The sequence below is a fragment of the Hypanus sabinus genome, unplaced genomic scaffold (genome assembly GCF_030144855.1).
Source record: "Hypanus sabinus isolate sHypSab1 unplaced genomic scaffold, sHypSab1.hap1 scaffold_459, whole genome shotgun sequence".
Lineage (NCBI taxonomy): Eukaryota > Metazoa > Chordata > Chondrichthyes > Myliobatiformes > Dasyatidae > Hypanus > Hypanus sabinus.
Genome location: NW_026781332.1, coordinates 148,254 through 220,342, shown reverse-complemented (window position 1 = coordinate 220,342; position 72,089 = coordinate 148,254). Strand labels below are relative to the sequence as shown.

The following is a 72,089-nucleotide window of genomic DNA, read 5'->3' as shown; positions in this document are numbered from 1 at the left end:
CTGTCTCTCCCTGTACACTCTCTCTCTGTCTCCACATACGCACTCTCTCTGTCTCCCTGTACACACTCTCTCTGTGTCCCTGTCCACACTCTCTGTGTCTCTCCTGGTACACAATCTCTGTGTTGCTCCTGGTACACACTCTCTCTGTCTCCCTGTACACACTCTCTGTCTCCCTGTACACTCTCTCTGTCTCTCCCTGTACACACTCTCTCTGTCTCCCTGTGCACACTCTCTCTGTCTCTCTCCCTGTACACACTTTCTGTCTCCCAGTACACACTTTCTGTCTCCCTGTACACACTCTCTGTCTCCCTGTACACACTCTCTGTGTCCCTGTACACACTCTCTGTTTCTGTCCTGGTACACACTCTCTCTGTCTCTCCCCATACACACTCTATCTGTCTCTCCCTGTACACACTCTCTCTGTCTCTCCCTGTACACACTGTCTGTCTCCCTGTACACACTCTCTGTCTCTCCCTGTGCACTCTCTCTCTGTCTCCCCATACACACTCTCTCTGTCTCCCTGTGCACACTCTCTCTGTGTCCCTGTACACACTCTCTGTGTCTCTCCTGGTACACAATCTCTGTGTTGCTCCTGGTACACACTCTCTCTGTCTCCCTGTACACACTCTCTGTCTCCCTGTACACTCTCTCTGTCTCTCCCTGTACACACTCTTTGTGTCTCTCCTGGTGCAAACTCTCTCTGTCTCTCCCTGAACACACTCTCTGTCTCCCTGTACACACTCTCTGTGTCTCTCCTGGTACACACTCTCTGTCTCCCTGTACACACTCTCTGTCTCCCTGTACACTCTCTCTGTCTCTCCCTGTACACACTCTCTCTGTCTCCCTGTGCACACTCTCTCTGTCTCTCTCCCTGTACACACTTTCTGTCTCCCAGTACACACTTTCTGTCTCCCTGTACACACTCTCTGTCTCCCTGTACACACTCTCTGTGTCCCTGTACACACTGTCTGTCTCCCTGTACACACTCTCTGTCTCTCCCTGTACACACTGTCTGTCTCCCTGTACACACTCTCTCTGTCTCCCTGTACACACTCTCTGTCTCTCCCTGTACACTCTCTCTCTGTCTCCACATACGCACTCTCTCTGTCTCCCTGTACACACTCTCTCTGTGTCCCTGTCCACACTCTCTGTGTCTCTCCTGGTACACAATCTCTGTGTTGCTCCTGGTACACACTCTCTCTGTCTCCCTGTACACACTCTCTGTCTCCCTGTACACTCTCTCTGTCTCTCCCTGTACACACTCTCTCTGTCTCCCTGTGCACACTCTCTCTGTCTCTCTCCCTGTACACACTTTCTGTCTCCCAGTACACACTTTCTGTCTCCCTGTACACACTCTCTGTCTCCCTGTACACACTCTCTGTGTCCCTGTACACACTCTCTGTTTCTGTCCTGGTACACACTCTCTCTGTCTCTCCCCATACACACTCTATCTGTCTCTCCCTGTACACACTCTCTCTGTCTCTCCCTGTACACACTGTCTGTCTCCCTGTACACACTCTCTGTCTCTCCCTGTGCACTCTCTCTCTGTCTCCCCATACACACTCTCTCTGTCTCCCTGTGCACACTCTCTCTGTGTCCCTGTACACACTCTCTGTGTCTCTCCTGGTACACAATCTCTGTGTTGCTCCTGGTACACACTCTCTCTGTCTCCCTGTACACACTCTCTGTCTCCCTGTACACTCTCTCTGTCTCTCCCTGTACACACTCTTTGTGTCTCTCCTGGTGCAAACTCTCTCTGTCTCTCCCTGAACACACTCTCTGTCTCCCTGTACACACTCTCTGTGTCTCTCCTGGTACACACTCTCTGTCTCCCTGTACACACTCTCTGTGTCTCTCCTGGTACACACTCTGTGTCTCCCTGTACACACTCTGTGTCTCTCCCTGTACACTCTCTGTGTCTCTCCCTCTACACACTCTGTGTCTGTCCCTCTACACACTCTCTGTCTCCCTGTACACACACTCACTGTCTCCCTGTACACACTCTCTGTCTCTCCCCATACACAATCTATGTGTTGCTCGTTGCTCACCTAGCTACAGGAAGGATGTTGTTAAGAAGAAAAAGCTGCAGAAAATAAGTGAAGCACAAGAGATTCTGCAGATGCAGGAAACTGATAGCATACATACCAGTTGGTGTGGGAACCGAGCAGGTCAGGCAGTGTCGTTCACCAAACCTGGATTTTATCGTAACTGGAAGGCTTGAGTTATGACGAAAGATTGGACAAGCTGGACTCTTTCTCTGAAGCAGAGGAGACTAGGATGTGGGAGGGACTTTGCAAAAGGTTCTCAGCCTGAAATGCCATCTGTACTGTTTTCCATAGATGCTGACTAGCCTGCTGAGTTGCATTTTGTGTGTGTTGTTAAGGTGAGGGGGGTAAGATATAAAGGTAAGGTGCAAGCAGTGGAACTTCTTCACCCAAAGTCTATGGAACGAGCTGCCAGAGGAAGTGGTTTAGAAAAATACATTAACAACGTGCAAAAGACACTTGGACAAGTACCCGGATAGGAAAGGTTTAGAGGAATACGGACAGGTACACGGATAGGAAAGGTTTAGAGGGATATGGACAGGTACACAGATAGGAAAGGTTCAGAGGGATACAGACAGGTACACGGATAGGAAAGGTTCAGAGGGATACGGACAGGTACACGGATAGGAAAGGTTTAGAGGGATACGGTCAGGTACACGGATAGGAAAGGTTTAGAGGGATACGGACAGGGACACGGATAGGAAAGGTTCAGAGGGAAATGGACAGGTACACAGATGGGAAATGTTTAGAGGGATACGGACAGGTACACAGAAAGGAAAGGTTTAGAGGGATACAGACAGGTACACGGATAGGAACGGTTTAGAGGGATACGGACAGGTACACGGATAGGAAAGGTTTAGAGGGATACGGACAGGTACACGGATAGGAAAGGTTTAGAGGGATACGGACAGGGACACGGAGAGGAAAGGTTCAGAGGGAAATGGACAGGTACACAGATGGGAAATGTTTAGAGGGATACGGACAGGTACACAGATAGGAAAGGTTTAGAGGAATACGGACAGGTACACAGATGGGAAATGTTTAGAGAGATACGGACAGGTACACGGATAGGAAAGGTTTAGAGGGATACGGACAGGTACAGGGATAGGAAAGGTTTAGAGGGATACGGACAGGTACACGGATAGGAAAGGTTCAGAGGGATACGGACAGGTACACGGATAGGAAAGGTTTAGAGGGATATGGACAGGTACACAGATAGGAAAGGTTTAGAGGGATACGGACCGGTACATGGATAGGAAAGGTTTAGAGGGATATGGACAGGTACACGGATGGGAAAGGTTCAGAGGGATATGGACAGGAACACGGACAGGAAAGGTTTAGAGGGATACGGACAGGGACACGGATAGGAAAGGTTTAGAGGGACACGGATAGGAAAGGTTTAGACGGATACGGACAGGTACACAGATAGGAAATGTTTAGAGGGATATGGACAGGTACACAGATAGGAAATGATTAGAGGGATACAGACAGGTACACGGATAGGAAAGGGTTAGAGGGATACGTACAGGTACACGGATAGGAAATGTTTAGTGGGATACTGACAGGTACACGGATAGGAAAGTTTTAGAGGGATATTGACAGGTACACAGATAGCAAATGTTTAGAGGGATATGGACAGGTACACGGATAGGAATAGTATAGAGTGATATGGACAGGTACACAGATAGGAAATGTTTAGAGGGATACGGACAGGTACAGGGATAGGAATGGTTTAGAGGGATATGGACAGGTACACAGATAGGAAATGTTTAGAGGGATACGGACAGGTACAGGGATAGGAATGGTCTAGAGGGATATGGACAGGTACACAGATAGGAAATGTTCAGAGGGATACGGACAGGTACAGGGATAGGAATGGTCTAGAGGGATATGGACAGGTACACGGATAGGAATAGTTTAGACGGATACAGACAGGTACACAGATAGGAAATGTTTAGAGGGATCCGGACAGGTATAGGGATAGGAAAGGTTTAGAGGGATACGGAGAGGTACACGGATAGGAAAGGTTTGGAGGGATATGGACAGGTACACGGATAGGAAAGTTTTAGAGGGATATTGACAGGTACACAGGTAGCAAATGTTTAGAGGGATATGGACAGGTACACAGATAGGAAATGTTTAGAGGGATATGGACAGGTACACGGATAGGAAATGATTAGAGGGATACAGACAGGTACATGGATAGGAAAGGTTTAGAGGGATACGTACAGGTACACGGATAGGAAATGTTTAGTGGGATACTGACAGGTACACGGATAGGAAAGTTTTAGAGGGATATTGACAGGTACAGAGATAGCAAATGTTTAGAGGGATATGGACAGGTACACGGATAGGAATAGTATAGAGTGATATGGACAGGTACACAGATAGGAAATGTTTAGAGGGATACGGACAGGTACAGGGATAGGAATGGTTTAGAGGGATATGGACAGGTACACAGATAGGAAATGTTTAGAGGGATACGGACAGGTACAGGGATAGGAATGGTCTAGAGGGATATGGACAGGTACACAGATAGGAAATGTTTAGAGGGATACGGACAGGTACAGGGATAGGAATGGTCTAGAGGGATATGGACAGGTACACGGCTAGGAATAGTTTAGACGGATACAGACAGGTACACAGATAGGAAATGTTTAGAGGGATCCGGACAGGTATAGGGATAGGAAAGGTTTAGAGGGATACGGAGAGGTACACGGATAGGAAAGGTTTGGAGGGATATGGACAGGTACACGGATAGGAAAGTTTTAGAGGGATATTGACAGGTACACAGATAGCAAATGTTTAGAGGGATATGGACAGGTACACAGATAGGAAATGTTTAGAGGGATATGGACAGGTACACGGATAGGAAATGATTAGAGGGATACAGACAGGTACATGGATAGGAAAGGTTTAGAGGGATACGTACAGGTACACGGATAGGAAATGTTTAGTGGGATACTGACAGGTACACGGATAGGAAAGTTTTAGAGGGATATTGACAGGTACACAGATAGCAAATGTTTAGAGGGATATGGACAGGTACACGGATAGGAATAGTATAGAGTGATATGGACAGGTACACAGATAGGAAATGTTTAGAGGGATACGGACAGGTACAGGGATAGGAATGGTTTAGAGGGATATGGACAGGTACACAGATAGGAAATGTTTAGAGGGATACGGACAGGTACAGGGATAGGAATGGTCTAGAGGGATATGGACAGGTACACAGATAGGAAATGTTTAGAGGGATACGGACAGGTACAGGGATAGGAATGGTCTAGAGGGATATGGACAGGTACACGGATAGGAATAGTTTAGACGGATACAGACAGGTACACAGATAGGAAATGTTTAGAGGGATCCGGACAGGTATAGGGATAGGAAAGGTTTAGAGGGATACGGAGAGGTACACAGATAGGAAAGGTTTGGAGGGATATGGACAGGTACACGGATAGGAAAGTTTTAGAGGGATATTGACAGGTACACAGATAGCAAATGTTTAGAGGGATATGGACAGGTACACAGATAGGAAATGTTTAGAGGGATATGGTCAGGTACACAGATAGGAAATGTTTAGAGGGATATGGACAGGTACACAGATAGGAAATGTTTAGAGGGATATGGACAGGGACACGGACAGGAAAGGTTTAGAGGGATACGGACAGGTACACAGATAGGAAAGGTTTAGAGGGATACGGACAGGTACACGGATAGGATATGTTTAGAGGGATACAGACAGGTACATGGATAGGAAAGGTTTAGAGGGATATGGACAGGAACACGGACAGGAAAGGTTTAGAGGGATACGGACAGGGACACGGATAGGAAAGGTTTAGAGGGATACGGACAGGGACACGGATAGGAAATGTTCAGAGGGAAACAGACAGGTACACAGATGGGAAAGGTTTAGAGGGATACGGACAGGGACATGGATAGGAAAGGTTTAGAGGGATACGGACAGGTAAACAGATGGGAAATGTTTAGTGGGATATGGACAGGTACACAGATAGGAAAGGTTTAGAGGGATATGGAAAGGTACACAGGAAATGTTTAGAGGGATACGTACAGGTACACGGATAGGAAAGTTTTAGAGGGATATTGACAGGTACACAGATAGCAAATGTTTAGAGGGATATGGACAGGTACACTGATAGGAAAGGTTTAGAGGGATACGGACAGGTACACGGATAGGAAAGCTTTAGACGGGATACGGAAAGGTACAGGGATAGGAAAGGTTTAGAGGGATATGGACAAGTACACGGATAGGAAAGTTTTAGAGGGATATTGACAGGTACACAGATAGCAAATGTTTAGAGGGATAGGGACAGGTACACAGATGGGAATGGTTTAGAGGGATACGGACAGGTACACGGATAGGAATAGTATAGAGTGATATGGACAGGTACACAGATAGGAAATGTTTAGAGGGATACGGACAGGTACAGGGATAGGAATAGTTTAGAGGGATATGGACAGGTACACAGATAGGAAATGTTTTGAGGGATATGCACAGGTACACGGATAGGAATAGTTTAGGCGGATACAGACAGGTACACAGATAGGAAATGTTTAGAGGGATACGGACAGGTGCAGGGATAGGAATAGTTTAGAGGGATATGGACAGGTACACAGATGGGAAATGTTTAGAGGGATATGGACTGGTATAGGGATCGGAAAGGTTTAGAGGGATAAGGAGAGGTACACGGATAGGAAAGATTTGGAGGGATATGGACAGGTACACGGATAGGAAAGTTTTAGAGGAATATTGACAGGTAGACAGATAGCAAATGTTTAGAGGGATATGGACAGGTACACAGATAGGAAATGTTTAGAGGGATATGGACAGGTACACGGATAGGGAATGTTTTGAGGGATACGGAGAGGTACACTGATAGGAAAGGTTTAGAAGGTTACGGACAGGTACATGGATAGGAATAGTTTAGACGGATACAGACAGGTACACAGATAGGAAATGTTTAGAGTGATACGGACAGGTACCGGGATAGGAAAGGTTTTGAGGGATATGGACAGGTACACGAATAGGAAAGGTTTAGAGGGATACGGACAGTTACACAGATAGGAAAGGTTTAGAGGGATATAGACAGGTACACGGATAGGAAAGTGTTAGAGGGATATTGACAGGTACACAGATAGCAAATGTTTAGAGGTATATGGACAGGTACATAGATAGGAAATGTTTAGAGGGATATGGACAGGTACAGGGATACGAAAGGTTTAGACTGATACGGACAGGTTGACGGATAGGAAAGATTTAGAGGGATACGGACAGGTACGCAGATAGGAAAGGTTTAGAGGGATACGGACAGGTACACAGATAGGAAAGGTTTATAGGGATACGGACAGGTACACGGATAGGAAAGGTTTAGAGGGATATGGACAGGTACACGGATAGGAAAGGTTTAGAGGGATACGGACAGGTATAGGGATAGGAAAGGTTTAGAGGGATAAGGAGAGGTACACGGATAGGAAAGATTTGGAGGGATATGGACAGGTACACGGATAGGAAAGTTTTAGAGGGATATTGACAGGTAGACAGATAGCAAATGTTTAGAGGGATATGGACAGGTACACAGATAGGAAATGTTTAGAGGGATATGGACAGGTACACGGATAGGACAGGTTTAGAGGGATATGGACAGGTACACAGATGGGAAATGTTTAGAGGGATACGGTCAGGTACACGGAAAGAAATAGTTTAGAGTGATATGGACAGGTGCACGGATAGGAAATGTTTAGAGGGATACGGACAGGTACATGGATAGGGAATGTTTTGAGGGATACGGAGAGGTACACAGTAAGGAAATGTTTAGAGGGATACGGACAGGTACACGGATAGGAAAGGTTTAGAGGGATGTTGACAGGTGCACAGATATCAAATGTGTAGCGGGATAAGGACATCTACACAGATAGGAAAGGTTTAGAGGGATATGGACAGGTACACAGATGGGAAATGTTTAGAGGGATACGGTCAGGTACACGGAAAGAAATAGTTTAGAGTGATATGGACAGGTGCACGGATAGGAAAGTGTTAGAGGGATATTGACAGGTACACAGATAGCAAATGTTTAGAGGTATATGGACAGGTACATAGATAGGAAATGTTTAGAGGGATATGGACAGGTACAGGGATACGAAAGGTTTAGACCGATACGGACAGGTTGACGGATAGGAAAGATTTAGAGGGATACGGACAGGTACACAGATAGGAAAGGTTTAGAGGGATACGGACAGGTACACAGATAGGAAAGGTTTAGAGGGATACGGACAGGTACACGGATAGGAAAGGTTTAGAGGGATATGGACAGGTACACGGATAGGAAAGGTTTAGAGGGATACGGACAGGTACACAGATAGGAAAGGTTTAGAGGGATACGGACAGGTATATAGATGGGAAATGTTTAGAGTGATACAGACATGTACACGGATAGGAAAGGTTTAGCGGGTTCCGGCAGGTACACGGACAGGGAATGTTTAGAGGGATACGGACAGGTACACGGATAGGAATAGTTTAGACGGATACAGACAGGTACACAGATAGGAAAGGTTTAGAGGGATACGGACAGGTACATAGATGGGAAATGTTTAGAGTGATACAGACAGGTACACGGATAGGAAAGGTTTAGATTGATACGGACAGGTACACGGACAGGGAATGTTTAGAGGGATACGGACAGGTACACGGATAGGAATAGTTTAGACGGATACAGACAGGTACACAGATAGGAAAGGTTTAGAGGGATACGGACAGGTACATAGATGGGAAATGTTTAGAGTGATACAGACAGGTACACGGATAGGAAAGGTTTAGATTGATACGGACAGGTACACGGACAGGGAATGTTTAGAGGGATACGGACAGGTACACGGATAGGAATAGTTTAGACGGATACAGACAGGTACACAGATAGGAAATGTTTAGAGGGATACGGACAGGTATAGGGATAGGAATAGTTTGGAGGGATATGGACAGCTACACAGATGGGAAATGTTTAGAAGGATACGGACAGGTACAGGGATAGGAAAGGTTTAGAGGGACACGGAGAGGTACACAGATAGGAAAGGTTTAGAGGGATACGGACAGGTACACGGATAGGAAATGTTTAGTGGTATATGGACAGGTCACGGATAGGAAATGTTTAGAGGGATATGTACAGGTACACGGATAGGAATAGCTTAGAGTTATATGGACAGGTAAACAGATAGCAAATGTTTAGAGGGATACGGACAGGTACACGGAAAGGAATAGTATAGAGGGATACAGACAGGTATATAGATAGGAAAGGTTTAAAGGGATATGGACGGGTACACGGAAAGGAATAGTTTAGAGGGATACGGACAGGTACACAGATAGGAATAGTTTAGAGGGATATGGAAAGGTACACAGTTAGGGAATGTTTAGAGGGATATCGACAGGTATATGGATAGGAAAGGTTTAGAGGGATATGGACAGGTACATGGATAGGAAAGGTTTAGAGGGATACGGACAGGTACATGGATAGGAATAGTTTAGAGTGATATGGACAGGAACATGGATAGGAAAGGTTTAGAGGGATACGGACAGTTACACAGATAGGAATGCTTTAGAGGGATACGGACAGGTACACGGATAGGAAAGGTTTAGAGGGATACGGACAGGTACATGGATAGGAATAGTTTAGAGTGATATGGACAGGTACATGGATAGGAAAGGTTTAGAGGGATACGGACAGGTACACAGATAGGAATGCTTTAGAGGGATACGGACAGGTACACAGATAGGAAAGGTTTAGAGGGATACAGACAGGTACATGGATAGGAATAGTTTAGAGTGATATGGACATGGTCATGGATAGGAAAGTTTCACAGGGATACAGACAGGTACACGGATAGGAAAGGTTTAGAGGGATACGGACAGGTACACAGATTGGAAAGTTTTAGAGGGATATGGACAGGTACACAGATGGGAAATGTTTAGAGGGATATGGACAGGTACACGGATAAGAAAGGTTTAGAGGGATACGGACAGGTACACAGATTGGAAATGTTTAGAGGGATATGGACAGGTACACAGATAGGAAATGTTTAGAGGGATATGCACAGGTACACGGATAGGAATACTTTAGAGGGATATGGACAGGTACACAGATGGGAAATGTTTAGAAGGATACGGACAGGTACAGGAATAGGAAAGGTTTAGAGGGATATGGACAGGTACACGGATACGAAAGGTTTAGAGGGATACGGATACGTACACGGATAGGAATAGTTTCGAGTGATATGGACAGGTATACAGATAGGAAATGTTTACAGGGATACGGACAGGTACATAGATAGGAAATATTTAGAGGGATATGGACAGGTACACAGATAGGAAATGTTTTGAGGGATACGGACAGGTACATAGATAGGAAATATTTAGAGGGATATGGACAGGTACACGGATAGGAAATGTTTAGAGGGATATGGTCAGGTGCACGGATAGAAATAGTTTAGAGGGATATGGACAGGTGCACAGATAGGAAATGTTTAGAGGTATACGTACAGGTACATGGATAGGGAATGTATAGAGGGGTACGGACAGGTACACTGATAGGAAAGGTTTAGAGGGATACGGACAAGTACACAGATTGGAAAGGTTTAGGGGGATATGGACAGGTACACAGATGGGAAATGTTTAGAGGGATATGGACAGGTACACGGATAGGAAAGGTTTAGAGGGATACGGATAGGTACACAGTTTGGAAATGTTTAGAGGGATATGGACAGGTACACAGATAGGAAATGTTTAGAGGGATATGCACACGTACACGGATAGGAATAGTTTAGAGGGATATGGACAGGTACACAGATGGGAAATGTTTAGAGGGATACGGACAGGTACAGGAATAGGAAAGGTTTAGAGGGATACGGACAGGTACACAGATAGGAAAGGTTTAGAGGGATACGGATAGGTACACGGATAGGAATAGTTTAGAGTGATATGGACAGGTATACAGATAGGAAATGTTTACAGGGATACGGACAGGTACATAGATAGGAAATATTTAGAGGGATATGGACAGGTACACAGAATGGAAATGTTTTGAGGGATATGCATAGGTCCACAGATAGGAAATGTTTAGAGGGATTTGTACAGGTACACGGATAGGAAATGCTTAGAGGGATATGGTCAGGTGCACGGATAGAAATAGTTTAGAGGGATATGGACAGGTGTACAGATAGGAAATGTTTAGAGGTATACGGACAGGTACATGGATAGGGAATGTATAGAGGGGTACGGACAGGTACACTGATAGGAAAGGTTTAGAAGGATACGGACAGGTACATGTATAGGAATAGTTTAGACGGATACAGTCAGGTACACAGATAGGAAATGTTTAGAGGGATCCGGACAGGTATAGGGATAGGAAAGGTTTAGAGGGATATGGACAGGTACACGGATACGAAAGGTTTAGAGGGATACGGATACGTACACGGATAGGAATAGTTTCGAGTGATATGGACAGGTATACAGATAGGAAATGTTTACAGGGATACGGACAGGTACATAGATAGGAAATATTTAGAGGGATATGGACAGGTACACAGATAGGAAATGTTTTGAGGGATATGCATAGGTACACAGATAGGAAATGTTTAGAGGGATTCGTACAGGTACACGGATAGGAAATGTTTAGAGGGATATGGTCAGGTGCACGGATAGAAATAGTTTAGAGGGATATGGACAGGTGCACAGATAGGAAATGTTTAGAGGTATACGTACAGGTACATGGATAGGGAATGTATAGAGGGGTACGGACAGGTACACTGATAGGAAAGGTTTAGAGGGATACGGACAGGTACACAGATTGGAAAGGTTTAGAGGGATATGGACAGGTACACAGATGGGAAATGTTTAGAGGGATATGGACAGGTACACGGATAGGAAAGGTTTAGAGGGATACGGACAGGTACACAGATTGGAAATGTTTAGAGGGATATGGACAGGTACACAGATAGGAAATGTTTAGAGGGATATGCACAGGTACACGGATAGGAATAGTTTAGAGGGATATGGACAGGTACACAGATGGGAAATGTTTAGAGGGATACGGACAGGTACAGGAATAGGAAAGGTTTAGAGGGATACGGACAGGTACACAGATAGGAAAGGTTTAGAGGGATACGGATAGGTACACGGATAGGAATAGTTTAGAGTGATATGGACAGGTATACAGATAGGAAATGTTTACAGGGATACGGACAGGTACGTAGATAGGAAATATTTAGAGGGATATGGACAGGTACACAGATAGGAAATGTTTTGAGGGATATGCATAGGTACACAGATAGGAAATGTTTAGAGGGATTTGTACAGGTACACGGATAGGAAATGTTTAGAGGGATATGGTCAGGTGCACGGATAGAAATAGTTTAGAGGGATATGGACAGGTGTACAGATAGGAAATGTTTAGAGGTATACGGACAGGTACATGGATAGGGAATGTATAGAGGGGTACGGACAGGTACACTGATAGGAAAGGTTTAGAAGGATACGGACAGGTACATGTATAGGAATAGTTTAGACGGATACAGTCAGGTACACAGATAGGAAATGTTTAGAGGGATGCGGACAGGTACACGGATAGGAAAGGTTTAGAGGGATACGGACAGGTACAGGGATAGGAAAGGATTAGAGGGATACGGAGAGGCACACGGATAGGATATGTTTAGAGGGCTATGTACAGGTACAGGGATAGGAAAGGTTTAGACGGATACGGACAGGTTCACGGATAGGAAAGGTTTAGAGGGATATGGACAGGTACACGGATAGGAATAGTTTAGAGGGATACGGACAGGTACACGGATAGGAAAGTTTTAGAGGGATATTGACAGGTACACAGATAGCAAATGTTTAGAGGGATATGGACAGGTACACTGATAGGAAAGGTTTAGAGGGATACGGACAGGTACACGGATAGGAAAGGTTTAGACGGGATACGGAAAGGTACAGGGATAGGAAAGGTTTAGAGGGACATGGACAAGTACACCGATAGGAAAGTTTTAGAGGGATATTGACAGGTACACAGATAGCAAATGTTTAGAGGGATATGGACAGGTACACAGATGGGAATGGTTTAGAGGGATACGGACAGGTACACGGATAGGAATAGTATAGAGTGATATGGACAGGTACACAGATAGGAAATGTTTAGAGGGATACGGACAGGTACAGGGATAGGAATAGTTTAGAGGGATATGGACAGGTACACAGATAGGAAATGTTTTGAGGGATACGGACAGGTACGCAGATAGGAAATGTTTTGAGGGATATGCACAGGTACACGGATAGGAATAGTTTAGACGGATATTGACAGGTACACAGATAGGAAATGTTTAGAGGGATTCGGACAGGTACAGGGATAGGAATAGTTTAGAGGGATATGGACAGGTACACAGATGGGAAAGGTTTAGAGGGATACGGACAGGTATAGGGATAGGAAAGGTTTAGAGGGATACGGAGAGGTACACGGATAGGAAAGGTTTGGAGGGATATGGACAGGTACACGGATAGGAAAGTTTTAGAGGGATATTGACAGGTACACAGATAGCAAATGTTTAGAGGGATATGGACAGGAACACAGATAGGAAATGTTTAGAGGGATTTGGACAGGTACACGGATAGGACAGGTTTAGAGGGATACGGACAGGTACACAGATAGGAAAGGTTTAGATTGAAACGGACAGGTACACGGACAGGGAATGTTTAGAGGGATACGGACAGGTACACGGATAGGAATAGTTTAGACGGATAGAGACAGGTACACAGATAGGAAAGGTTTAGAGGGATACGGACAGGTACATAGATGGGAAATGTTTAGAGTGATACAGACAGGTACACGGATAGGAAACGTTTAGATTGATACGGACAGGTACACGGACAGGGAATGTTTAGAGGGATACGGACAGGTACACGGATAGGAATAGTTTAGACGGATACAGACAGGTACACAGATAGGAAAGGTTTAGAGGGATACGGACAGGTACATAGATGGGAAATGTTTAGAGTGATACAGACAGGTACACGGATAGGAAAGGTTTAGATTGATACGGACAGGTACACGGACAGGGAATGTTTAGAGGGATACGGACAGGTACACGGATAGGAATAGTTTAGACGGATACAGACAGGTACACAGATAGGAAATGTTTAGAGGGATACGGACAGGTATAGGGATAGGAATAGTTTGGAGGGATATGGACAGCTACACAGATGGGAAATGTTTAGAAGGATACGGACAGGTACAGGGATAGGAAAGGTTTAGAGGGACACGGAGAGGTACACAGATAGGAAAGGTTTAGAGGGATACGGACAGGTACACGGATAGGAAATGTTTAGTGGTATATGGACAGGTCACGGATAGGAAATGTTTAGAGGGATATGTACAGGTACACGGATAGGAATAGCTTAGAGTTATATGGACAGGTAAACAGATAGCAAATGTTTAGAGGGATACGGACAGGTACACGGAAAGGAATAGTATAGAGGGATACAGACAGGTATATAGATAGGAAAGGTTTAAAGGGATATGGACGGGTACACGGAAAGGAATAGTTTAGAGGGATACGGACATGTACACAGATAGGAATAGTTTAGAGGGATATGGAAAGGTACACAGTTAGGGAATGTTTAGAGGGATATCGACAGGTATATGGATAGGAAAGGTTTAGAGGGATATGGACAGGTACATGGATAGGAAAGGTTTAGAGGGATACGGACAGGTACATGGATAGGAATAGTTTAGAGTGATATGGACAGGAACATGGATAGGAAAGGTTTAGAGGGATACGGACAGTTACACAGATAGGAATGCTTTAGAGGGATACGGACAGGTACACGGATAGGAAAGGTTTAGAGGGATACGGACAGGTACATGGATAGGAATAGTTTAGAGTGATATGGACAGGTACATGGATAGGAAAGGTTTAGAGGGATACGGACAGGTACACAGATAGGAATGCTTTAGAGGGATACGGACAGGTACACAGATAGGAAAGGTTTAGAGGGATACAGACAGGTACATGGATAGGAATAGTTTAGAGTGATATGGACATGGTCATGGATAGGAAAGTTTCACAGGGATACAGACAGGTACACGGATAGGAAAGGTTTAGAGGGATACGGACAGGTACACAGATTGGAAAGTTTTAGAGGGATATGGACAGGTACACAGATGGGAAATGTTTAGAGGGATATGGACAGGTACACGGATAAGAAAGGTTTAGAGGGATACGGACAGGTACACAGATTGGAAATGTTTAGAGGGATATGGACAGGTACACAGATAGGAAATGTTTAGAGGGATATGCACAGGTACACGGATAGGAATACTTTAGAGGGATATGGACAGGTACACAGATGGGAAATGTTTAGAAGGATACGGACAGGTACAGGAATAGGAAAGGATTAGAGGGATATGGACAGGTACACGGATACGAAAGGTTTAGAGGGATACGGATACGTACACGGATAGGAATAGTTTCGAGTGATATGGACAGGTATACAGATAGGAAATGTTTACAGGGATATGGACAGGTACACAGATGGGAAATATTTAGAGGGATATGGACAGGTACACGGATAAGAAAGGTTTAGAGGGATACGGACAGGTACACAGATTGGAAATGTTTAGAGGGATATGGACAGGTACATAGATAGGAAATATTTAGAGGGATATGGACAGGTACACAGATAGGAAATGTTTTGAGGGATATGCATAGGTACACAGATAGGAAATGTTTAGAGGGATTCGTACAGGTACACGGATAGGAAATGTTTAGAGGGATATGGTCAGGTGCACGGATAGAAATAGTTTAGAGGGATATGGACAGGTGCACAGATAGGAAATGTTTAGAGGTATACGTACAGGTACATGGATAGGGAATGTATAGAGGGGTACGGACAGGTACACTGATAGGAAAGGTTCAGAGGGATACGGACAAGTACACAGATTGGAAAGGTTTAGGGGGATATGGACAGGTACACAGATGGGAAATGTTTAGAGGGATATGGACAGGTACACGTATAGGAAAGGTTTAGAGGGATACGGATAGGTACACAGTTTGGAAATGTTTAGAGGGATATGGACAGGTACACAGATAGGAAATGTTTAGAGGGATATGCACACGTACACGGATAGGAATAGTTTAGAGGGATATGGACAGGTACACAGATGGGAAATGTTTAGAGGGATACGGACAGGTACAGGAATAGGAAAGGTTTAGAGGGATACGGACAGGTACACAGATAGGAAAGGTTTAGAGGGATACGGATAGGTACACGGATAGGAACAGTTTAGAGTGATATGGACTGGTATACAGATAGGAAATGTTTACAGGGATACGGACAGGTACATAGATAGGAAATATTTAGAGGGTTATGGACAGGTACACAGATAGGAAATGTTTTGAGGGATATGCATAGGTACACAGATAGGAAATGTTTAGAGGGATTTGTACAGGTACACGGATAGGAAATGCTTAGAGGGATATGGTCAGGTGCACGGATAGAAATAGTTTAGAGGGATATGGACAGGTGTACAGATAGGAAATGTTTAGAGGTATACGGACAGGTACATGGATAGGGAATGTATAGAGGGGTACGGACAGGTACACTGATAGGAAAGGTTTAGAAGGATACGGACAGGTACATGTATAGGAATAGTTTAGACGGATACAGTCAGGTACACAGATAGGAAATGTTTAGAGGGATCCGGACAGGTATAGGGATAGGAAAGGTTTAGAGGGAGATGGACAGGTACACGGATACGAAAGGTTTAGAGGGATACGGATACGTACACGGATAGGAATAGTTTCGAGTGATATGGACAGGTATACAGATAGGAAATGTTTACAGGGATACGGACAGGTACATAGATAGGAAATATTTAGAGGGATATGGACAGGTACACAGATAGGAAATGTTTTGAGGGATATGCATAGGTACACAGATAGGAAATGTTTAGAGGGATTCGTACAGGTACACGGATAGGAAATGTTTAGAGTGATATGGTCAGGTGCACGGATAGAAATAGTTTAGAGGGATATGGACAGGTGCACAGATAGGAAATGTTTAGAGGTATACGTACAGGTACATGGATAGGGAATGTATAGAGGGGTACGGACAGGTACACTGATAGGAAAGGTTTAGAGGGATACGGACAGGTACACAGATTGGAAAGGTTTAGAGGGATATGGACAGGTACACAGATGGGAAATGTTTAGAGGGATATGGACAGGTACACGGATAGGAAAGGTTTAGAGGGATACGGACAGGTACACAGATTGGAAATGTTTAGAGGGATATGGACAGGTACACAGATAGGAAATGTTTAGAGGGATATGCACAGGTACACGGATAGGAATAGTTTAGAGGGATATGGACAGGTACACAGATGGGAAATGTTTAGAGGGATACGGACAGGTACAGGAATAGGAAAGGTTTAGAGGGATACGGACAGGTACACAGATAGGAAAGGTTTAGAGGGATAAGGATAGGTACACGGATAGGAATAGTTTAGAGTGATATGGACAGGTATACAGATAGGAAATGTTTACAGGGATACGGACAGGTACGTAGATAGGAAATATTTAGAGGGATATGGACAGGTACACAGATAGGAAATGTTTTGAGGGATATGCATAGGTACACAGATAGGAAATGTTTAGAGGGATTTGTACAGGTACACGGATAGGAAATGTTTAGAGGGATATGGTCAGGTGCACGGATAGAAATAGTTTAGAGGGATATGGACAGGTGTACAGATAGGAAATGTTTAGAGGTATACGGACAGGTACATGGATAGGGAATGTATAGAGGGGTACGGACAGGTACACTGATAGGAAAGGTTTAGAAGGATACGGACAGGTACATGTATAGGAATAGTTTAGACGGATACAGTCAGGTACACAGATAGGAAATGTTTAGAGGGATATGGACAGGTACACAGATGGGAATGGTTTAGAGGGATACGGACAGGTACACGGATAGGAATAGTATAGAGTGATATGGACAGGTACACAGATAGGAAATGTTTAGAGGGATACGGACAGGTACAGGGATAGGAATAGTTTAGAGGGATATGGACAGGTACACAGATAGGAAATGTTTTGAGGGATACGGACAGGTACGCAGATAGGAAATGTTTTGAGGGATATGAACAGGTACACGGATAGGAATAGTTTAGACGGATATTGACAGGTACACAGATAGGAAATGTTTAGAGGGATTCGGACAGGTACAGGGATAGGAATAGTTTAGAGGGATATGGACAGGTACACAGATGGGAAATATTTAGAGGGATATGGACAGGTACACGGATAAGAAAGGTTTAGAGGGATACGGACAGGTACACAGATTGGAAATGTTTAGAGGGATATGGACAGGTACATAGATAGGAAATATTTAGAGGGATATGGACAGGTACACAGATAGGAAATGTTTTGAGGGATATGCATAGGTACACAGATAGGAAATGTTTAGAGGGATTCGTACAGGTACACGGATAGGAAATGTTTAGAGGGATATGGTCAGGTGCATGGATAGAAATAGTTTAGAGGGATATGGACAGGTGCACAGATAGGAAATGTTTAGAGGTATACGTACAGGTACATGGATAGGGAATGTATAGAGGGGTACGGACAGGTACACTGATAGGAAAGGTTTAGAGGGATACGGACAAGTACACAGATTGGAAAGGTTTAGGGGGATATGGACAGGTACACAGATGGGAAATGTTTAGAGGGATATGGACAGGTACACGGATAGGAAAGGTTTAGAGGGATACGGACAGGTACACAGTTTGGAAATGTTTAGAGGGATATGGACAGGTACACAGATAGGAAATGTTTAGAGGGATATGCACACGTACACGGATAGGAATAGTTTAGAGGGATATGGACAGGTACACAGATGGGAAATGTTTAGAGGGATACGGACAGGTACAGGAATAGGAAAGGTTTAGAGGGATACGGACAGGTACACAGATAGGAATAGTTTAGAGTGATATGGACAGGTATACAGATAGGAAATGTTTACAGGGATACGGACAGGTACATAGATAGGAAATATTTAGAGGGATATGGACAGGTACACAGATAGGAAATGTTTTGAGGGATATGCATAGGTACACAGATAGGAAATGTTTAGAGGGATTTGTACAGGTACACGGATAGGAAATGCTTAGAGGGATATGGTCAGGTGCACGGATAGAAATAGTTTAGAGGGATATGGACAGGTGTACAGATAGGAAATGTTTAGAGGTATACGGACAGGAACATGGATAGGGAATGTATAGAGGGGTACGGACAGGTACACTGATAGGAAAGGTTTAGAAGGATACGGACAGGTACATGTATAGGAATTGTTTAGACGGATACAGTCAGGTACACAGATAGGAAATGTTTAGAGGGATGCGGACAGGTACACGGATAGGAAAGGTTTAGAGGGATACGGACAGGTACAGGGATAGGAAAGGATTAGAGGGATACGGAGAGGCACACGGATAGGATATGTTTAGAGGGCTATGTACAGGTACAGGGATAGGAAAGGTTTAGACGGATACGGACAGGTTCACGGATAGGAAAGGTTTAGAGGGATATGGACAGGTACACGGATAGGAATAGTTTAGAGGGATACGGACAGGTACACGGATAGGAAAGTTTTAGAGGGATATTGACAGGTACACAGATAGCAAATGTTTAGAGGGATATGGACAGGTACACTGATAGGAAAGGTTTAGAGGGATACGGACAGGTACACGGATAGGAAAGGTTTAGACGGGATACGGAAAGGTACAGGGATAGGAAAGGTTTAGAGGGATATGGACAAGTACACGGATAGGAAAGTTTTAGAGGGATATTGACAGGTACACAGATAGCAAATGTTTAGAGGGATATGGACAGGTACACAGATGGGAATGGTTTAGAGGGATACGGACAGGTACACGGATAGGAATAGTATAGAGTGATATGGACAGGTACACAGATAGGAAATGTTTAGAGGGATACGGACAGGTACAGTGATAGGAATAGTTTAGAGGGATATGGACAGGTACACAGATAGGAAATGTTTTGAGGGATATGCACAGGTACACGGATAGGAATAGTTTAGGCGGATACAGACAGGTACACAGATAGGAAATGTTTAGAGGGATACGGACAGGTGCAGGGATAGGAATAGTTTAGAGGGATATGGACAGGTACACAGATGGGAAATGTTTAGAGGGATATGGACAGGTATAGGGATAGGAAAGGTTTAGAGGGATAAGAAGAGGTACACTGATAGGAAAGATTTGGAGGGATATGGACAGGTACACGGATAGGAAAGTTTTAGAGGGATATTGACAGGTACACAGATAGCAAATGTTTAGAGGGATATGGACAGGTACACTGATAGGAAAGGTTTAGAGGGATACGGACAGGTACACGGATAGGAAAGGTTTAGACGGGATACGGAAAGGTACAGGGATAGGAAAGGTTTAGAGGGATATGGACAAGTACACGGATAGGAAAGTTTTAGAGGGATATTGACAGGTACACAGATAGCAAATGTTTAGAGGGATATGGACAGGTACACTGATAGGAAAGGTTTAGAGGGATACGGACAGGTACACGGATAGGAAAGGTTTAGACGGGATACGGAAAGGTACAGGGATAGGAAAGGTTTAGAGGGATATGGACAAGTACACGGATAGGAAAGTTTTAGAGGGATATTGACAGGTACTCAGATAGCAAATGTTTAGAGGGATATGGACAGGTACACAGATAGGAAATGTTTAGAGGGATACGGACAGGTACAGTGATAGGAATAGTTTAGAGGGATATGGACAGGTACACAGATAGGAAATGTTTTGAGGGATATGCACAGGTACACGGATAGGAATAGTTTAGGCGGATACAGACAGGTACACAGATAGGAAATGTTTAGAGGGATACGGACAGGTGCAGGGATAGGAATAGTTTAGAGGGATATGGACAGGTACACAGATGGGAAATGTTTAGAGGGATATGGACAGGTATAGGGATAGGAAAGGTTTAGAGGGATAAGAAGAGGTACACGGATAGGAAAGATTTGGAGGGATATGGACAGGTACACGGATAGGAAAGTTTTAGAGGGATATTGACAGGTAGACAGTTAGCAAATGTTTAGAGGGATATGGACAGGTACACAGATAGGAAATGTTTAGAGGGATATGTACAGGTACACGGATAGGACAGGTTTAGAGGGATACGGACAGGTACAGAGACAGGAAAGGTGTAGATGGATACGGACAGGTACACGGATAGGAAATGTATAGAGGGATACGGACAGGTACACAGATAGGAAATGTTTAGATGGATACGGACAGGTACAGGGATAGGAATAGTTTAGAGGGATATGGACAGGTACACAGTAAGGAAATGTTTAGAGGGATACGGACAGGTACAGGGATAGGAATCGTTTAGAGGGATATGGACAGGTACACAGTAAGGAAATGTTTTGAGGGATACGGACAGGTACGCAGATAGGAAATGTTTTGAGGGATATGCACAGGTACACTGATAGGAATAGTTTAGACGGATATTGACAGGTACACAGATAGGAAATGTTTAGAGGGATTCGGACAGGTACAGGGATAGGAATAGTTTAGAGGGATATGGACAGGTACACAGATGGGAAAGGTTTAGAGGGATACGGACAGGTATAGGGATAGGAAAGGTTTAGAGGGATACGGAGAGGTACACGGATAGGAAAGGTTTGGAGGGATATGGACAGGTACACGGATAGGAAAGTTTTAGAGGGATATTGACAGGTACACAGATAGGAAATGTTTAGAGGGATATGGACAGGTACACAGATAGGAAATGTTTAGAGGGATTTGGACAGGTACACGGATAGGACAGGTTTAGAGGGATACGGACAGGTACACAGATAGGAAAGGTTTAGATTGAAACGGACAGGTACACAGATAGGAAAGATTTAGAGGGATACGGACAGGTACAGAGACAGGAAAGGTTTAGACGGACACGGAGAGGTACACAGATAGGAAAGGTTTAGAGGGATACGGACAGGTACACGGATAGGAAATGTTTAGTGGTATATGGACAGGTCACGGATAGGAAATGTTTAGAGGGATATGTACAGGTACACGGATAGGAATAGCTTAGAGTTATATGGACAGGTAAACAGATAGCAAATGTTTAGAGGGATACGGACAGGTACACGGAAAGGAATAGTATAGAGGGATACAGACAGGTATATAGATAGGAAAGGTTTAAAGGGATATGGACAGGTACACGGAAAGGAATAGTTTAGAGGGATACGGACAGGTACACAGATAGGAAAGGTTTAGATTGAAACGGACAGGTACACGGACAGGGAATGTTTAGAGGGATACGGACAGGTACACGGATAGGAATAGTTTAGACGGATAGAGACAGGTACACAGATAGGAAAGGTTTAGAGGGATACGGACAGGTACATAGATGGGAAATGTTTAGAGTGATACAGACAGGTACACGGATAGGAAAGGTTTAGATTGATACGGACAGGTACACGGACAGGGAATGTTTAGAGGGATACGGACAGGTACACGGATAGGAATAGTTTAGACGGATACAGACAGGTACACAGATAGGAAAGGTTTAGAGGGATACGGACAGGTACATAGATGGGAAATGTTTAGAGTGATACAGACAGGTACACGGATAGGAAAGGTTTAGATTGATACGGACAGGTACACGGACAGGGAATGTTTAGAGGGATACGGACAGGTACACGGATAGGAATAGTTTAGACGGATACAGACAGGTACACAGATAGGAAATGTTTAGAGGGATACGGACAGGTATAGGGATAGGAATAGTTTGGAGGGATATGGACAGCTACACAGATGGGAAATGTTTAGAAGGATACGGACAGGTACAGGGATAGGAAAGGTTTAGAGGGACACGGAGAGGTACACAGATAGGAAAGGTTTAGAGGGATACGGACAGGTACACGGATAGGAAATGTTTAGTGGTATATGGACAGGTCACGGATAGGAAATGTTTAGAGGGATATGTACAGGTACACGGATAGGAATAGCTTAGAGTTATATGGACAGGTAAACAGATAGCAAATGTTTAGAGGGATACGGACAGGTACACGGAAAGGAATAGTATAGAGGGATACAGACAGGTATATAGATAGGAAAGGTTTAAAGGGATATGGACGGGTACACGGAAAGGAATAGTTTAGAGGGATACGGACAGGTACACAGATAGGAATAGTTTAGAGGGATATGGAAAGGTACACAGTTAGGGAATGTTTAGAGGGATATCGACAGGTATATGGATAGGAAAGGTTTAGAGGGATATGGACAGGTACATGGATAGGAAAGGTTTAGAGGGATACGGACAGGTACATGGATAGGAATAGTTTAGAGTGATATGGACAGGAACATGGATAGGAAAGGTTTAGAGGGATACGGACAGTTACACAGATAGGAATGCTTTAGAGGGATACGGACAGGTACACGGATAGGAAAGGTTTAGAGGGATACGGACAGGTACATGGATAGGAATAGTTTAGAGTGATATGGACAGGTACATGGATAGGAAAGGTTTAGAGGGATACGGACAGGTACACAGATAGGAATGCTTTAGAGGGATACGGACAGGTACACAGATAGGAAAGGTTTAGAGGGATACAGACAGGTACATGGATAGGAATAGTTTAGAGTGATATGGACATGGTCATGGATAGGAAAGTTTCACAGGGATACAGACAGGTACACGGATAGGAAAGGTTTAGAGGGATACGGACAGGTACACAGATTGGAAAGTTTTAGAGGGATATGGACAGGTACACAGATGGGAAATGTTTAGAGGGATATGGACAGGTACACGGATAAGAAAGGTTTAGAGGGATACGGACAGGTACACAGATTGGAAATGTTTAGAGGGATATGGACAGGTACACAGATAGGAAATGTTTAGAGGGATATGCACAGGTACACGGATAGGAATACTTTAGAGGGATATGGACAGGTACACAGATGGGAAATGTTTAGAAGGATACGGACAGGTACAGGAATAGGAAAGGATTAGAGGGATATGGACAGGTACACGGATACGAAAGGTTTAGAGGGATACGGATACGTACACGGATAGGAATAGTTTCGAGTGATATGGACAGGTATACAGATAGGAAATGTTTACAGGGATACGGACAGGTACATAGATAGGAAATATTTAGAGGGATATGGACAGGTACACAGATAGGAAATGTTTTGAGGGATATGCATAGGTACACAGATAGGAAATGTTTAGAGGGATTCGTACAGGTACACGGATAGGAAATGTTTAGAGGGATATGGTCAGGTGCACGGATAGAAATAGTTTAGAGGGATATGGACAGGTGCACAGATAGGAAATGTTTAGAGGTATACGTACAGGTACATGGATAGGGAATGTATAGAGGGGTACGGACAGGTACACTGATAGGAAAGGTTTAGAGGGATACGGACAAGTACACAGATTGGAAAGGTTTAGGGGGATATGGACAGGTACACAGATGGGAAATGTTTAGAGGGATATGGACAGGTACACGGATAGGAAAGGTTTAGAGGGATACGGATAGGTACACAGTTTGGAAATGTTTAGAGGGATATGGACAGGTACACAGATAGGAAATGTTTAGAGGGATATGCACACGTACACGGATAGGAATAGTTTAGAGGGATATGGACAGGTACACAGATGGGAAATGTTTAGAGGGATACGGACAGGTACAGGAATAGGAAAGGTTTAGAGGGATACTGACAGGTACACAGATAGGAAAGGTTTAGAGGGATACGGATAGGTACACGGATAGGAACAGTTTAGAGTGATATGGACTGGTATACAGATAGGAAATGTTTACAGGGATACGGACAGGTACATAGATAGGAAATATTTAGAGGGTTATGGACAGGTACACAGATAGGAAATGTTTTGAGGGATATGCATAGGTACACAGATAGGAAATGTTTAGAGGGATTCGTACAGGTACACGGATAGGAAATGTTTAGAGTGATATGGTCAGGTGCACGGATAGAAATAGTTTAGAGGGATATGGACAGGTGCACAGATAGGAAATGTTTAGAGGTATACGTACAGGTACATGGATAGGGAATGTATAGAGGGGTACGGACAGGTACACTGATAGGAAAGGTTTAGAGGGATACGGACAGGTACACAGATTGGAAAGGTTTAGAGGGATATGGACAGGTACACAGATGGGAAATGTTTAGAGGGATATGGACAGGTACACGGATAGGAAAGGTTTAGAGGGATACGGACAGGTACACAGATTGGAAATGTTTAGAGGGATATGGACAGGTACACAGATAGGAAATGTTTAGAGGGATATGCACAGGTACACGGATAGGAATAGTTTAGAGGGATATGGACAGGTACACAGATGGGAAATGTTTAGAGGGATACGGACAGGTACAGGAATAGGAAAGGTTTAGAGGGATACGGACAGGTACACAGATAGGAAAGGTTTAGAGGGATAAGGATAGGTACACGGATAGGAATAGTTTAGAGTGATATGGACAGGTATACAGATAGGAAATATTTACAGGGATACGGACAGGTACGTAGATAGGAAATATTTAGAGGGATATGGACAGGTACACAGATAGGAAATGTTTTGAGGGATATGCATAGGTACACAGATAGGAAATGTTTAGAGGGATTTGTACAGGTACACGGATAGGAAATGTTTAGAGGGATATGGTCAGGTGCACGGATAGAAATAGTTTAGAGGGATATGGACAGGTGTACAGATAGGAAATGTTTAGAGGTATACGGACAGGTACATGGATAGGGAATGTATAGAGGGGTACGGACAGGTACACTGATAGGAAAGGTTTAGAAGGATACGGACAGGTACATGTATAGGAATAGTTTAGACGGATACAGTCAGGTACACAGATAGGAAATGTTTAGAGGGATATGGACAGGTACACAGATGGGAATGGTTTAGAGGGATACGGACAGGTACACGGATAGGAATAGTATAGAGTGATATGGACAGGTACACAGATAGGAAATGTTTAGAGGGATACGGACAGGTACAGGTATAGGAATAGTTTAGAGGGATATGGACAGGTACACAGATAGGAAATGTTTTGAGGGATACGGACAGGTACGCAGATAGGAAATGTTTTGAGGGATATGAACAGGTACACGGATAGGAATAGTTTAGACGGATATTGACAGGTACACAGATAGGAAATGTTTAGAGGGATTCGGACAGGTACAGGGATAGGAATAGTTTAGAGGGATATGGACAGGTACACAGATGGGAAATATTTAGAGGGATATGGACAGGTACACGGATAAGAAAGGTTTAGAGGGATACGGACAGGTACACAGATTGGAAATGTTTAGAGGGATATGGACAGGTACATAGATAGGAAATATTTAGAGGGATATGGACAGGTACACAGATAGGAAATGTTTTGAGGGATATGCATAGGTACACAGATAGGAAATGTTTAGAGGGATTCGTACAGGTACACGGATAGGAAATGTTTAGAGGGATATGGTCAGGTGCATGGATAGAAATAGTTTAGAGGGATATGGACAGGTGCACAGATAGGAAATGTTTAGAGGTATACGTACAGGTACATGGATAGGGAATGTATAGAGGGGTACGGACAGGTACACTGATAGGAAAGGTTTAGAGGGATACGGACAAGTACACAGATTGGAAAGGTTTAGGGGGATATGGACAGGTACACAGATGGGAAATGTTTAGAGGGATATGGACAGGTACACGGATAGGAAAGGTTTAGAGGGATACGGACAGGTACACAGTTTGGAAATGTTTAGAGGGATATGGACAGGTACACAGATAGGAAATGTTTAGAGGGATATGCACACGTACACGGATAGGAATAGTTTAGAGGGATATGGACAGGTACACAGATGGGAAATGTTTAGAGGGATACGGACAGGTACAGGAATAGGAAAGGTTTAGAGGGATACGGACAGGTACACAGATAGGAATAGTTTAGAGTGATATGGACAGGTATACAGATAGGAAATGTTTACAGGGATACGGACAGGTACATAGATAGGAAATATTTAGAGGGATATGGACAGGTACACAGATAGGAAATGTTTTGAGGGATATGCATAGGTACACAGATAGGAAATGTTTAGAGGGATTTGTACAGGTACACGGATAGGAAATGCTTAGAGGGATATGGTCAGGTGCACGGATAGAAATAGTTTAGAGGGATATGGACAGGTGTACAGATAGGAAATGTTTAGAGGTATACGGACAGGAACATGGATAGGGAATGTATAGAGGGGTACGGACAGGTACACTGATAGGAAAGGTTTAGAAGGATACGGACAGGTACATGTATAGGAATTGTTTAGACGGATACAGTCAGGTACACAGATAGGAAATGTTTAGAGGGATGCGGACAGGTACACGGATAGGAAAGGTTTAGAGGGATACGGACAGGTACAGGGATAGGAAAGGATTAGAGGGATACGGAGAGGCACACGGATAGGATATGTTTAGAGGGCTATGTACAGGTACAGGGATAGGAAAGGTTTAGACGGATACGGACAGGTTCACGGATAGGAAAGGTTTAGAGGGATATGGACAGGTACACGGATAGGAATAGTTTAGAGGGATACGGACAGGTACACGGATAGGAAAGTTTTAGAGGGATATTGACAGGTACACAGATAGCAAATGTTTAGAGGGATATGGACAGGTACACTGATAGGAAAGGTTTAGAGGGATACGGACAGGTACACGGATAGGAAAGGTTTAGACGGGATACGGAAAGGTACAGGGATAGGAAAGGTTTAGAGGGATATGGACAAGTACACGGATAGGAAAGTTTTAGAGGGATATTGACAGGTACACAGATAGCAAATGTTTAGAGGGATATGGACAGGTACACAGATGGGAATGGTTTAGAGGGATACGGACAGGTACACGGATAGGAATAGTATAGAGTGATATGGACAGGTACACAGATAGGAAATGTTTAGAGGGATACGGACAGGTACAGTGATAGGAATAGTTTAGAGGGATATGGACAGGTACACAGATAGGAAATGTTTTGAGGGATATGCACAGGTACACGGATAGGAATAGTTTAGGCGGATACAGACAGGTACACAGATAGGAAATGTTTAGAGGGATACGGACAGGTGCAGGGATAGGAATAGTTTAGAGGGATATGGACAGGTACACAGATGGGAAATGTTTAGAGGGATATGGACAGGTATAGGGATAGGAAAGGTTTAGAGGGATAAGAAGAGGTACACGGATAGGAAAGATTTGGAGGGATATGGACAGGTACACGGATAGGAAAGTTTTAGAGGGATATTGACAGGTACACAGATAGCAAATGTTTAGAGGGATATGGACAGGTACACTGATAGGAAAGGTTTAGAGGGATACGGACAGGTACACGGATAGGAAAGGTTTAGACGGGATACGGAAAGGTACAGGGATAGGAAAGGTTTAGAGGGATATGGACAAGTACACGGATAGGAAAGTTTTAGAGGGATATTGACAGGTACACAGATAGCAAATGTTTAGAGGGATATGGACAGGTACACTGATAGGAAAGGTTTAGAGGGATACGGACAGGTACACGGATAGGAAAGGTTTAGACGGGATACGGAAAGGTACAGGGATAGGAAAGGTTTAGAGGGATATGGACAAGTACACGGATAGGAAAGTTTTAGAGGGATATTGACAGGTACTCAGATAGCAAATGTTTAGAGGGATATGGACAGGTACACAGATAGGAAATGTTTAGAGGGATACGGACAGGTACAGTGATAGGAATAGTTTAGAGGGATATGGACAGGTACACAGATAGGAAATGTTTTGAGGGATATGCACAGGTACACGGATAGGAATAGTTTAGGCGGATACAGACAGGTACACAGATAGGAAATGTTTAGAGGGATACGGACAGGTGCAGGGATAGGAATAGTTTAGAGGGATATGGACAGGTACACAGATGGGAAATGTTTAGAGGGATATGGACAGGTATAGGGATAGGAAAGGTTTAGAGGGATAAGAAGAGGTACACGGATAGGAAAGATTTGGAGGGATATGGACAGGTACACGGATAGGAAAGTTTTAGAGGGATATTGACAGGTAGACAGTTAGCAAATGTTTAGAGGGATATGGACAGGTACACAGATAGGAAATGTTTAGAGGGATATGTACAGGTACACGGATAGGACAGGTTTAGAGGGATACGGACAGGTACAGAGACAGGAAAGGTGTAGAGGGATACGGACAGGTACACGGATAGGAAATGTATAGAGGGATACGGACAGGTACACAGATAGGAAATGTTTAGATGGATACGGACAGGTACAGGGATAGGAATAGTTTAGAGGGATATGGACAGGTACACAGTAAGGAAATGTTTAGAGGGATACAGACAGGTACAGGGATAGGAATCGTTTAGAGGGATATGGACAGGTACACAGTAAGGAAATGTTTTGAGGGATACGGACAGGTACGCAGATAGGAAATGTTTTGAGGGATATGCACAGGTACACGGATAGGAATAGTTTAGACGGATATTGACAGGTACACAGATAGGAAATGTTTAGAGGGATTCGGACAGGTACAGGGATAGGAATAGTTTAGAGGGATATGGACAGGTACACAGATGGGAAAGGTTTAGAGGGATACGGACAGGTATAGGGATAGGAAAGGTTTAGAGGGATACGGAGAGGTACACGGATAGGAAAGGTTTGGAGGGATATGGACAGGTACACGGATAGGAAAGTTTTAGAGGGATATTGACAGGTACACAGAGAGGAAATGTTTAGAGGGATATGGACAGGTACACAGATAGGAAATGTTTAGAGGGATTTGGACAGGTACACGGATAGGACAGGTTTAGAGGGATACGGACAGGTACACAGATAGGAAAGGTTTAGATTGAAACGGACAGGTACACAGATAGGAAAGATTTAGAGGGATATGGACAGGTACAGAGACAGGAAAGGTTTAGACGGACACGGAGAGGTACACAGATAGGAAAGGTTTAGAGGGATACGGACAGGTACACGGATAGGAAATGTTTAGTGGTATATGGACAGGTCACGGATAGGAAATGTTTAGAGGGATATGTACAGGTACACGGATAGGAATAGCTTAGAGTTATATGGACAGGTAAACAGATAGCAAATGTTTAGAGGGATACGGACAGGTACACGGAAAGGAATAGTATAGAGGGATACAGACAGGTATATAGATAGGAAAGGTTTAAAGGGATATGGACAGGTACACGGAAAGGAATAGTTTAGAGGGATACGGACAGGTACACAGATAGGAATAGTTTAGAGTGACATGGAAAGGTACACAGTTAGGGAATGTTTAGAGGGATATCGACAGGTATATGGATAGGAATGGTTTAGAGGGATATGGACAGGTACATGGATAGGAAAGGTTTAGAGGGATACGGACAGGTACATGGATAGGAATAGTTTAGAGTGATATGGACAGGTACATGGATAGGAAAGGTTTAGAGGGATATGGACAGGTACACGGATAGGAAAGTTTTAGAGGGATATTGACAGGTAGACAGATAGCAAATGTTTAGAGGGATATGGACAGGTACACAGATAGGAAATGTTTAGAGGGATATGGACAGGTACACGGATAGGACAGGTTTAGAGGGATACGGACAGGTACATGGATAGGTATAGTTTAGAGTGATATGGACAGGAACATGGATAGGAAAGGTTTAGAGGGATATGGACAGTTACACAGATAGGAATGCTTTAGAGGGATACGGACAGGTACACAGATAGGAAAGGTTTAGAGGGATACAGACAGGTACATGGATAGGAATAGTTTAGAGTGATATGGACATGTTCATGGATAGGAAAGTTTCACAGGGATACAGACAGGTACACGGATAGGAAAGGTTTAGAGGGATACGGACAGGTACACCGATTGGAAAGTTTTAGAGGGATATGGACAGGTACACAGATGGGAAATGTTTAGAGGGATATGGACAGGTACACGGATAAGAAAGGTTTAGAGGGATACGGACAGGTACACAGATTGGAAATGTTCAGAGGGATATGGACAGGTACACGGATAGGAAATGTTTAGAGGGATATGCACAGGTACACGGATAGGAATAGTTTAGAGGGATATGGACAGGTGCACAGATAGGAAATATTTAGAGGTATACGTACAGGTACATGGATAGGGAATGTATAGAGGGGTACGGACAGGTACACTGATAGGAAAGGTTTAGAGGGATACGGACAGGTACACAGATTGGAAAGGTTTAGGGGGATATGGACAGGTACACAGATGGGAAATGTTTAGAGGGATATGGACAGGTACACGGATAGGAAATGTTTAGAGGGATACGGACAGGTACACAGATTGGAAATGTTTAGAGGGATATGGACAGGTACACAGATAGGAAATGTTTAGAGGGATATGCACAGGTACACGGATAGGAATAGTTTAGAGGGATATGGACAGGTACACAGATGGGAAATGTTTAGAGGGATACGGACAGGTACAGGAATAGGAAAGGTTTAGAGGGATACGGACAGGTACACAGATAGGAAAGGTTTAGAGGGATACGGATAGGTACACGGATAGGAATAGTTTAGAGTGATATGGACAGGTATACAGATAGGAAATGTTTACAGGGATACGGACAGGTACATAGATAGGAAATATTTAGAGGGATATGGACAGGTACACAGATAGGAAATGTTTTGAGGGATATGCATAGGTACACAGATAGGAAATGTTTAGAGGGATTTGTACAGGTACACGGATAGGAAATGTTTAAAGGGATATGGTCAGGTGCACGGATAGAAATAGTTTAGAGGGATATGGAAAGGTGTACAGATAGGAAATGTTTAGAGGTATACGGACAGGTACATGGATAGGGAATGTATAGAGGGGTACGGACAGGTACACTGATAGGAAAGGTTTAGAAGGATACGGACAGGTACATGTATAGGAATAGTTTAGACGGATACAGTCAGGTACACAGATAGGAAATGTTTAGAGGGATACGGACAGGTACACGGATAGGAAAGGTTTAGAGGGATATGGACAGGTACAGGGATAGGAAAGGTTTAGAGGGATACGGAGAGGCACACGGATAGGATATGTTTAGAGGGCTATGTACAGGTACAGGGATAGGAAAGGTTTAGACGGATACAGACAGGTTCACGGATAGGAAAGGTTTAGAGGGATATGGACAGGTACACGGATAGGAATAGTTTAGAGGGATACGGACAGGTACACGGAATAGAAATGTTTATAGGGATACGGACAGGTACGCAGATAGGAAATGTTTTGAGGGATATGCACAGGTACACGGATAGGAATAGTTTAGTCGGATATTGACAGGTACACAGATAGGAAATGTTTAGAGGGATTCGGACAGGTACAGGGATAGGAATAGTTTAGAGGGATATGGAGAGGTACACAGATGGGAAAGGTTTAGAGGGATACGGACAGGTATAGGGATAGGAAAGGTTTAGATGGATACGGAGAGGTACACGGATAGGAAAGGCTTGGAGGGATATGGACAGGTACACGGATAGGAAAGTTTTAGAGGGATATTGACGGGTACACAGATAGCAAATGTTTAGAGGGATATGGACAGGTACACAGATAGGAAATGTTTAGAGGGATTTGGACAGGTACACGGATAGGACAGGTTTAGAGGGATACGGACAGGTACACAGATAGGAAAGGTTTAGATTGAAACGGACAGGTACACAGATAGGAAAGGTTTAGAGGGATACGGACAGGTACAGAGACAGGAAAGGTTTAGAGGGACACGGAGAGGTACACAGATAGGAAAGGTTTAGAGGGATACGGACAGGTACACGGATAGGAAATGTTTAGTGGTATATGGACAGGTCACGGATAGGAAATGTTTAGAGGGATATGTACAGGTTCACGGATAGGAATAGCTTAGAGTTATATGGACAGGTAAACAGATAGCAAATGTTTAGAGGGATACGGACAGGTACACGGAAAGGAATAGTATAGAGGGATACAGACAGGTATATAGATAGGAAAGGTTTAAAGGGATATGGACGGGTACACGGAAAGGAATAGTTTAGAGGGATACGGACAGGTACACAGATAGGAATAGTTTAGAGGGATATGGAAAGGTACACAGTTAGGGAATGTTTAGAGGGATATCGACAGGTATATGGATAGGAATGGTTTAGAGGGATATGGACAGGTACATGGATAGGAAAGGTTTAGAGGGATACGGACAGGTACATGGATAGGAATAGTTTAGAGTGATATGGACAGGAACTTGGATAGGAAAGGTTTAGAGGGATATGGACAGTTACACAGATAGGAATGCTTTAGAGGGATACGGACAGGTACACGGATAGGAAAGGTTTAGAGGGATACGGACAGGTACATGGATAGGAATGCTTTAGAGGGATACGGACAGGTACACAGATAGGAAAGGTTTAGAGGGATATGGACAGGTACACGGATAAGAAAGGTTTAGAGGGATACGGATAGGTACACAGATTGGAAATGTTCAGAGGGATATGGACAGGTACACGGATAGGAAATGTTTAGAGGGATATGCACAGGTACACGGATAGGAATAGTTTAGAGGGATATGGACAGGTGCACAGATAGGAAATGTTTAGAGGTATACGTACAGGTACATGGATAGGGAATGTATAGAGTGGTACGGACAGGTACACTGATAGGAAAGGTTTAGAGGGATACGGACAGGTACACAGATTGGAAAGGTTTAGGGGGATATGGACAGGTACACAGATGGGAAATGTTTAGAGGGATATGGACAGGTACACGGATAGGAAAGGTTTAGAGGGATACGGACAGGTACACAGATTGGAAATGTTGAGAGGGATATGGACAGGTACACAGATAGGAAATGTTTAGAGGGATATGCACAGGTACACGGATAGGAATAGTTTAGAGGGATATGGACAGGTACACAGATGGGAAATGTTTAGAGGGATACGGACAGGTACAGGAATAGGAAAGGTTTTGGAGTGATACGGACAGGTACACAGATAGGAAAGGTTTAGAGGGATACGGATAGGTACACGGATAGGAATAGTTTAGAGTGATATGGACAGGTATACAGATAGGAAATGTTTACAGGGATACGGACAGGTACATAGATAGGAAATATTTAGAGGGATATGGACAGGTACACAGATAGGAAATGTTTTGAGGGATATGCATAGGTACACAGATAGGAAATGTTTAGAGGGATTTGTACAGGTACACGGATAGGAAATGTTTAAAGGGATATGGTCAGGTGCACGGATAGAAATAGTTTAGAGGGATATGGACAGGTGTACAGATAGGAAATGTTTAGAGGTATACGGACAGGTACATGGATAGGGAATGTATAGAGGGGTACGGACAGGTACACTGATAGGAAAGGTTTAGAAGGATACGGACAGGTACATGTATAGGAATCGTTTAGACGGATACAGTCAGGTACACAGATAGGAAATGTTTAGAGGGATACGGACAGGTACACGGATAGGAAAGGTTTAGAGGGATATGGACAGGTACAGGGATAGGAAAGGTTTAGAGGGATACGGAGAGGCACACGGATAGGATATGTTTAGAGGGCTATGTACAGGTACAGGGATAGGAAAGGTTTAGACGGATACAGACAGGTTCACGGATAGGAAAGGTTTAGAGGGATATGGACAGGTACACGGATAGGAATAGTTTAGAGGGATACGGACAGGTACACGGATAGGAAAGTTTTAGAGGGATATTGACAGGTACACAGATAGCAAATGTTTAGAGGGATATGGACAGGTACACTGATAGGAAAGGTTTAGAGGGATACGGACAGGTACACGGATAGGAAAGGTTTAGATGGGATACGGAAAGGTACAGGGATAGGAAAGGTTTAGAGGGATATGGACAAGTACACGGATAGGAAAGTTTTAGAGGGATATTGACAGGTACACAGATAGCAAATGTTTAGAGGGATATGGACAGGTACACAGATGGGAATGGTTTAGAGGGATACGGACAGGTACACGGATAGGAATAGTATAGAGTGATATGGACAGGTACACAGATAGGAAATGTTTAGAGCGATACGGACAGGTACAGGGATAGGAATAGTTTAGAGGGATATGGACAGGTACACAGATAGGAAATGTTTTGAGGGATATGCACAGGTACACGGATAGGAATAGTTTAGGCGGATACAGACAGGTACACAGATAGGAAATGTTTAGAGGGATACGGACAGGTGCAGGGATAGGAATAGTTTAGAGGGATATGGACAAGTACACAGATGGGAAATGTTTAGAGGGATATGGACAGGTATAGGGATAGGAAAGGTTTAGAGGGATAAGGAGAGGTACACGGATAGGAAAGATTTGGAGGGATATGGACAGGTACACGGATAGGAAAGTTTTAGAGGGATATTGACAGGTAGACAGATAGCAAATGTTTAGAGGGATATGGACAGGTACACAGATAGGAAATGTTTAGAGGGATATGGACAGGTACACGGATAGGAATAGTTTAGACGGATACAGACAGGTACACAGATAGGAAATGTTTAGAGGGATACGGACAGGAAAGGTTTAGAGGGATACGGACAGGTACACGGATAGGACAGGTTTAGAGGGATATGGACAGGTACACAGATAGGAAAGGTTTAGAGGGATACGGTCAGGTACACAGATAGGAAAGGTTTAGAGGGATACGGACAGGTACACAGATAGGAAAGGTTTAGAGGGATACGGACAGGTACACGGATTGGAAAGGTTTAGACGGATATGGACAGGTACACGGATAGGAAAGGTTTAGAGGGATATGGACAGTTACACGGATAGAAAATGTTTATAGGGATATGGAAAGGTACACAGATAGGAAATGTTTAGAGGGATATGGACAGGTAAATGGATAGGAAAGTTTTAGAGGGATACAGACAGGTACACGGATAGGAATAGTTTAGAGTGGTACGGAAAGGTACATAGATAGAAAGGTTTAGAGGGATATGGACAGGTCACGGATAGGAAATGTTTAGAGGGATATGTACAGGTACACGGATAGGAATAGTTTAGATTAATATGGACAGGTAAACTGATAGCAAATGTTTAGAGGGATACGGACAGGTACACGTAAAGGAATAGTTTAGGCGGATACAGACAGGTACACAGATAGGAAATGTTTAGAGGGATACGGACAGGTGCAGGGATAGGAATAGTTTAGAGGGATACGGACAGGTACACAGATGGGAAATGTTTAGAGGGATATGGACAGGTATAGGGATAGGAAAGGTTTAGAGGGATAAGGAGAGGTACACGGATAGGAAAGATTTGGAGGGATATGGACAGGTACACGGATAGGAAAGTTTTAGAGGGATATTGACAGGTAGACAGATAGCAAATGTTTAGAGGGATATGGACAGGTACACAGATAGGAAATGTTGAGAGGGATATGGACAGGTACACGGATAGGACAGGTTTAGAGGGATACGGACAGGTACAGAGACAGGAAAGGTTTAGAGGGATACGGACAGGTACACGGATAGGAAATGTATAGAGGGATACGGACAGGTACACAGATAGGAAATGTTTAGATGGATACAGACAGGTACACGGATAGGAAAGGTTTAGAGGGATGTTGACAGGTGCACAGATCTCAAATGTGTAGCGGGATAAGGACATCTACACAGATAGGAAAGGTTTAGAGGGATATGGACAGGTACACAGATGGGAAATGTTTAGAGGGATACGGTCAGGTACACGGAAAGAAATAGTTTAGAGTGATATGGACAGGTGCACGGATAGGAAATGTTTAGAGGGATACGGACAGGTACATGGATAGGGAATGCTTTGAGAGATACGGAGAGGTACACTGATAGGAAAGGTTTAGAAGGATACGGACAGGTACATGGATAGGAATAGTTTAGACGGATACAGACAGGTACACAGATAGGAAATGTTTAGAGTGATACGGACAGGTACCGGGATAGGAAAGGTTTTGAGGGATATGGACAGGTACATGAATAGGAAAGGTTTAGAGGGATACGGACAGTTACACAGATAGGAAAGGTTTAGAGGGATATAGACAGGTACACGGATAGGAAAGTGTTAGAGGGATATTGACAGGTACACAGATAGCAAATGTTTAGAGGTATATGGACAGGTACATAGATAGGAAATGTTTAGAGGTATATGGACAGGTACAGGGATACGAAAGGTTTAGACCGATACGGACAGGTTGACGGATAGGAAAGATTTAGAGGGATACGGACAGGTACACAGATAGGAAAGGTTTAGAGGGATACGGACAGGTACACAGATAGGAAAGGTTTAGAGGGATACGGACAGGTACACGGATAGGAAAGGTTTAGAGGGATATGGACAGGTACACGGATAGGAAAGGTTTAGAGGGATACGGACAGGTACACAGATAGGAAAGGTTTAGAGGGATACGGACAGGTATATAGATGGGAAATGTTTAGAGTGATACAGACATGTACACGGATAGGAAAGGTTTAGAGGGGTCCGGCAGGTACACGGACAGGGAATGTTTAGAGGGATACGGACAGGTACACGGATAGGAATAGTTTAGACGGATACAGACAGGTACACAGATAGGAAAGGTTTAGAGGGATACGGACAGGTACATAGATGGGAAATGTTTAGAGTGATACAGACAGGTACACGGACAGGGAATGTTTAGAGGGATATGGACAGGTACACGGATAAGAAATGTTTAGAGGGATACGGACAGGTACATGGATAGGGAATGTTTTGAGAGATACGGAGAGGTACACTGATAGGAAAGGTTTAGAAGGATACGGACAGGTACATGGATAGGAATAGTTTAGACGGATACAGACAGGTACACAGATAGGAAATGTTTAGAGTGATACGGACAGGTACCGGGATAGGAAAGGTTTTGAGGGATATGGACAGGTACATGAATAGGAAAGGTTTAGAGGGATACGGACAGTTACACAGATTGGAAATGTTTAGAGGGATATGGACAGGTACACAGATAGGAAATGTTTAGAGGGATATGCACAGGTACACGGATAGGAATAGTTTAGAGGGATATGGACAGGTACACAGATGGGAAATGTTTAGAAGGATACGGACAGGTACAGGAATAGGAAAGGTTTAGAGGGATATGGACAGGTACACGGATACGAAAGGTTTAGAGGGATACGGATACGTACACGGATAGGAATAGTTTCGAGTGATATGGACAGGTATACAGATAGGAAATGTTTACAGGGATACGGACAGGTACATAGATAGGAAATATTTACAGGGATATGGACAGGTACACAGATAGGAAATGTTTTGAGGGATATGCATAGGTACACAGATAGGAAATGTTTAGAGGGATTCGTACAGGTACACGGATAGGAAATGTTTAGAGGGATATGGTCAGGTGCACGGACAGAAATAGTTTAGAGGGATATGGACAGGTGCACAGATAGGAAATGTTTAGAGGTATATGGACAGGTACATGGATAGGGAATGTATAGAGGGGTACGGACAGGTACACTGATAAGAAAGGTTTAGAGGGATACGGACAGGTACACAGATTGGAAAGGTTTAGAGGGATATGGACAGGTACACAGATGGGAAATGTTTAGAGGGATATGGACAGGTACACGGATAGGAAAGGTTTAGAGGGATACGGACAGGTACACAGATTGGAAATGTTTAGAGGGATATGGACAGGTACACAGATAGGAAATGTTTAGAGGGATATGCACAGGTACACGGATAGGAATAGTTTAGAGGGATATGGACAGGTACACAGATGGAAAATGTTTAGAGGGATACGGACAGGTACAGGAATAGGAAAGGTTTAGAGGGATATGGACAGGTATACAGATAGGAAATGTTTACAGGGATACGGACAGGTATATAGATAGGAAATATTTAGAGGGATATGGACAGGTACACAGATAGGAATAGTTTCGAGTGATATGGACAGGTATACAGATAGGAAATGTTTACAGGGATACGGACAGGTACATAGATAGGAAATATTTACAGGGATATGGACAGGTACACAGATAGGAAATGTTTTGAGGGATGTGCATAGGTACACAGATAGGAAATGTTTAGAGGGATATGGTCAGGTGCACGGACAGAAATAGTTTAGAGGGATATGGACAGGTGCACAGATAGGAAATGTTTAGAGGTATATGGACAGGTACATGGATAGGGAATGTATAGAGGGGTACGGACAGGTACACTGATAGGAAAGTGTTAGAGGGATATTGACAGGTACACAGATAGCAAATGTTTAGAGGTATATGGACAGGTACATAGATAGGAAATGTTTAGAGGGATATGGACAGGTACAGGGATACGAAAGGTTTAGACCGATACGGACAGGTTGACGGATAGGAAAGATTTAGAGGGATACGGACAGGTACACAGATAGGAAAGGTTTAGAGGGATACGGACAGGTACACAGATAGGAAAGGTTTAGAGGGATACGGACAGGTACACGGATAGGAAAGGTTTAGAGGGATATGGACAGGTATATAGATGGGAAATGTTTAGAGTGATACAGACATGTACACGGATAGGAAAGGTTTAGAGGGGTCCGGCAGGTACACGGACAGGGAATGTTTAGAGGGATACGGACAGGTACACGGATAGGAATAGTTTAGACGGATACAGACAGGTACACAGATAGGAAAGGTTTAGAGGGATACGGACAGGTACATAGATGGGAAATGTTTAGAGTGATACAGACAGGTACACGGATAGGAAAGGTTTAGATTGATACGGACAGGTACACGGACAGGGAATGTTTAGAGGGATACGGACAGGTACACGGATAGGAATAGTTTAGACGGATACAGACAGGTACACAGATAGGAAAGGTTTAGAGGGATACGGACAGGTACACGGATAAGAAAGGTTTAGAGGGATACGGACAGGTACACAGATTGGAAATGTTTAGAGGGATATGCACAGGTACACGGATAGGAATAGTTTAGAGGGATATGGACAGGTACACAGATGGGAAATGTTTAGAAGGATACGGACAGGTACAGGAATAGGAAAGGTTTAGAGGGATATGGACAGGTACACGGATACGAAAGGTTTAGAGGGATACGGATACGTACACGGATAGGAATAGTTTCGAGTGATATGGACAGGTATACAGATAGGAAATGTTTACAGGGATACGGACAGGTACATAGATAGGAAATATTTACAGGGATATGGACAGGTACACAGATAGGAAATGTTTTGAGGGATGTGCATAGGTACACAGATAGGAAAGGTTTAGAGGGATACGGACAGGTATATAGATGGGAAATGTTTAGAGTGATACAGACATGTACACGGATAGGAAAGGTTTAGAGGGGTCCGGCAGGTACACGGACAGGGAATGTTTAGAGGGATACGGACAGGTACACGGATAGGAATAGTTTAGACGGATACAGACAGGTACACAGATAGGAAAGGTTTAGAGGGATACGGACAGGTACATAGATGGGAAATGTTTAGAGTGATACAGACAGGTACACGGATAGGAAAGGTTTAGATTGATACGGACAGGTACACGGACAGGGAATGTTTAGAGGGATACGGACAGGTACACGGATAGGAATAGTTTAGACGGATACAGACAGGTACACAGATAGGAAAGGTTTAGAGGGATACGGACAGGTACATAGATGGGAAATGTTTAGAGTGATACAGACAGGTACACGGATAGGAAAGGTTTAGATTGATACGGACAGGTACACGGATAGGAATAGTTTAGACGGATACAGACAGGTACACAGATAGGAAAGGTTTAGAGGGATACGGACAGGTACATAGATGGGAAATGTTTAGAGTGATACAGACAGGTACACGGATAGGAAAGGTTTAGATTGATACGGACAGGTACACGGACAGGGAATGTTTAGAGGGATATGGACAGGTACACGGATAAGAAAGGTTTAGAGGGATACGGACAGGTACACAGATTGGAAATGTTTAGAGGGATACGGACAGGTACACGGATAGGAAATGTTTAGAGGGATATGGTCAGGTGCACGGATAGAAATAGTTTAGAGGGATATGGACAGGTGTACAGATAGGAAATGTTTAGAGGTATACGGACAGGTACATGGATAGGGAATGTATAGAGGGGTACGGACAGGTACACTGATAGGAAAGGTTTAGAAGGATACGGACAGGTACATGTATAGGAATAGTTTAGACGGATACAGTCAGGTACACAGATAGGAAATGTTTAGAGGGATACGGACAGGTACACGGATAGGAAAGGTTTAGAGGGATATGGACAGGTACAGGGATAGGAAAGGTTTAGAGGGATACGGAGAGGCACACGGATAGGATATGTTTAGAGGGCTATGTAGAGGTACAGGGATAGGAAAGGTTTAGACGGATACGGACAGGTTCACGGATAGGAAAGGTTTAGAGGGATATGGACAGGTACACGGATAGGAAAGTTTTAGAGGGATATTGACAGGTACACAGATAGCAAATGTTTTGAGGGATATGTACAGGTACACAGATAGGAAATGTTTAGAGGGATACGGACAGGAAAGGTTTAGAGGGATACGGACAGGTGCACGGATAGGAATAGTTTAGATTAATATGGACAGGTAAACTGATAGCAAATGTTTAGAGGGATACGGACAGGTACACGTAAAGGAATAGTTTAGTGGGATACGGACAGGTACACGGATAGGAAAGGTTTAGAGGGATACGGACAGGTACATAGATGGGAAATATTTAGAGGGATACGGCCAGGTGCACGGATAGAAATAGTTTAGAGGGATATGGACAGGTACACGGATAGGAAAGGTATAGAGGGATACGGACAGGTACACGGATAGGAAAGGTATAGAGGGATACGGCCAGGTGCACGGATAGAAATAGTTTAGAGGGATATGGACAGGTACACGGATAGGAAAGGTTTAGAGGCATTCGGACATGTACTCAGATAGGAAAGGTTTAGAGGGATACGGACAGGTGCATAGATGGGAAATGTTTAGAGGGATACGGACAGGTACATGGATAGGAAATGTTTAGAGGGATATGGACAGGTGCTCAGATAGGAACAGTTTAGAGGCATTCGGACATGTACTCAGATAGGAAATGTTTAGAGGGATACGGACAGGTGCTCAGATAGGAACAGTTTAGAGGGATACGGACAGGTACATGGATAGGAAATGTTTAGAGGCATTCGGACATGTACTCAGATAGGAAATCTTTAGAGGGATATGGACAGGTACATGGATAGGAAATGTTTAGAGGGATACGGACAGGTACATGGATAGGAAATGTTTAGAGGGATACGGACAGGTACATGGATAGGAAATGTTTAGAGGGATACGGACAGGTACATGGATAGGAAATGTTTAGAGGGATACGGACAGGTGCTCAGATAGGAACAGTTTACAGGGATACGGACAGGTGCTCAGATAGGAACAGTTTAGAGGGATACGGACAGGTGCTCAGATAGGAACAGTTTAGAGGGATACGGACAGGTGCTCAGATAGGAACAGTTTAGAGGGATACGGACAGGTGCTCAGATAGGAACAGTTTAGAGGGATACGGACAGGTGCTCAGATAGGAACAGTTTAGAGGGATACGGACAGGTACACAGATAGGAAAGGTTTGGAGTGATACGGACAGGTACACGGATAGGAAAGGTTTAGAGGGATACGGACAGGTACACGGATAGGAAAGGTATAGAGGGATACGGCCAGGTGCACGGATAGAAATAGTTTAGAGGGATATGGACAGGTACACGGATAGGAAAGGTTTAGAGGCATTCGGACATGTACTCAGATAGGAAAGGTTTAGAGGGATACGGACAGGTGCATAGATGGGAAATGTTTAGAGGGATACGGACAGGTACATGGATAGGAAATGTTTAGAGGGATACGGACAGGTGCTCAGATAGGAACAGTTTAGAGGGATACGGACAGGTGCTCAGATAGGAACAGTTTAGAGGGATACGGACAGGTGCTCAGATAGGAACAGTTTAGAGGGATACGGACAGGTACATGGATAGGAAATGTTTAGAGGCATTCGGACATGTACTCAGATAGGAAATGTTTAGAGGGATATGGACAGGTACATGGATAGGAAATGTTTAGAGGGATACGGACAGGTACATGGATAGGAAATGTTTAGAGGGATACGGACAGGTACATGGATAGGAAATGTTTAGAGGGATACGGACAGGTACATGGATAGGAAATGTTTAGAGGGATACGGACAGGTGCTCAGATAGGAACAGTTTAGAGGGATACGGACAGGTGCTCAGATAGGAACAGTTTAGAGGGATACGGACAGGTGCTCAGTTAGGAACAGTTTAGAGGGATACGGACAGGTGCTCAGATAGGAACAGTTTAGATGGATACGGACAGGTACACAGATAGGAAAGGTTTGGAGTGATACGGACAGGTACACGGATAGGAAAGGTTTAGAGGGATACGGACAGGTGCTCAGATAGGAACAGTTTAGAGGGATACGGACAGGTGCTCAGATAGGAACAGTTTAGAGGGATACGGACAGGTGCTCAGATAGGAACAGTTTAGAGGGATACGGACAGGTGCTCAGATAGGAACAGTTTAGAGGGATACGGACAGGTGCTCAGATAGGAACAGTTTAGAGGGATACGGACAGGTGCTCAGATAGGAACAGTTTAGAGGGATACGGACAGGTGCTCAGATAGGAACAGTTTAGAGGGATACGGACAGGTGCTCAGATAGGAACAGTTTAGAGGGATACGGACAGGTGCTCAGATAGGAACAGTTTAGAGGGATACGGACAGGTGCTCAGATAGGAAAGGTTTAGAGGGATGGGGAAAGCATGGGCAAATGGTACTGGCTTAGATGGGTATCTTCATTGGCATCGACCTCAGTATTAGTACGCTATGCCAAGTTAGCACTACAATGGACTGTTTTTGTTTGAATTGTGTTCTTTCTTGTAAAAGTTGTGTATAATTTACTCTTCATTTACACGAAAAGGGTTCCGTGTTAGGAGCACCTGTACTCTAGCTCTAAAGTGCAAATATCTCCTCAGCCAATCATGTGGCAGGAAGTCAATGGATAAAAAGATGTCGACATGGTGAAGAGGTTCAGACCAAACATCAAGATGGGGATAAAATGTGATCTGAGTGACTCTGACCATGATATGATAGTCTGTTTTGAATATTTCAGAACTGCTGACGCAGAACAGTCTCTAACGTTTACAGAGAATGATGGAAATAACAGAAACCATCCAGTGAGTGGCAGTTCAGTGGGTGAGAATCCCTGAGAGAGGTCACAGGAGCATAACCAGACTGTTTCTGGCTGACAGGAAGGCAAAAGTAACTCAAATAAATACTTGTTATTGCAGTAGCGTGGAGGAGACCTTTTCTGAAAGCACAACGCAGCAAAGCCTGAAGTGGATGGGCTACAAACAGCAGAAGACCATGAACGTAGACTCAGTGGCCACCTTATTAGTTCTGGGAGGTAGCTGGCAACTACGTGTACGTCCTTCTTGTGACTGTTCCTAATCTGCTGCTGTCGGCCTGTGATGCTGCTCCAAATAAGCTTTTCATTGCACCCGTGCAGGCATCGAGTTGTGCATCTGATAATAAACTCAACTTCCACCCCCTTTCATCGCACACACAAGAGATTCTACAGATGCTGGAAATCCAAGGAAACACACACAAGACGTGAGGGGAATTGAGCGGGTGAGGCAGCATCTGTGGAAAAGAGTGAACAGTCGGTGGTTCAGACCGAGATCCTTCATCAGGACCGGAAGGGAAGGGGATAGGAAGGTGCTGAGGGGATAGTGTGAGGGGAAGGAGCACAAGCTCGAAGCTGATGGAAGAAACCAGGTGACTGGGAAGGGAGGGAGATGAGAAGCTGGGAGGTGATAGGTGGAAAAGGTAAAAGGCTGCAGGAATCTGACAGGGGAAGGGGGTGGACCATGTGAGAAAGGGAAGGAGGAGGGGCACCAGAGGAGAAGAGGAAATGTAGGAGAGGAGCCAGAAAGGGGAATAGGGGTGGGTGGGGGGAGAATCGATGGTCATGCCATCAGGTTGGAGGCTACTCAGATGGACTTGAGGTGTTGTCCCTCCTCCCTGAAGCTGGCCTCATCATGGCAGTAGAGGAGGCTATGGAACTGGAATTGGGATGGCTGCGTTTGCTATTTATAAACTCCTTTGGTCATTGCCCACCTCACCCACCACTACTGAGTGAACTCTAGCATCTTATCAAAGATCTTCTAAAGACCAAATACATTACATCCCCTGTTCCTCCTCATCTCTCTGCTAGCTACAACCTCAATAAACTCCCTTTCCTGCTGGAAACTTGGTATCCATTTCCAGGTGAAATTCATAGCTTTCATTTCGAGAGGACTAGTATGAAAAAGCAAGATGTAATGCTGAGGTTTTATAAGACACTGGTCAGACCACACTTGGATTATTGTCAGCAGTTTTGGTCCCCTTATCTATAACCATATAACAATCACAGCATGGAAACAGGCCATCTCGGCCCTCCTAGTCCGTGCCGAACCCTTAATCTCACCTAGTCCCACCTACCCGCACTCAGCCCATAACCCTCCACTCCTTTCCTGTCCATATACCTATCCAATTTTACCTTAAATGACACAACTGAACTGGCCTCTACTACTTCTACAGGAAGCTCATTCCACACGGCTATCACTCTCTGAGTAAAGAAATACCCCCTCGTGCTTCCCTTAAACTTCTGCCCCCTAACTCTCAAATCATGTCCTCTCGTTTGAATCTCCCCTATTCTCAATGGAAACAGCCTATTCATGTCAACTCTATCTATCCCTCTCAAAATTTTAAATACCTCGATCAAATCCCCCCTCAACCTTCTACGCTCCAATGAATAGAGACCTAACTTGTTCAACCTTTCTCTGTAACTTAAGTGCTGAAACCCAGGTAACATCCTAGTAAATCGTCTCTGCACTCTCTTTAATTTATTGATATCTTTCCTATAATTCGGTGACCAGAACTGCACACAATATTCTAAATTTGGCCTTACCAATGCCTTGTACAATTTTAACATTACATTCCAACTTCTGTACTCAATGCTTTGATTTATAAAGGCCAGCATTCCAAAAGCCCTCTTCACCACCCTATCTACATGAGACTCCACCTTCAGGGAACTATGCACTGTTATTCCTAGATCTCTCTGTTCCTCTGCATTCCTCAATGCCCTACCATTTACCCTGTATGTTCTATCTAAGAAAGGATGTGTTAGCATTGGAAAAGAGGGTCCAGGGGATGTTGACAGAAGTGATTCCAGAGATGAAAGGGTTAATGTATGAGGAGTGTTTGAAGGCTCTGGGCCTGTACTCAATGGTATACAGAAGGATGAAGCAGGATCTCATTGAAACCTATCAAATATTGAAAGGGCTAGACAGAGTGGACATGGACAGGATATTTCCTACAGTGGGGAGCCCATGATCAGACTGCACAGCTTCAGAATAGAAGGATATCCTTTTAGGACAGAGATGAGGAGGAGGAGTTTCTTTGGGCAAAGGGTGAGTGAGATTCTACTCATTTCTTGAGTCGGGGGAACTTATATAAGCAACACTATAGATTGTAACATCGACACAGTGAGTACTTGGGCTCCCCTGACACGGTGGCAGGAGCGATATATCTCTCTCCCTCATTAGTGAGAGAGACGGCCTGCCAGAGGAGTCGAAGTGTTGGGACGGGCAGTAGTTTTCGATTGACTCTAGATCATGGTCTCTGGAGACTTGCCATTGCATGCATGGCTGGTGGTGGAGCGGCTGCTGCTTCTGCTGGAGCAAGTAGGGGAAATGGGGAGGGGGACTACTGTTGTGCTTGGGAGGGGAGAGGAGGGCTTTGGGGTCCTCACGGTTTTCTGCCATTCATTTTTTCCCTTCTGTTTGGTGGATGTCTGTGAAGAGTAAGAGTTTCAGGTTGTAGAGTGTATACGTTCTCTGATTCTGAATTAAACCATTGGAACTCATTGCAATATACGGCTGTGGAGGAAAGTCATTGGATATATTTAAAGTGTAGTTTAATAGGTTCTTGATTGATCAGGGCATCAACGGTTATGCGGAGGAGGCAGGAGAATGGGATTGAGAGGGATAATAAGTGGCCTAATTCTGCTCCCATGACCTGTCTCTCCCTCCTGAATAATGGATTTCACCACCACATTTCACCAGCTGGTGTCCACCCACTCTTCCAGAAATGCTTCCGCTTACTAAATTCCAGTCAGCGGGAATTGTAGAAGTATCAGTGGGATTCTGGATGTTGAGTGTGTCCATTACTCCCAACTCACTCCAACAACCCTTACCTAAAATAAAGCCCACAGGATTCATGACATTGGGTGCTGGGTTCAGTTTTCATTCCCGTTAATGCTCTTCTATTACTATTGAACTGGCCGTATCAGTATGTGTCTCACAAGCCCACTCGCCTGGCAATCCATAAATGTTAGATTCTATGGAAGTAAGTGTATAATCAGGCCTCCATGAAGGCCTCACATGAAACATTGACAGTTTATTCATTTCCATGGATGCTGAGTTCCTCCAGCATTTTGTGTGTATTATTTTCGTCTAGCAACTGATCTCCCTGTGACCTCAAAAAGCTGCAGAGAATTGTGAACACAGTTCAGAGCATCATAGAAACCAGCCTCCCCTCCATGTATTCCGTCTACACTTTCTGCTGCCTTGGTTACTCATTCAAAATAATCAAAGGCCCTACCCTCCTCGGGCAATCTCTTCCAGCCCTCCCATCAGGCAGAAGGTACAAACGCCTGAAAACGTATATCAGCACACTCAAAGACAGCTGTTACCTCTCCCTTACTATGATAAAAATCACAGAATCATATAAATCTATAGTACATTACAGGCCCTTTAGTGTTGTGCTGACTATGTAACCTACTCTAGAAACTGCCTAGAATTTCCCTACTGCATAGCCCTCTAATTATCTAAGAATCCCTTCAAAATCCCTATTGTATCCACCTCTACCACCATTGCTGGCAGTACATTCCACGCACCCACCATTCTGTGTGAAAAGCTTGCCTCTGACATCATCCTTGTACCTGTTTCCAAGCAACTTTAAACTATGCCCCCTCGTGTTACTCATTCCAGCCCTGGGAAAAAGCCTCTGGCTATCCACACGATCAATGCCTCTCATCATCTGAGACACCTCTATCAGGTCACCTCTCATCCTCCGTTGCTCCAAGGAGAAAAGGTCAAGTTCACTCAACCTGTTCTCCTAAGGCTCACTCTCCAATCCAGGCAACATCTCCTCTGCACTCTCTCTATAGTATCCACATCCTTCCCATAGTGAGGTGACAGGAACTGAACACAGTACAAGTTGGTTCCAACTAAGGTCTTATATAGCTGTAACATTACCTAAAGATGGACTCTAAACCTCACAATCTACCTAATTCTGACCTTGCATCTTAACGTCTACCTGAACTGCACTTTCTCTATCTCTCAGATCAGATTCCTTTATCATCTATACATCAAAACGTACAGTGAAATACGTGCTTGCGTTAACAACCTAAGGATGAGCTGGGGGCAGCCCACAAGTGTCACCATGCATTCCAAAGCCAACATATCATGTCTACTGTATTCAGCAGAACACAATATCAGCTATGATACTGTGGCCATCACTGAGACGTGGCTAAAGGATGCATGTCTCTGGGAGCTGAACAGCCAAGGATACATGGTGTATTGGAAGGATAGGCAGGTAGGTAGAGGGGGTGGCATGGCTTTAATGGTAAGAAATGATATTAAATCATTAGAAAGAGTTGACATAGGATCGGAAGGTACAGAATCTTTATGGGTTGAGCTAAGAAATCGCAGGGGTAAAAGGACCCTGATGGCAGTTATCTACAGGACTCCAAATTACAACAGGAAATAGAAAAGGCTTGCCAGAAGGGCAGTGTTATGATAATTGTAGGGGATTTTAACATGCGAGTGGATTGGGGAAAATCAGGTCGGCACTGGATCTCAAGAGAGAGAATTGGTAGAATGTCTACGAGATGGCTTTTTATAACAGCTTGTTGTTGAGCCCACTAGGGGATCGGCTGTATTGGATTGGGTATTGTGTAATGAACCAGAGGTGATTAGAGAGATGGAAGTGAGGGAACCCTTAGGAGACAGTGATCATAACATGAATGAGTTCACTGTGAAATTTGAGAAAGAGAAGCCGAAATCCGATGTGTCGTATTTCAGTGGAGTAAAGGAAATTACAGTGGCATGAGAGAGGAACTGGCCAAAGTTGACTGGAAAGGGACACTAGCAGGAAGGATGGCAGAGCAGCTGTGGCTGGAGTTTATGCGAGAATGAGGAAGGTGCAAGACAGATACATTCCTAAGAAGTTGTTTTCGAATGGAAAAGGATGCAACTGTGGCTGACAAGAGAAGTCAAAGCCAAAGTAAAAGCAAAGCAGAGGGCATACAAGGAAACAAAAATTAGTGGGAAGACAGAGGATTGGGAAGTTTTTAAAAGCTTACAAAAGGAAACTAAGAAGGTCATTAAGAGGGAAAAGATGAACAATGAAAGGAAGCTAGCAAATAATATCAAAGAGAATACTAAAAGCTTTTTCAAGTATATAAAGAGTAAAAGACAGGTGAGAGTAGATATAGGACCAATAGAAAATGATGCTGGAGAAATTGTAATGGGAGATAAAGAGATGGCGGAGGAACTGAACGAGTATTTTGCATCAGTTTTCACTGATGAAGACATCAGCAGTAAACCGGACATTCAAGGGTGTCAGAGAAGAGAAATATACGCAGTCACAATTACGACAGAGAAAGTACTCAGGAAGCTGAATAATCTAAGGGTAGATAAATCTCCTGGACCAGATGGAATGCATTCTCGTGTTCTGAAGGAAGTAGCAGTGGAGATTGCGGAGGCATTAGCAATGATCTTTCAAAAGTCGATAGATTCTGGCCTGGTTCCGGAGGACTGGAAGATTGCAAATGTCACTCCACTAGTTAAGAAGGGGGCAAGGAAGCAAAAAGGAAATTATAGACCTGTTAGCTTGACATCGATGGTTGGGAAGTTGTTGGAGTCAATTGTCAAGGATGAGGTTAAGGAGTACCTGGAGGCATATGACAAGATAGGCAGAACTCAGCATGGCTTCCTTAAAGGAAAATCCTGCCTGACAAACCTAGTGCAATTTTTTGAGGAAATTACAAGTAGCCTAGACAAGGGAGATGCAGTGGATGTTGTGAATTTGGATTTTCAGAAGGCCTTTGGCAAGGTGCCACACATGAAGCTGCTAAACAAGCTAAGAGCCCATGGAATTATGAGAAATACATACATGGATAGAGCATTGGTTGATTGGCAGGAAACAGAGTGGGAATAAAGGGATCCCATTCTGGTTGGCTGCTGGTTACCAGTGGTGTTCCACAGGGGTCTGTGTTGGGGCCGCTTCTTTTTACGTTGTATATCAATGATTTGGATTATGGAACAGATGGCTTTGTGGCTAAGTTTGCTGATGATACAAAGATAGATGGAGGGGCCAGTAGTGCTGAGGATACAGAGAGTCTGCAGAGAGACTTGGATAGATTGGGGGAATGGGCAAATAAATTACAATGTCAGAAAGTCATGCACTTTTGTAGAAGAAATAAATGGGCAGACTATTATTTAAGTGGGGAGAGAATTCAAAGTTCTGAGATGCAACGGGACTTGGGAGTCCTCGTGCAGGATACCCTTAAGGTTAACCTCCAGGCTGAGTCAGTGGTGAAGAAGGCGAATGCAATGTTGGCATTCATTTCTAGACGAATATAGGAGCAGGGATGTGATGTTGAGGCTCTATAAGACCTCACTTGGAATACTGTGTGCAGTTTTGGGCTCCTTATTTAGGAAAGGATGTGCTGACATTGGAGAGGTTTCAGAGAAGATTCACTAGAAGGATTCCGGGAATGAGAGGGTTAACATATGAGGAACGTTTGACTGCTCTTGGACTGTACTCCTTGGAGTTTAGAACAATGAGGGGGGACGTCATAGAAACATTTCGACTGTTGAAAGGCATGAGCAGAGTGGATGTGGCAAAGTTGTTTCCCATGGTGAGGGAGTCTAGTACGAGAGGACGTGACTTGAGGATTGCAGGGCGCCCATTCAGAACAGAGATGCGAATAATTTTTTTAGCCAGAGGGTGGTGAATCTATGGAATTTGTTGCCACGGGCAGCAGTGGGTGTATTTAAGGCAGAGATTGATAGGTATCTGAGTAGTCAGAGCATCAAAGGTTATGGTGAGAAGGCAGGGGAATGGGACTAAAGGGGAGATTGGATCAGCTCATGATGAAATGGTGGAGCAGACTCAACGGGCCGAATGGCCAACTTTTGCTCCTTTGGAAAAAAAACAACAACACAAGGATCAACAATAAAACAACAAAAGCAAAAACAAGCTTCCACATGCTGACAGACCCCACCCTGGACAGAGTAACATTTTGCTCTTCATTCCGTTATTATTTTTCATTTGTACGACTTTGCGATGAAATAACATGTATGGATGAGGATGGCATGGAAGACAAAGTTTTTCACTGTACCTCAGTCAACCGAATTTACTCATCAATCCTGTGGACCCCATTTTCTGAATTCTGGGGTGTTCTCAGCCTGCAGGTTCACTAGTGACACTTTCCTTATTCTAATACTACCTTTGTTTGCCAGGAATGCTCCACCTTTCTTCTTGAATGGCTGTGGGTTTTTGAAATGCTCAAAAACTCTTCAAAATGTGATCACTACAGGGCACCAAGTACAGAACACAAGAGATTGTGCGGATGCTGGAAATCCAGAGTAACACACGCTAAATGCTGCAGGAACTCAGCAGGTCAGGCAGCGTCTATGAATAAACATTCAATGTTACGAGCCAGGACCCCTCAACATTAACTGAGGAGACTTGGCCTGAAACGTTGATTGATTATTCCTCTCACTAGGTGCTGCCTGACTTGCTGCGTACTTCCAGCACTTTAACTATTGATTATTTTTTTAATGGTTTAGAGACACGGCGAGGAACAGGCCCCTCCACACTGCCCAGATACCCACTGATTTAACCTGAGCACAGGACACTTTGCAATGACTGACAGGACTGAGAGGCTGAGGAACCTGACACTCAGAGGGAGGTCGTATAAACTCCTTATGGAGGATGCCAGAATTGGACTCTTAACTCCAACAGTCAAGCTTCAATAACACCATGCTAACTGCTATGCCACTATGGTGTTCCAGTGAGGGGTAGGGGTGTAGGTGTGTCAGTGTATTGTACCAAGCATAGCAGTTGCGACAATATGTTGCAGTGGTACAAGTTATTGGTGAGTCTGCAGTTTGAACATTGTGTCCCAGTTTTGGTCACCCTGCTATAGGAAAGATGCTATTAAGCTGCAAAGACTGCAGAAGAGTTTTACAAAGATGCTGCGGGCACTCAGTATGCTGAGTTATGGAAAGAAATTCAGCAGGTTGGGACCATAAAATCATGATTAGCTCAGATAGGGTGAATGCATGCAGTCTGTTTCCCAGGGTACAGCAATCAATAACTTTAAGGTAGGAATAGATTAATAACAAGTTTTTCCACACGGAAGATGGTCAGGCGATGGAATGAGCTGCCAGAGGAAGTTATCAAGGCAGGTACAATCAGTTTAAAAGACAATTAGACAGGTACACGGATAGGAAAGGTTTAGAGGGATACGGACAGGTACACGGATAGGAAAGGTTTAGAGGGATACGGACAGGTACACAGATAGGAAAGGTTTAGAGGGATATGGACAGGTACACGGATAGGAAAGGTTCAGAGGGATACGGACAGGTACACGGATAGGAAAGGTTTAGAGGGATATGGACAGGTACACGGATAGGAAAGGTTCAGAGGGATATGGACAGGTACACGGATAGGAAAGGTTTGGAAGGATATGGACAGGTACACGGATAGGAAAGGTTTAGAGGGATATGGACAGGTACACGGATAGGAAAGGTTCAGAGGGATACGGACAGGTACACAGATGGGAAATGTTTAGAGGGATATGGGCAGGTACACGGATAGGAAAAGTTTAGAGGGATACAGACAGGTACATGGATAGGAAAGGTTTAGAGGGATATGGACAGGTACACAAATAGGAAAGGTTCAGAGGGATATGGATAGGTACACGGATAGGAAAGGTTCAGAGGGATACGGACAGATAAACGGATAGGGAAGGTTCAGAGGGATACGGACAGGTACACGGATAGGAATTAGTTTAGTGGGATATGGACAGGTACACAGTTAGGAGATGTTTAGAGGGATATGGACAGGTACACAGATGGGAAATGTTTAGAGGGATACGGACAGGTACACAGATAGGAAAGGTTTAGAGGGATACGGACAGGTACAGGGATAGGAAAGGTTTAGAGGGATATGGACAGGTACATGGATAGGAAAGGTTCAGAGGGATACGGACAGGTACACGAATAGGAAAGGTTCAGAGGGATACGGACAGGTACACGGATAGGAAAGGTTTAGAGGGATATGGACAGGTACACGGATAGGAAAGGTTTAGAGGGATACAGACAGGTAAACGGATAGGACAGGTTTAGAGGGATACGGACAGGTACACGGGTAGGAAAGGCTTAGAGGGATATGGACAGGTACATGGATAGGAAAGGTTTAGAGGGATTCGGACAGGTACACAGATAGGAAAGGTTTAGAGGGATATGGACAGGTACACGGATAGGAAAGGTTCAGAGGGATACGGACAGGTACATAGATGGGAAATGTTTAGAGGGATACGGACAGGTACACGGATAGGAAAGGTTTAGAGGGATACAGACAGGTACATGGATAGGAAAGGTTTAGAGGGATTCGGACAGGTACACAGATAGGAAAGGTTTAGAGGGATATGGACAGGTACACAAATAGGAAAGGTTCAGAGGGATACGGATAGGTACACGGATAGGAACGGTTCAGAGGGATACGGACAGGTACACGGATAGGAACGGTTCAGAGGGATACGGACAGATACATGGATAGGGAAGGTTCAGAAGGATACAGACAGGTACACGGATAGGAAAGGTTCAGAGGGATACAGACAGGTACACGGATAGGGAAGGTTCAGAGGGATACGGACAGGTACACGGATAGGAATTAGTTTAGTGGGATATGGACAGGTACACAGATAGGAGATGTTTAGAGGGATATGGACAGGTACACAGATGGGAAATGTTTAGAGGGATACGGACAGGTACACAGATAGGAAATGTTTAGAGGGATACGGACAGGTACAGGGATAGGAAAGGTTTAGAGGGATATGGACAGGTACATGGATAGGAAAGGTTCAGAGGGATACGGACAGGTACACGGATAGGAAAGGTTCAGAGGGATACGGACAGGTACACGGATAGGAAAGGTTTAGAGGGATATGGACAGGTACACGGATAGGAAAGGTTTAGAGGGATACAGACAGGTAAACGGATAGGATAGGTTTAGAGGGATACGGACAGGTACACGGGTAGGAAAGGCTTAGAGGGATACGGACAGGTACACAGTTAGGAAATGTTCAGAGGGATATGGACAGGTACACGGATAGGAAAGGTTCAGAGGGATACGGACAGGTACACGGATAGGAAAGGTTTAGAGGGGTATGGACAGGTACACAAATAGGAAAAGTTCAGAGGGATACGGACAGGTACACGGATAGGAACGGTTCAGAGGGATACGGACAGGTACACGGATAGGAAAGGTTCAGAGGGATACGGACAGGTACACAGATAGAAAAGTTTCAGAGGGATACGGACAGGTACACGGATAGGAACGGTTCAGAGGGATACGGACAGATACACGGATAGGAAAGGTTCAGAGGGATACAGACAGGTACACGGATAGGGAAGGTTCAGAGGTATACGGACAGGTACACGGATAGGAACGGTTCAGAGGGATATGGACAGATACACGGATTGGGAAGGTTCAGAGGGATACGGACAGGTACACGGATAGGAATTAGTTTAGTGGGATATGGACAGGTACACAGATAGGAGATGTTTAGAGGGATATGGACAGGTACACAGATGGGAAATGTTTAGAGGGATACGGGCAGGTACACAGATAGGAAATGTTTAGAGGGATACGGACAGGTACACGGATAGGAAAGGTTTAGAGGGATATGGACAGGTACACAGATAGGAAAGGTTCAGAGGGATATGGACAGGTACACGGATAGGAAAGGTTTAGAGGGATACGGACAGGTACAGGAATGGGAAAGGTTTAGAGGGATACGGACAGGTACACAGATAGGAAAGGTTTAGAGGAATATAGGTCAAATATGGCAAGTGGGACCGGATCAAACTAAGCAGATGGGCTGAAAGGACTGTTTCCATTCTGTTTGATTCTATGAGTGAATGACACTGTTCATGTACTGTCAAGTCATTTCATGTAGTTTCCTTGTCCAAGCTCATGCCCCATATTTTATTATGGTTTAAGAGTCAGCTTACAGATTACCATTGATCTTCACATAAATAACATTTGGGCACCAGGGTTAGGGTGACTCTATACAGCTCAGAGTTCGGAGTTCAGTTCCAGCACCATTCTATAGGGAGTCTCTGCATATCCTCCCTGTGGAATACATTAGTTTCCCCCAGGTGCCACACGTTCCTCCCACAGTCCAGGGACGTATCAGGTGGGTTTATCGTTTATTGTAGATTGTCCGGTGTTCGGGTTAACTGGCTGGGGTGGCATGGTCTGAAGGGCTGACTTAGTGCTTTATCATTAAATAAATGTTAATAAATTACAATTCCTCTTTCCCAAAGGCCTCTCAACCCCATAGTAGGCTGAGAAATTAGACATCTTTCTTTCTAGGCTCCTCAAGCAGCACCACCCACCCCAACCTCAAGAAAACCTCTACGTAAGCACCCCACAGTAAAACACCCAACAGTCAGCAGGTCGGGCAGCCTCCATGGAGAGAGAAAATCTCTCAATGGTTCTGAATCAAAGCCTTTTCGTCAGAAGTGGGAAGGAGGGAAACGTTGGGCTGGTTCCTCTCCCCACAGAAGCTGCCTGACCTACTGATTGTTTCTTGAAATTCCCCGTCTTTATTTCAGGTTTATGGCATCTACTCGTTTGTCTTTTGACTTCTGGTTTCATTTGGCTGATCGATCTGCACGGACGTCCCCGCTCACTCACCACCCATCTCACACACCCTGATTTGCTATCTATACCAAGACCCACTTGCTAACTGCTATTTGGAGGCCTACCGGGAACTCCCACGTATATTTTCTGCCCTGCCTTTTTTAGCAGTTCCGCCCCAGCTATTTGTACTTCTTCATTTTCAGGTCTCCAATCCTTCTCAAAGCCATGAAGTCATAAAACATACATACAGGCCCTTCAGCCCATCCAGTCCATGATGAGCACAGGGTCGATCCAGCTAAACTCAATTCCCTGCGTTTGGACCATATCCCTCTAACCTCCACTCCTCCTTTAACCACTCCACCCCACTCAGCGGCTCAGCAGAGCCCTCTGTCCTGGGCCACTCTTTCAAGTTGTCCCCAGGTTTAGCCCTCCTTCCTCTGCCAGGGATGAGATCTTTGAAGCTTCTGTAGCTCTGGGTTTTTACGGGATGGGGTTGCAAGCCCCACGCCCTTCCCTCCTCCTTTCCCATTTGTACCCATCCAAATGTTTTTTAAACGACGTCTTTGTACCTGCCTCAGCCACTCCCTCTGGCAGCTCGCAACATATAGTGACCGCCCTCTGGGTAAAAATGTTGGCCCCTGACTTTCATGACTTGAAAGCCATGTATCAGGTTTTCGACCCAAGCTGCCAACAGTTCCTCTCCCCTCCACGGGTGCTGCTCGACCCAGCAGACCGTTGGTAGTTCCACGTCCCGGCAGGCGTGGTCCTCTGTGTCTCCTCGTTCTTCTGGTGGCCCAGTTCATGCCCCACATCTGAAGTTTCCCTGCGTCCCTTTTGAATCTCTTACCTCTCATCTTAAGCCTATGTATGCCCTTTGGTTTGTGCTCCACTCCCTGCACAATCCCGTCTCCATCTGAGCCTCTTAAATGGCTCTTAGGTATCACCCCTGGCAAAGCTTTCCGGACACCCACTCTTGCCCTGCTCTCTCCTTTGAACTTACACCCCCTCACCTTCAATGTCCTCCGCTATTAGACATTTCGACCCCAAGTAAAAGGTTGTCACTGTCGACTCTATCTATGCCTCTCATCATTTTATAAGCCTCTATCAGGCCTCCCTCAGCCTCTGTCACTCCAGCGAAAACAAGCCAGGATTGTCCACCCTCATGCCCTCAGTGTGCCGGCTACACTGAGGCACACACGAGTTCACCTGAGATTTAATAGGGACTACTTTTTCATCCAAACATTGGTCCTACATGGAACGAGGTGCCAGAGGAAGAGGTTAAAGCAGGCACTATTTAAAAGACATTTCGACAGGTGCATGGATAGGAAAGGCCCAGAGAAGTATAGGACTGGTTAGATGCAGCACGAATCAGTTGGGCTGAATGGCCTGTTTCCTTAATGTATGAGTTGTGATTACAGATCTGTGTTGACAATCGATGTAGGTGCTCCTCGAGGGTGTGTGCTTAGCTCTTTGCTTTGCTCTCTCCTGATTCACAAGCACCGTCAGCTTTCTACGCGGGTCATCGACACCACCTCACCACCTTCATCTCATTTACATAGTTTATTGTCATTATATTTTACGTCATGCTGCCACAAAGCAACAAGTGACACTGCATCCCTCAGTGAGAGTGAACCTGATTTCAACGGCCACAACAGGACAGTGGCACGGCATGCCATGGTGGCCCAGCAGGTAACACGGTGCCTTACAGCACCAGCAATCGGTGATCAGGGTTCGATTCCTGCTGCTGTCTGTACGTTCTCTCCAGGGCTTCCTCTGGGTGCTCTGGTTTCCTCCCAAAGACGTGCCGGTTATGGTCAGTAAATTGCGGACATGCGACTTTGGCATCGGAAGTGTGGTGAAACATTCTTAGACCCTGTTGGTCATTGACACGTTTCTCTGTACATGTGACAAGCACAACTAAGCTTTCTTTCTTAAAGTTAATCTTTCTTATGATAATAAATTGGAATTTGATTGTACCTCAACACTAAACTAAATATGCAACCCAGAATCTCTCTCTCTCCCTCTCTCTCTTTTACCTTTCCCTCTCTCTCACCCCTCCCTGTCCCCCTCCCCCTCTCCCTCATACCCTCACTGCCTCCTTTCTCCCTTTCCCTCTCCTTCTCTCACTCCCTCTCTCTCACTCCCTCCCCTGCCCCACTATCACTCCTTCCCCCGTCCCTCTCTCTCACTCACACACACCAGGACCCTCTCAAGCCCAGCCATCATATTCCCTACCCGACCCCATCACTCCTACCTTGCTGCACAACCTCAGCCTCCCTCGGAGGGAGGGTTGGACTCCCTGGATCCTGAATGGCAGTTCAGTGACCATGGCTGCAGGTTACGAGCAAGAGTCCATGAGAGCAGCCAAAGCTCTTACCTGTGGGACGTGGTCTCTTCATCCGGTCTCCCCTGGTGGTCTGGAAGAGAGGAGGGTTGAGGGGGAAGGTGGGTGGGGGTAAAGACAGGAAGGAGGGGAGAGAGAGAGAGAGAGGAAGTCAGCAGGTTCATCGGTGAGGTGAAGCGGACCAGGAAATGTAAGTCGCACTCTCCCCTCTCCCTAGCAGTGAGGGGAGAGTGACTGCCCTGCCCTCGTTCTCCCCGTACCTTGCCTTCTCCCTTGCTCCAGTCCACAGTTCGGGGAGCCTGTGGATGGGCTCTGCGTCTGCGAGCTCCGCAGAGGCCGGTGACTGCAAGACGCAGACAGTCACAGGAAGCTGAGGCTGGGTTGACATCAGCTCTTGTGGCTTCACCACTTCCCAGTAACATCATCCGCTCTCACACAGGCCAGCAGGGTCACAAGCTATTCCTGGGCTGGGGAGGGCAGGGACCCCCCCTCCCAGTACCGGGCAAAGGCACAAACCCTACCCTCCACACCGCAGAGCAAGGCATCTATTGCTGAGGCCCTCGCCCCCAGGGCATGTCCTCTTCTCATCACCTCCACTGGGGAGGAAGCACAGGAGCCCGAAGACCCACATTCAGCTATTCAGGAACAGTTTATTCCTCTCCACCCTCAAGATTTTTGAAAGGTTCTTCTTATTGCAACTATTAGTATTTTTTGTGTATTGCATGGTTCTGTTTCCACAAACAACAAATGTTACAACGTATGTCAGTGATAATAAACCTGTTTCTGATTCTGTTACCAAAGACTCTAGCAAATTCCTACGGTGGGGTGCATTCTGACCGGGTGCGTCACTGCCCGGTGGGGGAGGCTCCAACGCTCAGGATCACAGGGCCACAACCCTCCCCATCGAGGACAGCTTTGAGAGGGGGTGCCTCAGGAAAGTGGCTTCTATCATTGCTGAGCCTCACCATCTGGGACATGAAACAAGAGACTGCTAGACAGGTATGTGGAGGGATTTAAAGTGGAGGGTTATGTGGGAGGCAGGGTTTAAGGGTCGGCACAGCATTGTGGGCCGAAGGGCCTGTACTGTTCTGTGTTCTATGACTTCTTCTCATTGTTACCATCAGGGAGGGGCCCGAGCTCCCACACTCACCATTTAGAATCAGAATCACGTCTAAGGTACTGGTTTGCAACACTGAAGTATATTCTGGGTCTATACTCTTGTCTGGGTCATAATTTCCCACCAACACCATTGGGGAGCAGCCTCGATTCCCACATTCACCAATTCAGAACCAGCTCCTTCCCTTCCACCATCACCTGACTGAGTGGTCCATTAACTCTACCTCACTCTGTTACTCCTTCAGTATTTGTCTAGAATCAAAATCAGGTTTATTATCATTGACATATGTTATGAAATAAAATTACTCTAAATTATACAAATATTTCCCTTTTGGTCTATTTACTTCTATAACTTTAATGTCTTTGCACTGTCCTGCAATTATGGATCAAAGCCAGTGATTCTGACTGTGATTGTGGGGAGCAATAACTTCTCCCTGACCTGGACACCAGCTTGAGATGTAACAGCCCAAACGGATGGGGCTGGAGCCAGTCCTCACCCAGGACCCATGGGATATAGCAGCAGAATGGGCCATTCAGCCCATCGGGCCTGCTCCACCTTTCCATAGGAGCCGAATGAGGCCATTCGACCCATTGAGTTTGCTAGCCATTCCATCATGGCGGATTTATTCTCCCTGTAACCTTTGACAGCATGCTGAGCAAGAGCTCATGCATCTCTGCTATCAATTGCAGCTGATCTTCCCTCTCCTTCAGCTCCATTCTCATCACAACCCTTAACTCCCTGACAAGTCAACAACCTATCAGCATTTACCTTAACTACACCAGCGACGGCTTCCGCAGCTGCCTGAGGCAACGAACTCCACAGGTTAGCTGCCCTGGCCTCTGACTGGAGAGATTTCTCCTCATCTCAGATACAGGGGGTGGGGGGGAGCTACTGACTGATTTCTTGAGAACACGGCTGATCGGCCTCAGCCTCAAGGGCCAGTGTACAGAGCTCTACAGCGCAGGCTCCCTGGGGCACCGTGTCAGTGCCAATCTAACTAATCCCATTTACAGCTCAGGCCCCCTGGGGCACCGTGTCAGTGCCAATCTAAATAATCCCATCTACAGCTCAGGCCCCCTGGGGCACCGTGTCAGTGCCAATCTAACTAATCCCATCTACAGCTCAGGCTCCCTCGGGCACCGTGTCAGTGCCAATCTAACTAATCCCATCTACAGCTCAGGCTCCCTCGGGCACCGTGTCAGTGCCAATCTAACTAATCCCATCTACAGCTCAGGCCCCCTAGGGCACCGTGTCAGTGCCAATCTAAATAATCCCATCTACAGCTCAGGCCCCCTGGGGCACCGTGTCAGTGCCAATCTAACTAAACCCATCTACAGCGCAGGCCCCCTGGGGCACCGTGTCAGTGCCAATCTAACTAATCCCATCTACAGCTCAGGCCCCCTGGGGCACCGTGTCAGTGCCAATCTAACTAAACCCATCTACAGCTCAGGCTCCCTCGGGCACCGTGTCAGTGCCAATCTAACTAATCACATCTACAGCTCAGGCCCCCTGGGGCACCGTGTCAGTGCCAATCTAAGTAATCCCATTTACAGATCAGGCCCTCTGGGGCACCGTGTCAGTGCCAATCTAACTAATCCCATCTACAGCTCAGGCCCCCTGGGGCACCGTGTCAGTGCCAATCTAAGTAATCCCATTTACAGATCAGGCCCTCTGGGGCACCGTGTCAGTGCCAATCTAAATAATCCCATCTATAGCTCAGGCCCCCTGGGGCACCGTGTCAGTGCCAATCTAACATCCCATCTACAGCTCAGGCCCCCTGGGGCACCGTGTCAGTGCCAATCTAACATCCCATCTACAGCTCAGGCTCCCTGGGGCACCGTGTCAGTGCCAATCTAACTAATCCCATCTACAGCTCAGGCCCCCTCGGGCACCGTGTCAGTAGACAATCTAAATAATCCCATCTACAGCTCAGGCCCCCTGGGGCACCGTGTCAGTGCCAATCTAACTAATCCCATCTACAGCTCAGGCCCCCTGGGGCACCGTGTCAGTGCCAATCTAACTAATACCATCTACAGCTCAGGCCCCCTCGGGCACCGTGTCAGTGACAATCTAAATAATCCCATCTACAGCTCAGGCCCCCTGGGGCACCGTGTCAGTGCCCATCTAACTAATCCCATCTACAGCTCAGGCCCCTGGGGCACCGTGTCAGTGCCAATCTAAATAATCCCATCTACAGCTCAGGCCCCTGGGGCACCGTGTCAGTGCCAATCTAACTAATCCCATCTACAGCTCAGGCCCCCTGGGGCACCGTGTCAGTGCCAATCTAACTAATCCCATCTACAGCTCAGGCCCCCTGGGGCACCGTGTCAGTGCCAATCTAAATAATCCCATCTACAGCTCAGGCCCCCTGGGGCACCGTGTCAGTGCCAATCTAACTAATCCCATCTACAGCTCAGGCCCCCTGGGGCACCGTGTCAGTGCCAATCTAAATAATCCCATCTACAGCTCAGGCCCCCCCGGGGCACCGTGTCAGTGCCAATCTAACATCCCATCTACAGCTCAGGCCCCCTGGGGCACCGTGTCAGTGCCAATCTAACTAATCCCATCTACAGCTCAGGCCCCCTGGGGCACCGTGTCAGTGCCAATCTAACTAATCCCATCTACAGCTCAGGCTCCCTCGGGCACCGTGTCAGTGCCAATCTAACTAATCCCATCTACAGCTCAGGCCCCCTGGGGCACCGTGTCAGTGCCAATCTAACTAATCCCATCTACAGCTCAGGCTCCCTCGGGCACCGTGTCAGTGCCAATCTAACTAATCCCATCTACAGCTCAGGCTCCCTCGGGCACCGTGTCAGTGCCAATCTAACTAATCCCATCTACAGCTCAGGCCCCCTAGGGCACCGTGTCAGTGCCAATCTAAATAATCCCATCTACAGCTCAGGCCCCCTGGGGCACCGTGTCAGTGCCAATCTAACTAAACCCATCTACAGCGCAGGCCCCCTGGGGCACCGTGTCAGTGCCAATCTAACTAATCCCATCTACAGCTCAGGCCCCCTGGGGCACCGTGTCAGTGCCAATCTAACTAAACCCATCTACAGCTCAGGCTCCCTCGGGCACCGTGTCAGTGCCAATCTAACTAATCACATCTACAGCTCAGGCCCCCTGGGGCACCGTGTCAGTGCCAATCTAAGTAATCCCATTTACAGATCAGGCCCTCTGGGGCACCGTGTCAGTGCCAATCTAACTAATCCCATCTACAGCTCAGGCCCCCTGGGGCACCGTGTCAGTGCCAATCTAAGTAATCCCATTTACAGATCAGGCCCTCTGGGGCACCGTGTCAGTGCCAATCTAAATAATCCCATCTATAGCTCAGGCCCCCTGGGGCACCGTGTCAGTGCCAATCTAACATCCCATCTACAGCTCAGGCCCCCTGGGGCACCGTGTCAGTGCCAATCTAACATCCCATCTACAGCTCAGGCTCCCTGGGGCACCGTGTCAGTGCCAATCTAACTAATCCCATCTACAGCTCAGGCCCCCTCGGGCACCGTGTCAGTAGACAATCTAAATAATCCCATCTACAGCTCAGGCCCCCTGGGGCACCGTGTCAGTGCCAATCTAACTAATCCCATCTACAGCTCAGGCCCCCTCGGGCACCGTGTCAGTGACAATCTAAATAATCCCATCTACAGCTCAGGCCCCCTGGGGCACCGTGTCAGTGCCCATCTAACTAATCCCATCTACAGCTCAGGCCCCTGGGGCACCGTGTCAGTGCCAATCTAAATAATCCCATCTACAGCTCAGGCCCCTGGGGCACCGTGTCAGTGCCAATCTAAATAATCCCATCTACAGCTCAGGCCCCTGGGGCACCGTGTCAGTGCCAATCTAACTAATCCCATCTACAGCGCAGGCCCCCTGGGGCACCGTGTCAGTGCCAATCTAACTAATCCCATCTACAGCTCAGGCCCCCTGGGGCACCGTGTCAGTGCCAATCTAAATAATCCCATCTACAGCTCAGGCCCCCTGGGGCACCGTGTCAGTGCCAATCTAACTAATCCCATCTACAGCTCAGGCCCCCTGGGGCACCGTGTCAGTGCCAATCTAAATAATCCCATCTACAGCTCAGGCCCCCCCGGGGCACCGTGTCAGTGCCAATCTAACATCCCATCTACAGCTCAGGCCCCCTGGGGCACCGTGTCAGTGCCAATCTAACTAATCCCATCTACAGCTCAGGCCCCCTGGGGCACCGTGTCAGTGCCAATCTAACTAATCCCATCTACAGCTCAGGCTCCCTCGGGCACCGTGTCAGTGCCAATCTAACTAATCCCATCTACAGCTCAGGCCCCCTGGGGCACCGTGTCAGTGCCAATCTAACTAATCCCATCTACAGCTCAGGCTCCCTCGGGCACCGTGTCAGTGCCAATCTAACTAATCCCATCTACAGCTCAGGCTCCCTCGGGCACCGTGTCAGTGCCAATCTAACTAATCCCATCTACAGCTCAGGCCCCCTAGGGCACCGTGTCAGTGCCAATCTAAATAATCCCATCTACAGCTCAGGCCCCCTGGGGCACCGTGTCAGTGCCAATCTAACTAAACCCATCTACAGCGCAGGCCCCCTGGGGCACCGTGTCAGTGCCAATCTAACTAATCCCATCTACAGCTCAGGCCCCCTGGGGCACCGTGTCAGTGCCAATCTAACTAAACCCATCTACAGCTCAGGCTCCCTCGGGCACCGTGTCAGTGCCAATCTAACTAATCACATCTACAGCTCAGGCCCCCTGGGGCACCGTGTCAGTGCCAATCTAAGTAATCCCATTTACAGATCAGGCCCTCTGGGGCACCGTGTCAGTGCCAATCTAACTAATCCCATCTACAGCTCAGGCCCCCTGGGGCACCGTGTCAGTGCCAATCTAAGTAATCCCATTTACAGATCAGGCCCTCTGGGGCACCGTGTCAGTGCCAATCTAAATAATCCCATCTATAGCTCAGGCCCCCTGGGGCACCGTGTCAGTGCCAATCTAACATCCCATCTACAGCTCAGGCCCCCTGGGGCACCGTGTCAGTGCCAATCTAACATCCCATCTACAGCTCAGGCTCCCTGGGGCACCGTGTCAGTGCCAATCTAACTAATCCCATCTACAGCTCAGGCCCCCTCGGGCACCGTGTCAGTAGACAATCTAAATAATCCCATCTACAGCTCAGGCCCCCTGGGGCACCGTGTCAGTGCCAATCTAACTAATCCCATCTACAGCTCAGGCCCCCTGGGGCACCGTGTCAGTGCCAATCTAACTAATACCATCTACAGCTCAGGCCCCCTCGGGCACCGTGTCAGTGACAATCTAAATAATCCCATCTACAGCTCAGGCCCCCTGGGGCACCGTGTCAGTGCCCATCTAACTAATCCCATCTACAGCTCAGGCCCCTGGGGCACCGTGTCAGTGCCAATCTAAATAATCCCATCTACAGCTCAGGCCCCTGGGGCACCGTGTCAGTGCCAATCTAACTAATCCCATCTACAGCTCAGGCCCCCTGGGGCACCGTGTCAGTGCCAATCTAACTAATCCCATCTACAGCTCAGGCCCCCTGGGGCACCGTGTCAGTGCCAATCTAAATAATCCCATCTACAGCTCAGGCCCCCTGGGGCACCGTGTCAGTGCCAATCTAACTAATCCCATCTACAGCTCAGGCCCCCTGGGGCACCGTGTCAGTGCCAATCTAAATAATCCCATCTACAGCTCAGGCCCCCCCGGGGCACCGTGTCAGTGCCAATCTAACATCCCATCTACAGCTCAGGCCCCCTGGGGCACCGTGTCAGTGCCAATCTAACTAATCCCATCTACAGCTCAGGCCCCCTGGGGCACCGTGTCAGTGCCAATCTAAGTAATCCCATCTACAGCTCAGGCCCCCTGGGACACCGTGTCAGTGCCAATCTAACTAATCCCATCTACAGCTCAGGCCCCCTGGGGCACCGTGTCAGTGCCAATCTAAGTAATCCCATTTACAGATCAGGCCCTCTGGGGCACCGTGTCAGTGCCAATCTAAATAATCCCATCTATAGCTCAGGCCCCCTGGGGCACCGTGTCAGTGCCAATCTAACATCCCATCTACAGCTCAGGCCCCCTGGGGCACCGTGTCAGTGCCAATCTAACATCCCATCTACAGCTCAGGCTCCCTGGGGCACCGTGTCAGTGCCAATCTAACTAATCCCATCTACAGCTCAGGCCCCCTCGGGCACCGTGTCAGTAGACAATCTAAATAATCCCATCTACAGCTCAGGCCCCCTGGGGCACCGTGTCAGTGCCAATCTAACTAATCCCATCTACAGCTCAGGCCCCCTGGGGCACCGTGTCAGTGCCAATCTAACTAATACCATCTACAGCTCAGGCCCCCTCGGGCACCGTGTCAGTGACAATCTAAATAATCCCATCTACAGCTCAGGCCCCCTGGGGCACCGTGTCAGTGCCCATCTAACTAATCCCATCTACAGCTCAGGCCCCTGGGGCACCGTGTCAGTGCCAATCTAAATAATCCCATCTACAGCTCAGGCCCCTGGGGCACCGTGTCAGTGCCAATCTAACTAATCCCATCTACAGCTCAGGCCCCCTGGGGCACCGTGTCAGTGCCAATCTAACTAATCCCATCTACAGCTCAGGCCCCCTGGGGCACCGTGTCAGTGCCAATCTAAATAATCCCATCTACAGCTCAGGCCCCCTGGGGCACCGTGTCAGTGCCAATCTAACTAATCCCATCTACAGCTCAGGCCCCCTGGGGCACCGTGTCAGTGCCAATCTAAATAATCCCATCTACAGCTCAGGCCCCCCCGGGGCACCGTGTCAGTGCCAATCTAACATCCCATCTACAGCTCAGGCCCCCTGGGGCACCGTGTCAGTGCCAATCTAACTAATCCCAGCTACAGCTCAGGCCCCCTGGGGCACCGTGTCAGTGCCAATCTAAGTAATCCCATCTACAGCTCAGGCCCCCTGGGACACCGTGTCAGTGCCAATCTAAATAATCCCATCTACAGCTCAGGCCCCCTGGGGCACCGTGTCAGTGCCAATCTAAATAATCCCATCTACAGCTCAGGCCCCCTGGGGAACCGTGTCAGTGCCAATCTAAATAATCCCATCTACAGCGCAGGCCCCCTGGGGCACCGTGTCAGGGCCAATCTAACTAATCCCATCTACAGCTCAGGCCCCCTGGGGCACCGTGTCAGTGCCAATCTAACTAATCCCATCTACAGCTCAGGCCCCCTGGGGCACCGTGTCAGGGCCAATCTAACTAATCCCATCTACAGCTCAGGCCCCCTGGGGCACCGTGTCAGGGCCAATCTAACTAATCCCATCTACAGCTCAGGCCCCCTGGGGCACCGTGTCAGTGCCAATCTAACTAATCCCATCTACAGCTCAGGCCCCCTCGGACACCGTGTCAGTGCCAATCTAACTAATCCCATCTACAGCTCAGGCCCCCGGGGCACCTTGTCAGTGCCAATCTAACTAATCCCATCTACAGCTCAGGCCCCCTGGGGCACCGTGTCAGTGCCAATCTAACTAATCCCATCTACAGCGCAGGCCCCCTGGGGCACCGGGTCAGTGCCAATCTAAATAATCCCTTCTACAGCTCAGGCCCCCTGGGGCACCGTGTCAGTGCCAATCTAACTAATCCCATCTACAGCTCAGGCCCCCGGGGCACCGTGTCAGTGCCAATCTAACTAATCCCATCTACAGCGCAGGCCCCCTGGGGCACCGGGTCAGTGCCAATCTAACTAATCCCATCTACAGCTCAGGCCCCCTGGGGCACCGTGTCAGTGCCAATCTAACTAATCCCATCTACAGCTCAGGCCCCCTGGGGCACCGTGTCAGTGCCAATCTAACTAATCCCATCTACAGCTCAGGCCCCCTAGGGCACCGTGTCAGTGCCAATCTAACTAATCCCATCTACAGCTCAGGCCCCCTAGGGCACCGTGTCAGTGCCAATCTAACTAATACCTTCTACAGCTCAGGCTCCCTCGGGCACCGTGTCAGTGACAATCTAACTAATACCTTCTACAGCTCAGGCCCCCTCGGACACGGTGTCAGGGCCAATGTAACTAATCCCATCAACAGCTCATGCCCCCTCGGGCACCGTGTCAGTGCCAATCTAACTAATCCCATCTACAGCTCAGGCTCCCTCGGGCACCGTGTCAGTGCCAATCTAACTAATACCATCTACAGCTCAGGCTCCCTCGGGCACCGTGTCAGTGCCAATCTAACTAATACCTTCTACAGCTCAGGCCCCCTAGGGCACCGTGTCAGTGCCAATCTAACTAATACCTTCTACAGCTCAGGCTCCCTCGGGCACCGTGTCAGTGACAATCTAACTAATACCTTCTACAGCTCAGGCCCCCTCGGACACGGTGTCAGGGCCAATGTAACTAATCCCATCAACAGCTCATGCCCCCTGGGGCACCCTGTCAGTGCCAATCTAACATCCCATCTACAGCTCAGGCCCCCTGGGGCACCGTGTCAGTGCCAATCTAACTAATCCCATGTACAGCTCAGGCCCCCTGGGGCACCGTGTCAGTGCCAATCTAACTAATCCCATGTACAGCTCAGGCCCCCTGGGGCACCGTGTCAGTGCCAATCTAACTAATCCCATCTACAGCGCAGGCCCTCTGGGGCACCGTGTCAGTGCCAATCTAAGTAATCCCATCTACAGCTCAGGCCCTCTGGGGCACCGTGTCAGTGCCAATCTAACTAATCCCATCTACAGCTCAGGCCCCCTCGGGCACCGTGTCAGTGCCAATCTAACTAATCCCATCTACAGCTCAGGCCCCCTGGGGCACCGTGTCAGTGCCAATCTAACTAATCCCACCTACAGCTCAGGCCCCCTGGGGCACCGTGTCAGTGCCAATCTAACTAATCCCATCTACAGCTCAGGCACCCTGGGGCACCATGTCAGTGCCAATCTAACTAATCCCATCTACAGCTCAGGCCCCCTGGGGCACCGTGTCAGTGCCAATCTAACTAATCCCATCTACAGCTCAGGCCCCCTGGGGCACCGTGTCAGTGCCAATCTAAATAATCCCATCTACAGCTCAGGCCCCCTGGGGCACCGTGTCAGTGCCAATCTAACATCCCATCTACAGCTCAGGCCCCCTGGGGCACCGTGTCAGTGCCAATCTAACATCCCATCTACAGCTCAGGCTCCCTGGGGCACCGTGTCAGTGCCAATCTAACTAATCCCATCTACAGCTCAGGCCCCCTCGGGCACCGTGTCAGTAGACAATCTAAATAATCCCATCTACAGCTGAGGCCCCCTGGGGCACCGTGTCAGTGCCAATCTAACTAATCCCATCTACAGCTCAGGCCCCCTGGGGCACCGTGTCAGTGCCAATCTAACTAATACCATCTACAGCTCAGGCCCCCTCGGGCACCGTGTCAGTGACAATCTAAATAATCCCATCTACAGCTCAGGCCCCCTGGGGCACCGTGTCAGTGCCCATCTAACTAATCCCATCTACAGCTCAGGCCCCTGGGGCACCGTGTCAGTGCCAATCTAAATAATCCCATCTACAGCTCAGGCCCCTGGGGCACCGTGTCAGTGCCAATCTAACTAATCCCATCTACAGCTCAGGCCCCCTGGGGCACCGTGTCAGTGCCAATCTAACTAATCCCATCTACAGCTCAGGCCCCCTGGGGCACCGTGTCAGTGCCAATCTAAATAATCCCATCTACAGCTCAGGCCCCCTGGGGCACCGTGTCAGTGCCAATCTAACTAATCCCATCTACAGCTCAGGCCCCCTGGGGCACCGTGTCAGTGCCAATCTAAATAATCCCATCTACAGCTCAGGCCCCCCCGGGGCACCGTGTCAGTGCCAATCTAACATCCCATCTACAGCTCAGGCCCAATGGGGCACCCTGTCAGTGCCAATCTAACTAATCCCATCTACAGCTCAGGCCCCCTGGGGCACCGTGTCAGTGCCAATCTAAGTAATCCCATCTACAGCTCAGGCCCCCTGGGACACCGTGTCAGTGCCAATCTAAATAATCCCATCTACAGCTCAGGCCCCCTGGGGCACCGTGTCAGTGCCAATCTAAATAATCCCATCTACAGCTCAGGCCCCCTGGGGAACCGTGTCAGTGCCAATCTAAATAATCCCATCTACAGCGCAGGCCCCCTGGGGCACCGTGTCAGGGCCAATCTAACTAATCCCATCTACAGCTCAGGCCCCCTGGGGCACCGTGTCAGTGCCAATCTAACTAATCCCATCTACAGCTCAGGCCCCCTGGGGCACCGTGTCAGGGCCAATCTAACTAATCCCATCTACAGCTCAGGCCCCCTGGGGCACCGTGTCAGGGCCAATCTAACTAATCCCATCTACAGCTCAGGCCCCCTGGGGCACCGTGTCAGTGCCAATCTAACTAATCCCATCTACAGCTCAGGCCCCCTCGGACACCGTGTCAGTGCCAATCTAACTAATCCCATCTACAGCTCAGGCCCCCGGGGCACCTTGTCAGTGCCAATCTAACTAATCCCATCTACAGCTCAGGCCCCCTGGGGCACCGTGTCAGTGCCAATCTAACTAATCCCATCTACAGCGCAGGCCCCCTGGGGCACCGGGTCAGTGCCAATCTAAATAATCCCTTCTACAGCTCAGGCCCCCTGGGGCACCGTGTCAGTGCCAATCTAACTAATCCCATCTACAGCTCAGGCCCCCGGGGCACCGTGTCAGTGCCAATCTAACTAATCCCATCTACAGCGCAGGCCCCCTGGGGCACCGGGTCAGTGCCAATCTAACTAATCCCATCTACAGCTCAGGCCCCCTGGGGCACCGTGTCAGTGCCAATCTAACTAATCCCATCTACAGCTCAGGCCCCCTGGGGCACCGTGTCAGTGCCAATCTAACTAATCCCATCTACAGCTCAGGCCCCCTAGGGCACCGTGTCAGTGCCAATCTAACTAATCCCATCTACAGCTCAGGCCCCCTAGGGCACCGTGTCAGTGCCAATCTAACTAATACCTTCTACAGCTCAGGCTCCCTCGGGCACCGTGTCAGTGACAATCTAACTAATACCTTCTACAGCTCAGGCCCCCTCGGACACGGTGTCAGGGCCAATGTAACTAATCCCATCAACAGCTCATGCCCCCTCGGGCACCGTGTCAGTGCCAATCTAACTAATCCCATCTACAGCTCAGGCTCCCTCGGGCACCGTGTCAGTGCCAATCTAACTAATACCATCTACAGCTCAGGCTCCCTCGGGCACCGTGTCAGTGCCAATCTAACTAATACCTTCTACAGCTCAGGCCCCCTAGGGCACCGTGTCAGTGCCAATCTAACTAATACCTTCTACAGCTCAGGCTCCCTCGGGCACCGTGTCAGTGACAATCTAACTAATACCTTCTACAGCTCAGGCCCCCTCGGACACGGTGTCAGGGCCAATGTAACTAATCCCATCAACAGCTCATGCCCCCTGGGGCACCCTGTCAGTGCCAATCTAACATCCCATCTACAGCTCAGGCCCCCTGGGGCACCGTGTCAGTGCCAATCTAACTAATCCCATGTACAGCTCAGGCCCCCTGGGGCACCGTGTCAGTGCCAATCTAACTAATCCCATGTACAGCTCAGGCCCCCTGGGGCACCGTGTCAGTGCCAATCTAACTAATCCCATCTACAGCGCAGGCCCTCTGGGGCACCGTGTCAGTGCCAATCTAAGTAATCCCATCTACAGCTCAGGCCCTCTGGGGCACCGTGTCAGTGCCAATCTAACTAATCCCATCTACAGCTCAGGCCCCCTCGGGCACCGTGTCAGTGCCAATCTAACTAATCCCATCTACAGCTCAGGCCCCCTGGGGCACCGTGTCAGTGCCAATCTAACTAATCCCACCTACAGCTCAGGCCCCCTGGGGCACCGTGTCAGTGCCAATCTAACTAATCCCATCTACAGCTCAGGCACCCTGGGGCACCATGTCAGTGCCAATCTAACTAATCCCATCTACAGCTCAGGCCCCCTGGGGCACCGTGTCAGTGCCAATCTAACTAATCCCATCTACAGCTCAGGCCCCCTGGGGCACCGTGTCAGTGCCAATCTAAATAATCCCATCTACAGCTCAGGCCCCCTGGGGCACCGTGTCAGTGCCAATCTAACATCCCATCTACAGCTCAGGCCCCCTGGGGCACCGTGTCAGTGCCAATCTAACATCCCATCTACAGCTCAGGCTCCCTGGGGCACCGTGTCAGTGCCAATCTAACTAATCCCATCTACAGCTCAGGCCCCCTCGGGCACCGTGTCAGTAGACAATCTAAATAATCCCATCTACAGCTCAGGCCCCCTGGGGCACCGTGTCAGTGCCAATCTAACTAATCCCATCTACAGCTCAGGCCCCCTGGGGCACCGTGTCAGTGCCAATCTAACTAATACCATCTACAGCTCAGGCCCCCTCGGGCACCGTGTCAGTGACAATCTAAATAATCCCATC

The 72,089-nt window shown here is 46.5% G+C and overlaps 1 long non-coding RNA gene across 2 annotated transcripts; it reads left to right on the top strand.

The window, feature by feature from the left end:
* The first annotated feature begins 26,452 nt into the window (after positions 1 to 26,452).
* Positions 26,453 to 42,324, top strand: LOC132389009 (uncharacterized). 2 transcript variants are annotated; one of them, XR_009510399.1, is made up of 3 exons: positions 26,453 to 30,544; positions 30,582 to 31,062; positions 40,076 to 42,324. It is a non-coding gene; the product is annotated as an uncharacterized LOC132389009 (long non-coding RNA). The 2 variants fall into 2 exon arrangements; XR_009510400.1 differs by having other exon boundaries at positions 26,453 to 31,062; positions 40,076 to 40,703; positions 40,741 to 42,324.
* The last annotated feature ends 29,765 nt before the right edge of the window (positions 42,325 to 72,089 follow it).